This window comes from Achroia grisella, unplaced genomic scaffold, assembly GCF_030625045.1.
Source record: "Achroia grisella isolate CSIRO2021 unplaced genomic scaffold, CSIRO_AGI_Agris_v1 utg509, whole genome shotgun sequence".
In the NCBI taxonomy this organism is placed as follows: domain Eukaryota; kingdom Metazoa; phylum Arthropoda; class Insecta; order Lepidoptera; family Pyralidae; genus Achroia; species Achroia grisella.
In genome coordinates, this window is record NW_026712902.1 from 1,130,247 (window position 1) to 1,191,194 (window position 60,948).

Consider the following 60,948-nt stretch of genomic DNA (forward strand, 5'->3'; position numbering starts at 1 on the left):
TTACACGAAACTACGTCCGCGTGGAAACAAAACTTTTTTTAATAAAATAAATTTTATAAAAAAAAAATTTGCTTTAGTTACTCCTTATAATATTAGCTATCTGAGAGTTAAAGTCCCACGACCGATTTTAATGTGACTTAAGTTTAAGTTAAATTTTATACAGAGATAGTCTAGAACCTGAGAAAGGACGTAGGCTACTTTTTAATCCGCAAAAATGGTTGTAAGGGGGTTGAATGGGGATGAAAGGTTATATGAAAGTATCGACAATTTACGCGGACGAAGTCGCAAGCTATTTTATTAGTTTATAACTAAATAAATATTAGAACAACCGTAACAGATATATAAACAAAAGGTTAATAACCACATTTATGTATATAATAGAGCTCGTCACAAACTATTACAATCTTGAACAATGGCCGTATTGTTCGTAGGTTCATCAATTTGCGCGATAAAATAAAATATATGCTCCTTTTTGGGTGTCTTATTACTTTATATTTTTAAGATTTAGTTAATTTGTACAATAGCTGAGCCTGAGTTCGAAGTGTTATTAGCACTGTTTAATAAAATAGGTATATACTTTTTTCTCACATATTGTTATATTTTTTAAATTGTAATTTTTCGACCCTGAGTTCATAGTTCGATAAAATAAAATATATGCTTTTTTTTGGTACATATTATTATATTTTTTAAATTGTAATTTGTGCGACCCTGAGTTCGCAATTCGATAAAATAGAATATATAACTTTTTTCTTACATATTGCTATATTTTTTAAATTGTAATTTGTGCGAGCCTGAGTTCGCAATTCGATAAAATAGAATATATACATACCTTTTTTCTTATATATTATTATACTTTTTAAATTGTAAATAAAACCCACAAGGGTGCATACTATAGGCCCAACTGTAAATCAGCGCTGGAAACCATGTTTCTAGCATTATGCTGAGTTGTTGTATGTTATTTCTGTTTTTTTATATCACTATTGTTGTGTATCAGTTTATAAATTCCATTCTATTCTAGTATGATTAAAATGCGAAATAGATATTTTTACGACAAAAAAATATTTTTAATGACAATGTTTATTTGAATAAACTTTATTTACCAATGTACCAAATTATGTACACGTCGTAAGCTATGTTTCAGTGCCAGGTCAAGTGCATGTCACACACATGACAGTGAAATTATAGGGTAGATAATCATGATTCCTTAATCTTCCGGGATGGTAGAGCATGAGTAACAAGTGCGTGACGTCGACAGTGCTGTTCCAGTCTGTAATCGACTTCCATCAACTCAACTTCCATTAAGTGAGCCGCATATAGTTTTCCTCTGGTAAAGACCCTCCGATCAATCACCCGTCCAATTCACGGGGATTATAGATACGACGGCATGAGCTGATGCTCTAACCCTTAGCGTGCGGACAGATTAAAGTCGTATCTGTCAGGCGGGCTGGTCTTTACCCGCTCCATAAGTCCTTCCTTTGGTTTGGAGTACCATCTGCACTCACCTCCTATCGTTCAGTGAAGCTGTAATAGCCAGCTGCGGCCAACAGCATTAGAATAGTTCGAAAAAATGTAACGATTTAATAACATGTACAACTATTCACTTATTTTCATGTTTATAACATGTATAACAATTCACTTTTCTTCATGTTAATAACATGTATAACAATTCACTTTTCTTCATGTTAATAACATGTATAACAATTCACTTTTCTTCAAGTTAATAACATGTATAACATTCCACTTTTCTTCATGTTAATAACATGTATATTTTTTCACAAAATTTTCATGGTAATAATCTGTATAACTTTTCACTAATTAAAAATTGTGGATTTGCGATTATCTAGAAACCATGACTGTTGAAATTATTTTAATCGGCTTCAAATGAGAGTAACATCGTTACATAAATAAAGTCTAGGTATAAAATAGTTCCACAAATATGCTATTATACCACTGTCTACGTCCAAAAGAGTTGAAATAAAACAAAAGTCAAAATCAAATTATTGTTTACTAGTTATATACTAAAAATTTCAGCACAATTATAATTACTTTTATACCCGTTTCGTACAATCACCAATACACGTCTAAACTCTCGCCATGCACCAAATACAATTAAAAACTAAATACTTACGAAAACAAAACTCAATTATATAATACATAGATCAAATTATGTTATATAGTTTTTAATAATATATGTTGTATGAAAAAAATACAAATAATTGATTAAAAGAAACTATTTATATCAAACACTTTCATTTTTACACCAATATTTTTATAACTCTATACAGGATCTTAAAGTTTTAGAACTTTATCAGAAAAATGTTACTTTCTTCAACAAATCTATAGACAGCTTGAAAGATGTTTCATTTTCATTTTGTTCAAAGAAAATGTATAATGTTATGAATATCATATTTATTTATAAACACTGGATTTTGGGCAAAGATCATACCAAGCCGAAATATATATATAAGTATTAGAGTAGTAGATAGTATTTATGAACTCAACATTTCCCAAATACAGTGACAAAACTGACAATAATTTTTGAACCTTTCATGTAAACCTGCGGTCGGTTTAGTATCAAAGAAGGCAAAAGTTATTAATGCAATTATACGGGCTTTAACACGAATAATTTTATGGTAAATACACGTACCATATTTACCTCTGGACGTTACGACTAGGTTGCAATAGCCGTGGTCACGAGCTGACTGGTGCAATCTAGTCAAAAGGTCGTAAGGCGCAAGTTAAAAAATAGGTAAAGCAAAATTTATTCCCACTTTTCACATTGCTTCTAGATAGATATAACTCCTATTTGCGGTAAAAAGCACACACACACAGAACACAGTAATATAAAGAAAAAAAGAGACACAAATACATTGTTCAGTTAACAAAATACAATATGGGTATAAACCACGTGTGAGTACCGTAGTGTGTGCATAGCCCATACGCGATAACTTCTTTGTGAAATATGGTCAAGTTACTGACTTTCAACTTGGTATGTCTTTTATTAAGAAACTTGTATAGACAATTGTTATATATGATATACATGTTTATCTATAAAACTATATTAATTGTATAGAAAATAACCTGAAACTTTTAATAAAATTACATTCAAATAAACAACTGATTGTACACAGTGAAATGTTAAAAAATTCTCATTGATAAAAATCCCGCCATTTATTTTATGCTTGCCATTACAAATTATATATATATGTATATATATACATATATTATTTATCAAATCATAATGTTTTAATATAACAAATCTGAGTACATAACTTTGAGATGCGAGGTTTAATGAAATAACTACGGTGCTTTATTCCAAAGCCATAACAATTCTCCAGATATTTTTAAACATGACTTGAAACGATTTAACGAAAAATGTCTGTATTTAATATCGAAGTGGGAACGAGAGTTATACCAGCGAAATCTCTCTACAATAATAATATCTAATTTTTATTTTGCATCTAATGTTTCCAATTTAAATTGTTCCCTGGTACCTAAACTAAGTAGAAACTTGTATTTTAGGTACCAGTCCCCTCCTCTTGCAATTCACATTGGTTGGAATTACAATTTATAAAAAGACAATCTTCTAAAAGATTTTGGCCTGTCCAGAACTCCAGTAAGTTCTATACTAGAACGTGTATCTCAAGATGTACTAGGAGGCTCCTACCAGATTTGGTTGGGCAGGGAGAGAAACATGGGCACGTACATCGTCAAGAGGCCCCCTAAATGCCCCCTCAGACGCCGTCAAGGCTCCTACCAGACTTGCCTGGGCAGAGAGGACCTGGGCTTTCAAGATGAGTATTATATACATCGACAAGGGTCCCCCTAAACGCCCCCTCAGACGCCGTTAGGGCTCCTACTAGACTTGCCTAGGCAGAGAGAAACGTCCCCTGAAATTCCGTCAAGTTTCCTACTACAATTGGTTGGGGAGAGAAACATGGACTTTGAAGATGAATATTACATACATCGACAAGGGTCCCCCTAAACGCCCCCTCAGACGCCGTTAGGGCTCCTACTAGACTTGCCTAGGCAGAGAGAAACGTCCCCTGAAATTCCGTCAAGTTTCCTACTACAATTGGTTGGGGAGAGAAACATGGACTTTGAAGATGAGTGTTGACGTACATCGTCAAGGGTCCCCCTAAACGCCCCCTCAGACGCCATCAAGGCTCCTACCAGATTTGGCTGGGCGGAGAGGACACGAGCTTTGAAGATGAATATTACATACATCGTCAAGGGTCCCCCTAAACGCCCCCTCAGATGCCATCAAGGCTCCTACCAGATTTGGCTGGGCGGAGAGGACACGAGTTTTGAAGATGAATATTACATACATCGTCAAGGGTCCCCCTAAACGCCCCCTCAGACGCCGTCAAGGCTCCTACCAGATTTAGCTGGGCAGAGCAAGACGAGCAGTGAAAGTGATTATGACGTACCCTCCTAATCGCCTCCCTAGACGCCGTCATGCTGTATCAATAACGTTTGTCAGTTACATTTCATATACTTAAAATAATATATAATAAAGAAAATATCTAGAAAATTCTTTTGGTATTGGACATTCCTACGTCATTAGGGACCCATTCAACTATCATTTGAGCCAACATATAGGCAAGACCACGGTTCGATACACTTATGCACTTACAACTAAACTCTAGGTATATCACAATAACAGTTTCTGCGCTCGCACAGGACGGTGTCCTGTTGATGTACAGTCGACTACAAAAATATACGACACATTGTATACATAATTATGTATTAAATTAATGAAATTGAATAACAAATAAATTTATGAAACAATATATGAATGACATAATATCTGTGTTGTAAACATGAATATTTATGAAACAATACACAAATGATAGACAACAATATTTCTAAATTAATATTTTCAGGTAATATACAGCCGAACAACCAAGCTTGTAAGGTTTAACGGCGTGAAGCTCGAGGTGACAAATAAATTTATGAATATAAAAATTATAATAAACAAATATGTTATCATTTATTATGATTTTTGTACATCATTCATCGCACATTTTAAAATGTTAGAACATAATTAGAAAATAATATCGTTTATTGAAACTACGTTACAAAAAGTGGTATAAATTTCCAAAAGTTAAATAAAAATTACAATATAGAGAACAATTATTCTTTGCACATTTTAAAATATTATTTCTATTAGATCATAATTATAAAAAAAAACTATAACTGAAACTAAGTAATAAAAAGTGTAAAAAAATCCTAAAGTAAATATAAAACGACAAAAGTTAAACAATATAATATACAATTGAAGTAACATATTTTTGGAGGTGACTGTACGTTATTTTCACATCGTGCTCTCCATTGAGGACATCTTTGCAGTATTTAATCGTATCATAATAATTGGTAGACTTAATATAATAAATTTGGTATATTTGTTACGTGCAAGTTAGTAGATTGCTCTCGAATTGCGTCAAAGGCTAGAAATTCTAAATATAACCTCTAAATCTAAGGAAAATTCAAACAAAGCTACATTTTTTTTTTGGTTCAATTAATTTCCATGATTTATATATCTTATATAATAATATTTACATATACATAATTCCATGCTATACTATAAATAGTTGCTCTACCGAAAAATCTTTAAAATACAAACTGAATGTGTCTTTTCCTTTGCCGTAATTTAACGGTACACTCTCGAAAAAAAAAAGCAAAGAAAAGACATAGTCAGTGCTTTCTTATAATTAAAAATATGGGAAGATCATCTTAGTACATTGATTTCACATGAGAGGCAGTCTTTGGCGGTTGGTTTTTAATATACCATATACACCATTACTTTAGGCAACTATAATAACCGTGTTTCGTTTCTTAATACCTTTTTTCCAGAGTCATTCCACAACCTTATAATTGGTACAACCTGCGGCAGAAGTATCTTCCCATTAAAATACTTTTAAACGTAGATATTCGTTAGTTAAAAATGTAACTTTCCCTTAATAATTTAACCATAAAGGCTGTATGGATTTTGTGCCTTTGCATCATCAATAAAAAAAAATATTTAATTTATATTTTAACCTTTAAGAAGCCAAACTTTTTTTTAATATTTATGGTTTATGTTTGAATTTAATTTTAATATCACTTTCCATTCTCTATTGCTCTTTATCAAATATTCTTTATTCTCTTATAATTATAACTTGACAATCATTTTCATTATCATAATTACAAAATGGTGTTTGTCGAAGTCTAGTCTACAATCACCCGAAGCCTCATTACCACTTCATAATGGGTATATTACATTATCAAATATTACAATCTAGGACATTTCTATATTATAAATCTTGAGTGATACTAAAATGTACAACATATAGAAATAGTAAAAAGGAAGCAAGTTGTATCTATTTTTTATACCCCTAAGACCCCTGAAGACCTTAACATTATAATTAAGTTTAAAAAAAAAAATGATGTGGCACTAAAAAATTTACTTCTAAATTCACACCATTTCATCATTAAACCCTATGTTGAATAGCGATATTAGTACTTTAATTTTAATGACAAACCAATGTTTGCCAGATCATCTAATATATACATATATAATCTATCTATACCTGCAATAACATACTTACAAGACGGTGCTAGTTTTTTAAAATACACACACACACACACAACTTTTGTGCACTCTACTTATAATATAGTAGAAGTGTGTTGGTACCATTAAATTTTCATAGAATATTTTGTTCTAGACATACTCCTATATTACATTTGATAGTGTAATATGACCATTATTAATATAAAATATTTAATCTACAACCAATCTAATTGCAATATCAATACGTTAGAATTCATCAATATATACAAAATCGTGAAATTTTTCAAAAATATTATAATTTCATTAAATTTACTCATAATTTTCTATCATAATTATACTTATTATTTCAATTTACTGTACTTTCAAATATAGCGAAGCAGTAGCTTTATAATTTTTGTCTGTCTGTCTGTCTGTGTGTCTGTTACGGCTAATCTCTGAAATGGCTGGACCGATTTTGACGGGACTTTTTTTGGCAGGTAGCTGATGTAATGAGTAACTTAGGCTACTTTCATTTTAGAAAAATAATGTAAAATTCCACGTGGACGAAGTCGCGTGTACAGCTAGTCTTAAATAAATATAATTATGATAGAAATATACTATTATTACTCGAAGAATGTTAGATTCAAATTGGTTTCGTTACTTAATATTATATACTATGATACAGTGCGCTGTAACATGGTGCGGGCGATTAACTTCACATTTAACAATTGCTACATCTTTTTTTTTTAATAATAATTAAATTTTCTTCATAAATGCACGGTACAATTAAATATAGTTAGCCCTGGCTTTCGATTTAGGTGAAACCTGTGTCACGAAAGCCAGTGCCCTCCAACATTCTGTAAACATTTTTTGGTACATCTGCAGTTGTGTACATAAAGGAATACAAAAAAAAAATTTTACTTAATACAGTTATTAATCATTTAATATATTACGGATGTGATACAGCTGAAATACTAATTCATAATTTGTAAATCACGGCAACTTTTAAGAGCGAAACGTTAATGAAACTGTCACCTGCCCCATGGTACAGCGCACATATAGTGTCATAGTTCCTGCCTACATATAACTGATTTATAGTAATACTTACAGAGACTATACTCTTTTGATTACTATTTTAAATCTTATATTACAATATTCTGTACATACTGTATTTGTTTCAAATACAGAATTAGCAGTAAAAGGTAATCTAAACTAAAAGTCAGTAATAGTACTAAAAAAAACTGACTACAATTTCCCAAAGCAAAATGCGAATTATCCACTTTAAAAACTGTGTTCAGAAAATTGAAAAATTCAAAACACTGCACGATCACGTGATTATTTTATTATGAAAAGTTCAGAGTTCAGTTTTTCACATATCCAGTTCAGTTCTTGGCGACAGTGGTTCAGTTACATGAACATCTGGATTTTGGTTTCCCGTTACCACTAATTCTGTACACACTAAACATATGAGACAAATTAAAAAAATACAGTAATATACCAGATGAGTTTCTTGTCAGTTCTGTTCAACTGAACAGAATTAAAAAATATATAAAAATTTGATGGAACTGTATGCGTGAATGAATAAATTATTTTAATTACATACTGGATTTATATTATTTTGTTTAATTCCTGTATTAGCATATATATGTGAGACCACAAACATTCAGTGAGGAAACCTGACCACTGCTACTGGAGGCGTTACGACCTTCTCTATTGGTGATCAAATTCTAACCGTTATTGAGTCTACATCCATATTGCGACATTGACGACCTCGGTGGTCTAGTGGTCTAGCACACCGCTTTACGACCGATGGTCGCGGGTTCGATTCCTCGCACGGCACAAACATTTGTATTCATGAGTATGATTGTTTGTATCGGTCTGGGTGTTTTCTATGTATAATATTTATGTTATTACAAAAAAAAATATATATGTATATGTATTAGTATCTAGTACCCATAACACAAGCTTTAGCTAGCTTAACTTGGGTCTAGATGGCGCTGTGTGAATTGTCCTGATATTATTATTATTGCGACACGTGATTCGCCTCTGAACTAGACATCATCAGGCATTGAATAGAGTTTGGATATAGTCTGGAAGCCTAGTGTTGACTGTTCGGTGAGTGGGACGAGAGATTATCCAGTACTGATCTCACACATACTAATGGTAGCGGAATGAAACAAAATAATACAAATCCATTAAGGGAGCGTTCAAGTATTACATAACGCAATTTTTTAAGATTTTTGACCCCCCCCCCCCCCTCCCCCTTCTCCCCTTGTAACGCACTGTAACGTTTTTCTGTACCCCCCTCCCCCCAAACGTTACGTAACACTCAAGTGACCATTTTGACCCTAAAGTCGCAAAAAGTTGTGTTATAGTTTTTATACTTGGTATAGTTTTAATCGTCTTTGCGGTAATAATACTAAATAAAATGAGCAATTTTTAATCCGGAACACATGCGTATTTTGTTTTTTATAAATTTTTGGCGTTTTGTTACGTAACGTGTTGTAAGAAATACGCTGTAACGCATCGTAACGTTTTACGAGGCAACCCCTCCCGCCCCCAAAATGCGTTACGTATTACTTGAACGCCCCCTAAGTAATAAAATGAACTTCCGCCTTACAACACCTAATTCGATAAAATAAATTCTTTAAATGTTCAAATTTGAATATCAAATGAAACTATAAATTAGTTTTGTTACGAGTTTATTTTTAAACTAATTTAATTGAAAAAATGAATCTGTAATTTTGCAATCACGTACAAGCTTCAAAATAATAAGGGCTGAGTTTCTTGTCAGTTCTTCTCATCTCGAAATCATTCCGAACTGACGGTAGATTTGACATCATAAGAGTCTGTAATAGACCTACATGAATAAAGATATTTTGAGTTTGATTTTAAGAGATTTAGATATATGCCGAAAACCTCAATTAAATTTATTTATTACAGGAATATACTTCAATAAATACTAAATTGCAACGTTTTGATGAGACACGAGATATGCTATCTCATTTCTTCACTTACACGAGGTCGTATATTTCGAAATTAAATAACTTTATCGTTTTCGATGTATATAATGTATGTATTTACAAAAAACATGTATATATGTTTTAATATCAGTTGTCTAGCACCCATATCACAAGCTCTGCTTAGCTTGGGACTAAATGGCGCTGTGTTAATTATCCTGAGATATTATAGTGATATAAAAATGTCATTCATTGACTCAATTATTACATCAAAAAGCATTAAGGTAGAATCTTATTTTTTTAAGGTAAAATTGAATCTTATTTTTTTTTAATACCACATCGCTGGCAAATGTACATAAGGCCCGTCTGATGGTAAATGGTGAGTAGCCTATACACGCCTAGATCACGTACGCATTGTCAACCAATGGCACAGTTCCCTTTCCTTAAAAGGCTAAACAGAATACAAAAAAGAAACATTTCAATTTACCGTTTCATAAAAAAATCGATTGCAACACCGTTAAATAATTACGCACCCGCTGTTCATTTCTGTTCATTACACAGTACAGTTGCTAACAATTATGATACATTGAAATACTTTGCAATTATATAATTATAAGACCATTTGACAGTTGCAATTGGGAACCATACAAGTTGGATCGTAACCACTCTTACATGATTCCATACAAAATTGTAAAACTAACATTTTCGTACTGATAAAAGCTTTACAAATTTGTATTAAAAAGAGTATTTTAATTTCAAATGAGAATTGTTAGCAACAGTATTACATAATTAAAGTATCATTCCTCGATAACTATACTAATTATACAATTACATTTCAAATGTATCCTCAAATTTCCTCACTCCATAGGAGTAAAAATTGATTAGTCGTTTTACTCACTATATTCATATACTGCAATTAGGAAAAAATTGTCTTTACTATTATCTTAATATTAAATTGTTTTAACATTTCCATAACACGAATTTTCGACAAAAAAAAATACTATATAACTCGTTCACATATGATGCAACATGTAGTCACTTATAGCTGTATGCCAAAAGGTCCACAGACTAAAAGAAAAAGAAATAAATTTTGGCGCCAAAACTTCCAAGTATGACATTCGAGATATAAATTAAAAAATACAAGAACTCGAAAATCAAAGTACAATTTATTCATTATTCGATTTTCAAAAATTTTCATTCCTCATAATGCAATAATCCGAAGAATATTATTCGAGAAACAAATTAAAAAGTACAAGATTTTAAAAATCGAACAACTGTTTAATTATTATTCGATTTTCAAATTTTTTCATTAGACATTATACAATAATTTAGCATTTAGCATTTCATCATTAATCAGTTAATAATTAAGGGCTTATTACACTATCATATGATAGAGCATCGTATAGTCATAACTAAGGAGCATTAACGAAAATGTTCACATCAATTCATTCTTATACAATACAAATTGTGTGAAACATTTACCGATATTAGAACATTAATACTTTTATTTACTGAGCTCGGTGGTATAGCGGTTTCATACTTTGCTTCAACTTTCAGTGGCTAATAATTACAGATTCAATCCTCACACTATATATATATGTATGTATACACATATAATTCTATCAACCTGTCTTAGTTCACATGTAGACACTGTATATTATATTCAGAGCCTTATATACTTAATACGTTCAAGAATCCTTTATTTTATCAATAAAAACATATGACAGCGTAATATGCCGTTAATAATATCAGTATGTTTTGTTTTCTTTCCAAGGCCGTAAAATTTCAAATTAAAAGGAAGTGGCTTCAACCGATATGACAGTGTAAGGTATCCTTAATAACAGCAGTGTGTTTTATAACATTCCAAGGCCGTAAAATTTCAAATTAAAAAATAATTGCTTACACCAAAAGCTTGCCATTCTGTTTCACATCACCATTCCCTATCCGCGGCTCGTCGGTCTGGTCTTGTTTCTGTTTCCTGGTACAGTTGTAGAGCGGCAGTATCACCAGTATGACGCCTGATAGGCCGATGAACACGCCGGCCATGTAGAACGAGAGGTCGTACGAACCAGTTATGTCGTAGATCCAGCCTGAAATGGATAGGGAAAGGCATTATGAGTAATGTGGACTGATGCTACCAATGTACCATGTCAGTTTGACCTCAATGTGGGTCCCCACCTATTCTTCTTAGCTCGAAAGCACTCTGAACTGGTAGATAAAATGTCTTATAGATTTTTATGATATGTCAAATCTGAATGAATAAAGATATTTTGAATTTTTTATTTTAATATTACTTTGTAAACTTGTATTGTGGATGTAACGAAGACAGATCGCGTTCTAAGACTTTTTTTATGATTTGATTTTACTTCCGATGGTCGCGGGTTCGATTCCTCGCACGGTGCAAATATTTGTATCCATGAGTATGATTGTGACGGTCTGGATGTTTTCTATGTATATTCCGTATGTATTTACAAAAAATAGTATCGAAGTATTTATATCAGTTGTCTAGTACCCATAACACAAGCTCTGCTTACCGTGGAACTAGATGGCGCTGTGTTAATTGACCTATAAAAAAATGTAATAGATTAGAGGCACCAACCTGCCAAAGGCGGTCCAATCAAGTTAGCCACACCCTGTATCAGCAGTAACAGTCCATACGCATTGGTGAACTTCTCCAACGTGATCTGCTCCACCAGTATGATGCTGGTGAGGGAGTAGTTCGCCGCTATGAACGCCCCGAAGGCCCCGGAGGCGGCTCCGAGGGTCGCGTACGTCTGCAGCAGCGGCATCAGCAGCGTCACCAGTCCGCACAGGACCATGCAAGCTGCGTACACCAGGCTTGCGTTCACACGCTCGAAGTCACCCACCCAGCCCAGCAATATCTGAAGAAATCAAAGTACCATATCAGCAGACATTTTTCATTTTACAATATAAATAATATAAGCATCATAATAATAGAAATAACTTAAACACAGCCACATTGTGGAATCACCTTCCAACAATGGTATTTCCGAAACGATACGATATTGAAACCTTCAAGAAAAGAGCTTATTCCTTTTTAAAAGGCCGACATTTAAAAGGCCGACAACGTACTTGCAATTCCCCTGGTGTTGCGGGTGCTCATGGGCGGCGGTAATCACATACCATCAGGTGAGCCGCATGTTCGTTTGTCCCATGTATTATAAAAAAAAAAAGCCCTCTAGGTATTGCCGTAAGAATAGCACCACCCCATCTCTCCCCGTAGGTGTCGTAAGAGGCAAAAACTAAGGAAGTCCTCGACCAGTGGACTGGCAGCAGCGTTCTACTGGAGTAACTACCATCATCGATCGCCAACCCGCATGGCAAGCGTGCGATTATAGCAATATCCCCCCAAATGGATTTACACCCAAGACCTAACATCTGGTCAAGGTTGGTTAATGGCGATAGACGAGGACAGAGCAGGATCGATCGTCATGGAGATCTTTGGGGGAGGCCTTTGTTCAGCAGTGGACGTCTTCCTTCAGATTATGATGATTATTATTCAAATAAACTTAATATAAGCACCTTTGATTAGTCCATTCTTTTATTAAATTAGCATTCGGACCGCAGACTCGGCTGACAGACAGACACACAACTCTCACATTTATATATTAGTACAGATATGTATCGTTACAATGTTATCTGAGTTGGTGCGTTATCTAAATCACCATAGTAATAGGTTTGACCTCAATACAACTGAATATTTCTGTTATGACACAAATATATAATATTCTTACTAATATTATAAGTATCTCTGTCTGTCTGTCTATATGTCTGTTACATATATAAGTAACTAACTACCCACCCCAGCTTCGCACGGGTATACATATATTATATATATAAACCGTCCTCTTGAATCACTCTATCTATTACAAACCGCTTCAAAATCCGTTGCGTAGTTTTAAAGATTTAAGCATATATAGGGACGGACAGACAGCGACAGCGACTTTGTTTAATACTGCATCAAATTTAAAACAGTATATTGCCCACTCACCTCACCAAACATGTTCAATATCCCAATAATCGAGATCAGCATCGACGACTGCGACTCGGTGTATCCTATCGACATTGCATTATGCGTCAGATACACGTACGGCACGTCGTACCACATGTACAGCAGGAAGTTAGACAGGGAGAACACCAGGAACGCTGGATTGAGGAAGTGGGAGAAATCCAGCACGTCCACGACTAGATCCCAAAAGTCCCAGAGACCTGCGTACCATTGAACCTGGAAAGGATAATGTCAATTTAGAACTACTGTCCTGGGGCACTCCATTGTAAGTGCTTTGCAATCATTTTCTTACCTACACTAAGTTCATATAGGTGAAAGGTATTGTTAGTAATGGACTGATGACCCCATTGCAATATACCATGTCAGGTTGACGCGGTTCCTTCTGGAAACCATCATCATGAATTCCTAGTGAATTCGTCATGATGAGCGACCATTCCATTAAAACTAAATATATATAGTATAACACACATATATATATCTTATATATAAAATTCTCGTGTCACAGTTTTTGTTCCCATACTCCTCCGAAACGGCTTGACTGATTCTCATGAAATTTTGTGAGCGTATTGAGTAGGTCTGAGAATAGGCCATCTATTTTTCATCCCCCTAAAGGTTAGGGGTAGTCCACCCCTAAATTTCTTTTTTTTATTTTTAGACAATATTTTTAGTTTCTATTTTTTTATGATACAACATACAAAAATACATACAATCCTAAATTTTCACCCTTCTATCATCAACCCCTATTTTTTTATAGCGTTATTAATTTATATGGCAAAACAAAGTTTGCCGGGACAGCTAGTATATATATATATCCTTACTAATATTATAAATGCGAAAGTAACTCTGTCTGTCTGTCTGTCTGTCTGTCTGTCTGTCTCGCTTTCACGCCAAAACTACTGAACTGATTTAAATGAAATTTGGTACCCATATAGTCTAGACGCCGAGGAAGGACATAGGCTACTTTTTAATGCGAAAAAAGGGTTGTAAGGGGTTGAAAATGGTAATGCAAGGTTATCTTTATGCGGTTGAATACACACTTATTATAATAAGCTTAACTAAAAAATTATATGGAAAGTCTACTTTATAATTGTGTTATTAAGTCTATTTTCAAAAATTTTTTTGAATTACACCAGTATTGTACTAGATATGCGACTTATTAACGCTCATATGTCATAAATATATGTATTTGTATAAAGCGCGCACATTATTGTCAATCCGTTGTCTCCTTATGAATTTAAATGAATAAACGTTTGCTCTGCAATTTTATTTTATAAATACATAAATATAATCCTGGTATAGCCTATAACTGATGACCCTGCTCTTGGACAAGAGCGTAAGAATATATTATTCATATTTTTGAAGAATAAAACAACATATAATATTAAAAATGTTGTCAATACATATGAACAACATTTCCTTGGAAGAAACAACATCTACCGTTCCATCCGAGCTATTCAGGTTCGGAATACGCGTTTCTCCATTCTGGCCAGTAGAGTCAGAGATATGGTTCGCGCAATAGAGGGATATAAATTTAGAATATCACATCTATTATTTTGATTTAACAAAATTTTATTATGTTATTGGCCAACTGGACCACCAATTTTCAAAAGAATTTAAAGAAATGTTTAAACTGTTTATTAAATATAAATAAATATGACATTTAAATTTGTAAATATCACATTGTCACCATTCAAGGGGTAAAATAAAATAGCAGATAAAAGTTTTTATGGAAATTCGTCATATTTGAAGCTAGAACGATGAAGCTTTTTTCTTACGCTTTTTTGGGTCAGTTTATTTAATAAATACCTTACTAATATTATGAAAGTGAAAGTGACTCTGTCTGTCTGTCTTAAAAGCCAAAACTTCTGAACTGATTTAAATGAAATTTAAAGTCTAGATCTTGAGATAGGACATAGGTTACTTTTTAATGCTAAAAAGGGTTATAAGAGACTGAAAGAGGAATTTTTTAAAAGTTTAAGCTTCAATCTTATTTTTTTGCGTATTGATTAAATATAAATTAACGAAAATGGGTTGTAAGGGTCAAAAGGGGAGTTAAAATGTTGTATGCACGTATTGTCATTTTTTAAAGCTAGAAACTTGAAACCCATTTTTTAGGCTGTTGAGAAAATATCAGTTCCTACCGCCACAGGACTCAGCCATAAATGGTTACAGTATAGCGACATCTTATCATTGGTACATGATGACACTAATATAAGTAGCATTAAAAAAAACAAGAAAAAGGGTTATAAGGGGTTGAAAGGGGAGATGTAATGTATGTATGGTATGTATGGAAGTACATTTTAAAGATAGTAGTTTGAAACTTAGTTTTTGGCTGTTGATTGAATTGTATGGAATTATGTATGGAAATTTCATTTTTGAAGCTAGAACCATGAAACTTTTTATTGGGTTAGATTATTAATATATATTTTTTATTATTTGCTCAAGGTCACTATATTACGCGGACGAAGTCGCGGGTACAGCTAGTATATATATATATATATATAATATACAAATAGTTTTAAGAACTATTGTTATATATGAATTAATATAGATATATAACCTTTTGTATTTGTTTTTTTGCACAATAAAGTTATTATTATTATTATTATAACACGTATGTAATGTGTTCCGGATTCAGAACCTCCTTAGTCTAAGCAGGTTGTATCACCGGGTTGCTCACTGGAGCAAAGGGCGCTCGGTGATACTGGCCACATATAAAAACATGTGGCCACTTAAATTTCAAAAAAAGAATAATAAAACAATTGATAAATAAGAACTGGAACTAAAAGGACGCTCCGTATTTTTATCTATATAAAACAAGATAATTAATGATTTATTTAACACAATATATATGTTTTTGATGAAAATATACACTCTAGAGTGCGTGGCCACTAAACAGTACGTGTAGTACTGTTTAGTGGCCACGCACATCGGGACGTTCCTGAGCAAAGGTAAGTTTGGTGTTACATTGCTTACTTTGGGGTGTTCGGAGTGTGGAAGACGTTCTTCCAGGTCGAAATCGTATTTTTACTTCCTTTTCCATTAATTATTTTCTTTTTAATAAATACAGTCCACTCTCTCTTTTATATATTAATTCATAAGGATTCGTAATCCAACATAATGTATGACGCCATATACAATATACTGCATCAATTGTATATAAATAAAAGCAACCACAAAATATTAGTTCTTTCTTAGCCCTTTTTAATCATGAGAATGGCGTATAAGGTATCGTAATATGGAAGTACAAGGAAGATTTAAAACTGATAGATTTGTAGTTTTTTTTTCGGGAATATATATCTGAGTCCTGCCAGTTAATCTATCCACAAATTCTTTACGGTATAGGTAGAAATAATAAAGTATCTATAGCTAATATATTTACATATGTCTATCTCTTGAATTGTCTACTTTCATAATACTCATAATTCATACATGTTGTTAAAAAATTGTGACAATTTACGAACTTGGCTGAAACTTGGGCAGAAAACTTATATCTACCATTATAATAACAAAATTATGAAAATAAAAAATAAGAAACTTTAAGATATTGTACCTACCTTTTCTTTAGCAATGGTGGTCATTGAGTTCCTGAAGATGTTGGGACAAGAAGAAGCTCGAAGCCTGTATCTGTTGATATTCAACATAGCACCTCTGTAGGTAAGGGAATGTCTATGTACCCTTAGATCTTTAAGAAATGCCGGAGGTTTCTTGGAAACAGAAGCACCCGTCGCTCCTTGTCGTCTCAACCAGAGCGATATAGCCGCTTTATCGTTCAGAGGGGCTGATGTGTTATTGCTTTCTGGAGCTCGTGTAGCTGTGGGTGACATAGCCCCAGGTGTGGTAGGAGACATTAAAGCTCTAGGTGGGGACTGCTCATGAAGTCTTCCACTGTCGCTGAAGCTTCTAGATGGCAACATTACACCAGGATAATTCTGAGCCAGTATCGCATATGCTCGACCTTTATTTGACATCAACTCGAACACCTCAAGCGAAATGCCTTCACCACCAGTCATGAAAGTTGGTAAGTCTACTAAAGAGCTAAATTGAGGAACAATTGGTGACACTACGGCTTCAACATCCACTTTATCAACTTTAGTCGAACCAGCTGCACTGCTCTTACTATCTGAGAAGCTATCAACAGAAGAGCCGTATCGCTTATGTCGTTTTCTTTCTCGTCTACGTTTCCTTTCTTTAGCTTTCTCCTCGTTCATCGTAGTTGTCCATGGTAAATCTCTAAAGAGCATTCCACAAACAGCAATATTTAGGAATAGTCCCGCTAATATTAGTGTGGTTCCACGCCAACCGTACTCGTCCAGTAAGAGATTTGTCAGTGGAGCAAATATGAAAGTTCCAATACCACTCCCACAGACAGAAATTCCAGTAGCAAGGGAACGTTTCTTTTCAAAATAATAAGCAACTATGACTACTGCCGCTACATAACACAAGCTCAAACCAAAGCCGGCCATAATGCCGAATGTCAAAAATAGAGTCTCCATATTGTCTACAAATGCGGAAATAACAAATCCGATGGTCGCCAGAATAGAGCCAAATATGGTCATGCGTCGACATCCATACCTATCCGTTAAAAAACTGGCAATTGGGCCAGAGAGAAGGGGCATTGCCATGAATATCCCCGCGATCCATGCCGTCTTTCCTTTTCCCTCGCCGAAATACTCGAGGAAATGAGGGAAGAAGACGCCGAAACTAAAGGTAATTCCGTCGGCGATGAGGTTCACCATGAAGGAAGCGAATACAACTACCCAACCCCATCCACCGTCCGGGGGCCGAGCTTCCGCAATCGACACATCCTCGTCGTCGGAAGAACTCGAACTAGAGCTGGAGACGGATACGGGCGCCGGAGGCGACTGCGCATCAAACTGCACATGAAGGGCACGACCGTTCGTTTTCCGCGAAACATTATCACTGATAGCACTGACACTGAGCGGGTCGCGGAGGAGAGGTTCGCTCTCGGGAATAGAGGGAAGCGCGCGCGGCGCGGGCCGCGGAGTCTCTGGGTCGTTTAAGGCCTCCGCGGACGGGGCTGGGGTATCAGGGGTTTCGCGGGGTCCTCCTTGGATCGGCCGATAGTTCGCGCAGTCCGGCGGTGGCGGGAGGCACGCGCGGTCCATTCCGGCAGGGCGCGGCGGAACTGCGCTCGCAGCGTGTGCAGCGCGTGATCACCAGTCCGCCGGGCTTCCATGCGGACACCACCCCACTGCCGTGACCTCATGCTGGAATATGAGAAACGAACATGTCACTTTAGAAAATGTACATTATAATTCCTACGAGCCGGGGTTATTGAATTATAAGAGCAAAGGTTAACTGATAAAATTAAACTGTATAATTTGAGTTCACACTTTGTAATTCTTTACTATAAAAATACATGGGCCACTAGTTTCTAATTTGAATGTGCTGGTAATTAAAAAATATTATTATCATAGTCGTAGTATTAAATTGAATTGAAATAGAATTAAAATGAATTGGTAGTTTGTATTCACACACTTCAACTTAAAATGTAAAGTAACAATAAAATTATTTAAAAGAGCAACACGCAAGTGTCTTGCTCGTTCTTCTTGTGATGAGCGGTAAATTAAAAAAAAATGTGATTACTATTCAAAAGTGCTTCAATGTAACTTACATTTGAATAAATGATTTTCTATACCATTCTATGAAATTAGTTGCCTATAAGAATGCCCATAAAGTCTGAAAGTAAAATTGTATGAACTAAAGAGTCCAAGATTCGGAGGCTAATGCGACATCGTTAAAACAAAGTCGAAGGCCTTATCAAACATAACTTGATTAACGAAAATTAAGTACGCAATTTATCACGAGACTAAAGCATCATTAATTTAATTCAACCTTCAGGTACCAAATTGTTAAAATTATTATTCTTTATCAATTTATATAAATTCAAAACAACATTGACAACAACATAGGTAGGACCTCCTCGGGCTAGGAAGCCAAGAGTCTCATCAATCACGTTCAATGTACGTATGTCTATTCAATGCAGATAATAGTTCATTGCTTGCGACGGATGTTCAAAGTGCTAAATCGTCTCCAGTTACTTCGATGATTGCTGGACAATGAGACGCTGGTTGATGTTGAAGAACGCATCGTGGCGGACTATTAATATGTACGACAAAATCATTGTTGAGTCCAAAGATCCCTAGACTGTTATTTGAATCATATTGATTTAATTAGAAATCATTAAGAATTAGTGTGGTGGTATATGGTGCACCACATCGACTCATAATTATGGATTGGTTAGGAGTTGCAATCTGGCCGTAACCAAAAATTGTGTCTGTGTCTGGGAAAGATCTTCCGTGACAGTAAAATCCATAGTTACGTTACATTCAAGTTTGTTATCTCTAAATACCCCATTTAAAGTTTCTAACGTGATAGAAAAATATCTTATATTCCAATAGTATAATTTGCGAATAACACATAACAAAAGCCTGTCTGACCTATTAGAAGAAAGTGTAGCCTCTTCAATAAGGCCGACCTTTTGTAAGCCCAGATATCTGTGAACGGAATTTGCTGCGCGACGCTCGGATGAGAAACTTATTTAGTCTCTATAGATAATAAAAACCAATAAGGTCACATATATATTCTATATACATACGAGTATCTGCAATGTTTTTTGAGTTTACGTTTTTGGGAGTGAAAAAGAGAGAGATATTCAAAATCAAATAAATATACAATATGTGAAAATATCCTAAAAAAAAGAACATTAAATTTCTAACGTTAACTCCGAAGCATTAGGGGTGCGCATAAGTGGTACAAGCCGTAAGAAACATTGCTTTTTTATTACGCTAACATTAGAACCACGTTGGTAGATCCTAAGATTTACTAGTACAACCTAAGTTATAGCAATATACGGGCTTTTACAACAACATATTATTATCGTCTTGTTATTTCTTGGCAAGAAAAACAAACGACAGGTACACAACATTCTGAGCACGCCACCTACCTTCGTAAGTGATAAACGTCACCTATCAACATAAATATGACACAATAATTTACTTTATTTCTTTAACTTTAATGGACACAATACAATAGTACATTTGGCTGACCTTAAACTCTCGACTACGTTTTACCATGCAGCATTTTCTACAAGTACACTATTGATAGTGCAGAGAATAATTGTTATGACACGACGCCCGTGGCACATACGCGTTGCCATACCAGAAGATATAAATGTCAGGCATCATCCTATCCTATCCTTTAAATAACTGCCTTAAGATTGCCTTAACCGAAGATCTTACAATACAAGCTGCTTAGCGGCTGACGACGACGTCATCATATAGTCTACCTTGGTTAAAAATAATAAGGTGATTGACATATTTTGACATGACATATTTTCCTTTAGTATCTAATAGAGTTTTGAGTGGATTATATTTAGTATTATTAGGACCTATCAGCCTTTTATCTGCGTCACATTTTTTTTACTATTCTATTGCAAAAAAGTGTGAAAATAAATAAAAAAATAAAAACAAATTCAGTAATTTTTTAAATTCCGTCTGGCATATTCTAGCTGATATTGTTCAGGTAGATAGATAGATAGATAGAAATTTTTATTTCTATTTTAGTACACACATAAAAGTTCAATTACAAGCAGTAGACATATTACTAATTTTAAAAACGCGAAAGTTTGTGAGTACATATGGATAGACGGATGGATCAATATTTGTTACTTTTTTACGCAAAAACTGCACAACGGATTTTGATGAAACTTTACAGTAATATAGCTATACATCAGAATAACACATAGGCTTCATGGAGGTAAAACCACAGGCCAGCAAGTAACTAGTAAAGCACGTCTCTGACCTCATTACGGTATCCTTTATAAAAAATGCACGTCGATGAAAGTTGAAAGCATGCTTTTATCTCGGCGGTTTTATGTTAAAACCCCCTGTTATCCTGCATCAAACGCAGGCACTGCAACGTGTGACCTGTTTCCTATGAAACCAGGTCAACGGCGGAACATAAATCAACGTCTCATGGGTCTAGCTCTATAATAAAAGATATAAGAGAAAACTATATACATTTGTAATAAAAAAAACTATCTGATATATATATTGACGACCTCGGTGGTCTAGCGGTCTAGCATACCGCTTTACGACCGATGGTCGCGGGTTCGATTCCTCGCACGGCACAAACATTTGTATTTATGAGTATGATTGTTTGTATCGGTCTGGGTATTTTCTATGTATAATATGTATGTATTTAGGAAAAAAAAAAATATCTATGTATTTGTATCAGTTGTCTAGGACCCATAACACAAGCTTTAGCTAGCTTAACTTGGGTCTAGATGGCGCTGTGTTAATTGTCCTGAGATTACTATTACTATTATTACTATTATATAGCACCGCCGGGACTTCAATGATTTATTATTGTAAACCTACTTACGTTTATAATAAACTAGCTACTCGCCATTTAATTCACTATTGTTACCTTTGTTATCTTGAATCGGTCTATCTATAAAAAAATTGCTTCAAAATCCGTTGCGTAGTTTTAAAGACTTAACCATACATAGGGACCCCGCCCGGCCTCACACGGATACATTACAATTTTTTTAATTTCTAGACTTATTCTATACCATAACACCCATGTATTATACATATAAACCTTCCTCTTGAATCACTCTATCGATTGTTCAAAATTTGCATTAATATCCGTTGCGTAATTAAATAGATAAACGTGCGACTTTGTTTTATACTATACTAGCTACCCAACCCGGCTTTGCCTGGGTGGACATGTATTATACATATAAACCTTCCTATTTAATCACTCTATCTATTAAAAAAAACCCGTTGCGTAGTTTTAAAGACTTAACCATACATAGGGACGGACAAACAGCGACAACGACTTTGTTTTATACTATTTAATGATAATGATAAAGATATTGAGTCTCGTATTGCGTTGTACACTGTATATCCTTGCAAATATTTTAAAAATAGTTGATTATATTCTAGATCCAAGATTATTATAAAAGCCAGCCAAGCTCCTGCTAGAAATGCAGAAGGTTCCTAGTACCTACAAACTCAGGTCGACCTCGCTGCTCAGAAGATTAGTGTACATTGGGAAAAGACGCTGGAGTTCCAGACGTCTTAAATGCCGATAGTCGTGAGTCCAGTTCTCGCATAATACAATACAATTCAATTCAGAATTATTCATGTAGGTCTATTACAGACTCTTATGATATATCAAATCTACCGTCAGTCCGTAATGATTTCGAGATGAAAAGAACTGACAAGAAACTCAGCTCATATTCTTTTCAAATAAACGTTGTACACGTATACAATAATACAGATTCATTTTTAAATTTAAATTTGGGAAAATAGAGGGACCATCGTATGCTATTGTTAAAGCTAATCACTAATCAGTGTTCGTAACTCGAACAGACCAGTCGGGTCCGCAGCACCTGTTCACGAGTATGACGGATGAGAAAAAACACTTGTATTTATCAGTATGACTGTATGTTATTTGTATTAATGATACATACCTGGTCTTTTATATTTACACTATTCATGTATTTACATAAACGAATATATATTTCTATCAGTTATTTTGTGCCCATACTACAATTTCTACTTAGTTTAAAACAAGATGGCGCTGTGGGAATTGTCCTAATTAGTATCAAACTAGCTTTTACTAATCCAGGACTTACTCCTGATTTAAAAAGTTATTGCCTTGTAGAGTTTTAATAATAGCGTTTGCATGTATAGAGTCTGGCCTATTTTCCTTTCTTTTTCCTTTAAAATTCAAAAATTCAAATATCATTTATTCATCTACGACATTTTAGCCGCTTATGACCGTAATTTTTTTTATATTATAATTGTTTTCCCTACCGTCCAGTTCAGTATATAGATCCAATTGAGAATAACTGGCAAGAAACTCAATTGAATATTTTATTTATTTATAGATATGATCTAGCATACCTTGAAGTATAATATAAAACATATTTATTCTGCCATATCTGGAAGGCTTTTATAGGATATAAAGATATCGTCAATTCAGATAGTTATAATTCAATTCGAAACTAGACTGCGAGCGAACGAACTAGACTTGGCGGCAGAAGCACTACATTTTTACTATTTCTTTTTTCAACATAATAACATTATAACTTGCTAGCTTTTATTTCATTTTATAACTTAACACATGGGTAAGTATTAACTTACAATTTTTAGAACAACTTTACAATGTACTGTTTTAAAATTGACGCGGTTTTTAATTAGGAAAAATCACGGGATCTTACCACGATATATTTATTTTTAGTAATATTGAATATCGTGAACTGAATAAAAATAAATATAACGTGGTAACACCGCGTGATTTTTCCTAATCTATACATATAAATAAAATTGGAGTGTCTGTTTGTAATATTGAAATAACAGTTTTTTACTACGTGCATATGAGTATAAATACGGTACATACACCAAAATAACATTTTCGACAATTTTTGCCTGTCTGTCTGTCTGTTTGTTACGGTTAATCTCTGAAACGGATAGACCGATTTTGACGGGAGTTTTATTGGCAGGTAGCTGATGTAATAAGGAGTAACTTAGGCTACTTTTATTTTAGAAAAATAAAGTCAATTTTCACGCGGGCGAAGTCGCAGAAATCGCTAGTAAATAAATAAAATACAAAGCTAGTTGTACATATAACTTTACAATTTTTATATCGTTAAACTGTAGGTAGATATATATAGTATATATATATCTACCTACACTCTAGGTAGATATATATATACTATATATATCTACCTAGAGTGTAGGTAGGACTATATAATATACAAATGAAATAAATAACAACGAAAAGGACAAAGTATTGTCCCCCGCAGTTGCGTCACATCAAACCGGCCCGGCCATATGCGTAAAAATAATTATATCTCGGGTACCCCTAGGTGACTAAAGCAACATGAGATCGTCACATACAAAGGGTTTCTATACCTTTTAAAAATTTACCCCATAGTGACAGACATTCGGAATTAATGTTAATTTTTTTTTTATTTGCTTCTAATTTGAGTCTGAGATCCATACTAACATTATAAACTGTACCCGCGACTTCGCCCGCGTAGAATTTAACTACTTTTATTTTTCTAAAATAAAAGTAGCCTAAGTTACTCTTTATTACATCTGCTACCTGCCAATACTTTTATTGGACTTTTCCCGTCAAAATCGATCCAGCCATTTCAGAGATTAGCCGGAATAAACAGACAGGCAGACAGACAAAAATTGTAAAAAATGTTATATAGGTGTATATACCGTATTTATATTCATATGCATGTAGTAAAAACGGTTATTTCAATGTTACAAACAGACACTGCAATTTTATTTACATGTATAGATGTATAGATAATCTTAGGACTGTTGACATAGCGCTATCTAGACCCAAGTTAAGCTAGCTAAAGGTTGTACTTCGCCTCTGAACGAGGTATTGGAGGAACAGAGTCCGGATATAGCTCAAAAGCCTATATACGCTGTGAAAGTTATGAAGATATTAATATTCGTATTGTTCACAGTCCATAGTGAGTTTTAACATAAAAACATGTGTTAGAGTTCATATCAATATTGTGTAAAAATCCGATATTTTAAAAATATATTAAAAGAAGGTAGTTTGTGTTTAGTACTAATGAAGTACCCAATGTAAAGATTATTACAAATATTGTAAATAGCGCCATCTAGTATTTATAGACCGAACTAAGTTGTTTGTTATAAGATAACTATTACCCCGCCTCTCTCCCTACTACACTGACTTCGGTCTATAAATACGAAGGTCGGTAGTTGAATAATCCTATCCCCTCCGATCGATCCCCCGTCCAATTCAAACGGGGATCGATATTACGACGGCCTGAGCCGAGGTTCGAACCCCTAGTGGTGCCCTCAGACTAAGGTCGCATCCGTCAGGTAGGAGTTGGCCTTCAGCCGCTCCATAAGTCCTTCCGCGGGTTTGGAGTGCCATCTGCACTCGGCCCCTAACGTCCGGTGAAGCTGTAAAGGCCAGCTGCGGCCAACAGCATTAGAGTAGTCCGAAAAAAAAAATCGAATAATCCTCTTTCGTTGGGTGAGCCAGTAAAATGAATTGTATTAGAAATGGGTTTAACTCGGTCTTAGTTGGGCCTGGGGGGAAGCTGCAAGCAGTGAAGGTGAGTGTTAATGCATTCTAAAAGGCCCTTTTAACCCTTGCGGTAGCCGGCTTCAAAGCCTAAGTCGTCATCATAATTAGTGCTTCTTACACATGTAAATCATATGTACATAACGAATATGCTGCGCTATAAATAACCAAATACAGTGTAAAATATCAGCCAAACAGAAAACTTGGCATGCTGTATAAAACTACTCGGATTGCAGTTGAAAAACATTATTTGATGTCATACAAAATATGAATACATTGAATTTCTATGTACATATCAAACTTCATATACAGATATATAAAATTGAAATGTCCTTCTGTAATTTCAAATTAACAACTTTTCACTAAGCATACGATACATAAAAAAAAATGTCTGTCTGTTTTTTCTTTCTAATCTTTGAAACGGCTGTTTTGATTTTGATGGGGCCAAAAATGGTAGGGAGTAAGTCTACCATCTCTGGTATCAATTTTTAATTTGTTATCAGTAAGTCTAAATATAGATATAGCCAGATTTGAAATATTGATTTGATACGATTAAAAGCGAAAGATACATAGACTCTATGTCTGTGGAGATAAGAGAAAAAATCGTCTGCCTGTGTGATAGAAAATTACTTATTCAACTCAAAAGTCTATTATTTATTTATTTAACTGTCACACACAAAATTAAAGTGGAATACATCTGTCTGTCAATCTCCGTGTGTCTTAACAAATAAAGAAATCAATTCTATCCTCTATATACTTTTATAGATAGAATCTTATGTAAATGAGACAGGTAGCCATGCAGACGAGTTTATACCGTGTACCTCTACTTTTTAGGTAGAAATTTAATTAAATTCATCTAATTTAATAACAACAAATTATGAATATTCTAAGACCGCATCGAGCTACTGCGGACACAGCTGGCGTTGGACAGAAATAGGTAAAGTGTTTACAAATATTGCAAATTGTGGGTCGGACCTTGACTGGTCGGCGGAAGGCCGCGGCGGATGGTCGGCGTTCGGACACACTTCCCACTTCCTTAGTAACAAGTTCACGAATGAACTTTAGATATTAATTAAATTCGAGCAATAAACGGCCAAAGAAATATAATTTTGGTGGTGTAACGATGTTTGTATTGAAAATTGAAAACTGGGAGCTAAAACTTGCAACTTACACTGTCGCTCGGTAACTGTTTACCATCACAACCTGAACTGTGGCTTAGGCATGTACGATAACTGTTTACCATCAGATAGGCCGTAAACAAAAGATTTTAAAATCAACAAGTTTTTTTTTTAGTTTATGCATAAATAAATAAATTAAAAAAGTAACTTTAACATTTATAAATTATAAAGATCAATATTTACTTTAAAACGTCTATAGAACATATCAACATAGTAGGGAAACGACTATATACACATCCTGCCGTAAACAAAAGATTTTAAAATCAACAATTTTTTTTTTGTTTATACATAAATAAATAAATTTAAAAAATAACTTTAACATTTATAAATTATAAAGATCAATATTTACTTTAAAACGTCTATAGAACATATCAACATAGTAGAGAAACGACTATATACACATCCTATGGGGTGTAAAGAATTGTAATAAATCTGCTTACAAATACTTGAATGGCCCCATATCAAATCGACTATGAAGGTAATAGACATACTTCCGAATTTATATTAGTATGGATAAATATACAGATAGTACAGATACCTAAAATGCGGAGGCGGTGGGTTCAATGCACTCTCAGTCGTACGCAGTTTTCTCAGATTTATATAACGCCATTTACAATCTTCATCGAGTACATTTTCCAATAAAATAAAAATGAATTACTGTTCGTTAGTCTCGCTAAAACTCGGAAACGGCTGAGCCGATTTGATTAATTTTAGTCTAGAAATATTCGTCCAGGAAGTATATAAACGTCATATTTTTTATATTATAATTTTTTTCCAACCGTTCAGTTCAGTATATAGATCCAACTGAGAAGAACTGGCAAGAAACTCGATTGAATAACTTTTTTTTAAAGCCAGTTTACATACTATTTATATAGGTGTCTATGTTTAACATTAAATGAAAATCCAGTGCATAAACAACTATTGCCATGCACGCTCTTCATTCAGTAATCGATTTATGAGTAATAGACTTTGCTTGCTATCTTAATAATAATAATACCGCGAAAGTATGTGAGTATGGCTGTTTGTTACTGTTTCACGCAAAAACTACTTAACGGATTTTGATGAAACTTTACAGTAAAATAACACAGGCTATATTTTTATTGAAATTTTTAAATTTAAAGCAGATGAACCCGCAGGCACAGTTAGTAATAAATAAATAGAAATAAATTTATAAAAATAAAACACGCCTACCCACATTCCGCAATGTTTACATTGTGCTATTGGACAATTCGTGTACAAATATGTCATAGAGACATTTCGGGCTGACGCTTGGCGACTGGCCGTCTTCCAGCCATCCATTTACGTCAACCATTATAAATAATGCCAATATTTGGCAACACGAGAGATACGCAATCTTACAGCGCCGGCAGACCTTCAAATATCAGTCGGCCAATTAAATCGATAATGTACTGCTGCATTATGTATGAAATACATAAGGATTCGATGGTCTAGAGATTTAATACACCGCCTTCGATTCCGATGGTCGCGGGTTCGATTCCTCACACGGCACAAACATTTATATTCACCAGTATGTTTGTATCGGTCTGGATGTTTTCTTTGTATAATATGTATGTATGTATTTAGGAAAAAGAATTATATTAGTTATCTAGTAGCCATAACACAAGCTTTAGCTAGCTTAACTTGGATCTAGATGGCGCTGTGTGTATTATCCTGAGATTATAGATTATGTATTTCTTAAAAAAATGTATCTATTTATTCATATGAGCTAGTCTATATAACACAAGATCTACTTAGCTTGTATCTAGAAGGCACTGTGTAAATTGTTCTGAGATATTAATATTATATTGAAAATCTTTTAGAAGATTGACACCAACTAACTACAGATGATATGTTTACAACATAATAAATGAACAGTATGGTTTGTGACAATTCTTTTGAACTGAAGCAACTAGCCGAACTGGATGGTAAGGCCATATATCAACATAACAACATAACTGAGGGCCAATTAGATTTTGATTTTTACGTCCCGCTTGCAATTATTTTCAAAAGATGGTTAAAAAGAACAGGCAATAAACTCATCTAGAGAAATGTTGTTGAGAAAGTTTATCTCTAAAACTTGTAAGAGAAACATTTCGGTGCAAAAGTTTAAATGAAAGAAGAGTTAAGTGTAACGTCGTTGAATAACTTCATCAAAACTTAAGTCGAGTCGTTGTCGTGGCTACGGACTTATTACGCATATTAATGGGATTGATTAGTGTCATGAAATATTTATGTTATAGGGGTACTATATAGGGCAAACGAGCTTGCGGCTCACCTGGTGGTAAATGACTACCTTCGCCCATGAGCACCCACACCCGTAACACCAGATGAATTGCAAGTGCGTTCCCTTTTAAGAAGGAATAAGCTTTTTCTTAAAAGTTTATATGTCGTTTCGGTTCGGAAATACCATTGCTGGAAGGTGGTCTATTTGAATAAAGATTATTTCTATTTCTATACATCGTCTACTAGTATTGGCCATTGTTACAAGCACCTAGAGATATAGTTCGTTATCTAACACATACTCTCAGCCTTTTTTATTGTCTATGGTGTTGCTCATTTTTTCTATCAATAATTCCATCGGGGTATTCAACTTGATTCAAAATGCAATTACTGTTGTGGACAACTAAACTGGTACCCAAACTCAAGCAATAAAACTCAGGACGCCGGCGCTTGCCACGCGTCGTCTATTGTTTTATCGCTCATTACCCACTTTAGAGACTTCAACAGGACGTCGCTAGTCACTCAATTGAGTACTGTCTTTACCACTACGATTTATGCTTTCGACACCGCTAAATTTATATTCAAACACACTTCACGGAAAATCAATACGTGTTATTACGATTTACCCAAACTCATGCCTTTTCCAAACTTTCACGGCATTACAATTGCCTTGCCTTTTCCATTATCCCATTATTTCCGGTCGTAAGAATTATTTTAGGCCAGACCATATATTTCAAGTCTAGACTTTAAGAACATTCTCAATAAATAGAGAGCGAAGTAAATGGCGAAATGGTTTCATATAACCTGTAAAGAGGGTTCGCTCTCGTGAATTCTAAAGTGTTTTACTATTTGCCTTGCGTCACGCTCAAGTAACGTAAGTGAGAGACCTACTTGTGCTATTATGGCACCAACTACATTAAGTGGTCCCAGGTGTGCTAAGCACTAAAAGGAATTAATCTGCTTAAGATTCTATGTTATATTTGACGACCTCAGTGCTTTACTTTCAGCGGTCGGTTGGCGTCAGCAGTTTGTTCTACTACTCTCACTAGATTATCCAATAAAAGGTAGAGCAAATCAGAAAACCTTGAAAATCACTGAATTCAATAGTATGGCAGAATTTCAGAAAATAAGCACGTTTCCCCAACTACTGATTTACGACTATCATTCCACTGCCTCTCAATAAAACTACACACAAATTGAATCTTATCTCCAATAGCGTAAATGTCAAATTCGGGTGAATTTATCGGCTATTTGGCAGAGAGCCAGTTCCGAATGTTGCGCAACCAAGTAACAAGGGGATGAAGGGTTTTCGTTAATAACAAACCCTTGATGACGTAACCTTTAATCTTCGCGAATTTGTCATTTAGTACATTACATTGTTCGTTTCATTTACTGCTGTACTTACAATTATTTTCTTAAGGATCTCCAAAGATACCTACGAGGTCCTAAGAGGTCCTTATATAATAATCTTTATTTACTACTCACAAAGATCCAATTTATATTTGCACTTACAAGTAAAACAATAGTTGCTTCTTGTAAAATTCTGGAGTCTGAACTAGGATCTGCACTGTAGGACTGCCTGTAATCTACAATATATATTTCTTTTGTGGGTTAGTTCCACAATGTTTTTTTAGTTTGAAGTATGGAGTTTATTATAATTCGTGTATTACAAACTCCTCTGTAATTCCTCACACCATGCCATTCAAGAGTACTAAGGTAACATATATCCGTTTTTTTTTTTTCAAACTATTGTAATGCTACCAAACTCGCAGAAGAACTTATGGAGCGGCTGAAGGCCAACTCCTGCATGATAGATACGACTTTAGTCTGAGAGCTCCAACCTCGGCTCAAGTCGTCGTAATTTAGATCCCCGTTTGAATCGGATGGGGGATCGGTCGAAAGCTTCTAAAACCTATCTTACTTAGCAAGCTATTTAGTGGCTGAAATATGTGAGATGGAAGTGGCCACAAAGACGACATTGTACAAAGTCTACCACGCTAAAATATCGATAAGTATAGTTACGAAGCACTTTTATTATTATAGATATTTATAAAAAAAGTTATAAAACTTTTATAGTTGGGTCGTATAAATTAGTCCTTCGAGCCGGATAAACTGAGATCAATACTGATCGAAACGTACATGACAAAACGAATCTCTCGGTTATCATTGTTGCAAAAACTGTTAAATTTGTGATAATGGTTATTAATAAAATAGTAATAACGAATTGTAATCAGGTGACCCGGGGTCGTAGACCGATAATGATTAGTATGACGTCACCACCCCGCCCGCCGATAAGTTTGATGTCTATGCTGAGCTCTTTAATGTTCTAGACTTGATTATTGGAGAATGAGCAGACTACTGAGTACAAATGATGCTACATATAATAATTGCTTGATTTGGCATTTTGGACATGCTTAGCGAAAAGACAAAAGCAAAGATTGTTTTTTTTTAAGGATGATAATGTAATAGTACAAGCATCTGCTCAAACAGTTTACACTGAAGGGACAACATTTGTACTAGCAGAGGATGATAAAATGAGAATGAAGGCAGATCAGTATTGTACGAATTAGCTAAAATAAAAATAACCTTTACGATTTACCCACTACCATAACCCTATATAAAGTAATTGTGATTACGTATGGGATCAATTAATAAGATTACAATTAAGAATTATTTTATTACATTATATTCAGAAATTAATTTAAAGTAAGGATATTATAATCAATCTACATAAACACAATTTAAAATAATACTTAATAATATACTATAGGAAAATATGCAAATATGATATAAATAGGCATAAATTAAATGACAGACCGTTATCGCAACCATGTTAAATAAAGAGTCAACATTCTACTTTAAAATATCCGCGAAATGATAGCAACGAAATTAATACGGCTGGCATCGATAATAATACTTAATCATTAATAAAAATAATTAAAGTAGATAGTTTAGTAACGATAGTAGGTAAAGGTCATTAGTGCTAGTTTTCTTAGATTTATCATACCAAGACGTTTGGTGGAGGAAAATTGCGATGTTGTAATCATAATAAAATAAAAAATATATAAATTTTCTTGCACACTTGATGTCTTTATTGGTGTTGACATGGAATCTACGATTTTTGGAATCTTTGATTTTTTAAAAATATGTAAAGACTATTTACGAATGCAAAGTACACATACATGTTAAAACTGACATATTAAACTTAACAAAAAAAAAGACACTAAATTCTTGTTATCAAAATATCTGCATCCCTCGGCGATGTCCGTGGGTAATATAGCTCTATTACTCGCTGATAATGTGCGTATCTATACGTAAGAGAATTTTTAAAACAGGTCAAGAACTTTTTGTTTTTATTCAATCCAAACAGTGTTTGCTTGTTTGAATTGGATAAAAACAAGAAATATTTCGGCGTACTGTAATATTTTCTCTTTGTCATATGTAGACTACCCACAGCATAGATAATCATGAATGACCCCACAAAACAAATCTCGGAATTTGCTCCTCTAAATATCGAAATCAATTGATCTCACTATTTAGAACGTATCAAAGGCAAACGTAGGACAAAAGTCAATAACTCATTATCAGATAAGGTAAAGACCACTACAATCTATAACTTTCCTTAATGAGTGAATTATTAAATACAGTTCCAAGAAAACAACGTGACATAAACACGCGAAATTATCACAAGTTCATAACTAATAATAATAAACAGTACATTTTTGATCTTAACTGTAAAGCTTAAAGACCAAATGTTTTCAGGATAAATTCTCGGTAAAAACATCAGAATAATAGTCACTATTTTATTTAGACCACTGTGTTTGTAATGTTAAAAAATATTATAGGTTAAAAAACAATATGAAGTAGCTAAACAAAGTAATATTATCCTTATATTAATTTCAATTCAAATTTACATGAAAAAAGTAATAGTCTCAGTAAAAATATTAGAACTACAGACTAGCAGAAAGAATCAATACAAAGAAAGTGTAAAAACGATGAAAACATTAAACACCCTTTCATGGAACCAAGCAATGTAAGTACAATGTTTCGTTGAACACAATCGTTAATGCTAACGCTTCGATATCGAAGCAACAATACATTTTAAGGTCCATGTCAAACACCAGGCAGTAATAAAATACTATGTATTTGTGATTTTATATCCACTCATTTTAGCTTTGTTTATAAATTGTCTATAGTCTATACCATTATCTTTATGGCACCTTTAAATGAGGACGTTGGCTTCGATATAGATTATTAGATAGATGTTACAACAACATCAAGTAACGGACTTAAAACATTTAATAATATATATGTTAACGTCATAACAGCTCAATATAGAACGACCGAAAATAACGATCTAAATTCCTAAGTCCATACGGACACAAATGCAAAACATACTTATATAAGAAAGAGACATAAACACCGGCCGGCGTAAATAAAAACAGACGCACCTTAGATGAGAACGTCATCTTGGCAAAATCCAAACTAGCGTGCGCCAAAACCGAAGCACGAGAAAGAGCACATTTTCACAGAGACACCACTTATAGCAAATACTGTGGACGTAACACGACCTAATTGGAATTAAAGAACTTGCAGATACTTAGCACAATGGTAAATATATTTGGACACTAGAAGGCAATTTGTATAATACTTGAAAACTCGTAAAATTCAGAGATATACCCCTGATGGCGGTTGTCACTAAACTAGCGCGGACGCACTCGCGAAGTGTCCGGTCCGGCGTCCGCGCGCCATTCGTCTCATTATTTAATAACCAGATAAAAGATTATCTATTGAGGCGTCCTCGGTCAATATGACATGAAATTACGTATTTATCGTTGAATGGTGAGAATGGCAAGAGGTTGAATCGTTTAAGGGTCAGTCGGCGGCCGATTCAACAGTCCTAGTACATATTGAGTAATGAATTTTATCGGAGTAACAAAAGCAAACGTGTTGGATAAGGTGATTTCATCTCAAGTACAAGAAACACATTTAATACAATTTAGTAAGTCTTTGATAATAAATTATAAAAATTTTGATATTAGTCTAGATTTCATATTAGGATTAACCGGAACAGAAGTTACAACTCTGGAAATTATTGATATAAATTCCTTTAGGCTTCCAATAATAATTCCAATAGGCTTATGAGGATCATTTCTGAAAAATTCCAACAGCCACAAAACACACGCTATAAGCGTTTTGAAATTTCTTAAACAGTACTTCGTATTACGAGTCTACGTAATTGTATACTACGTCCGATAATTGCACCGCCCAAGGATAAACTAAACTATAAAGACAGATTTACATCAGATTAGCCACTGACTTAAAATTCTAGACAGTACAGTATAATATTTCAGTACAATCATTGTAAATTTTGAAGTTCATCTACTCCAGGTACACTAAGTTTGTCTGCACACAAAAATAAATATAAGATCAAATTTCAACAACGTGAACGCAGAACTTTAAGGTATTATTGTATAAAAAAATGGCAAATAAAAATAAATATTTTTAAACGAATATAAAAAACAATAGTTAAAGTGTAACAAACCTACGTTATAGAATATCTTAGCTAATTCTAAAAGTACTTTTTTGCTTTTGATATGTTTGGATTATGAATCATCATAATCCAAACATATCGAAGCTACACAGGGATCACCCTGTGTAGCTTCGAAAAATTTTAAACGTTTTTTGGTAATACAGATACAACTGTTAACTATCTAGGTAACAATGAAATAGAATATTTGTTGTTTCTGAATAGAATACAATAGAAAATCATTTATTCAAATAAACTTACATTGAAGCACTTTTGAATAATCATCACATCTCTAGTCATCTATTCTATTCTGAGATTCTACTTTGTCCTTTTTTCCTACTGACTGTAGAACTGTCTGCCGTGAATAAAAAAATACTTCAAATGTATACTAGTTATGGCTCCTACAGAGCAACTAAGCCAATGTAAATCTACCTTTTCTGACTTGAGGTCCGTAACCGGCACACATATTACAGATAAATGTCGTCAACCGAGATAATATTATCGAACACAAGGAAGAATCATGTACCACTATCTAGGTATAGATATTTAAATTAAATAAATTTAAAACTACGGCACGATTTCGTAAAGTACAAATTCGTTTGATACAACAAAAACAAACGGGTATACCTTAATTTCAGTGATGGCAAAATTTGTAGATCATTTAACCTTCCGCGCAAAAAAAGGACGTTATACGTTTAAGAGACGATATCTCTACCTAATATAATGATGATAAATCTTTATCATTATTACTAGGGGTGAGAGGATTTTTTTAAATGGATGATAATAGAATGGTGCCCCCGCCTGCAGGCTTACGGTTTACGCTGGCGGGGCACCGGTGGAGGATGAGGTCAGGTCAGTTAGCCCAAAGCGACAAATTCACGATTGTTTGTATCGGTCTGGGTGTTTTCTACGTATAATTTGTAGGTATGTATTTAAAAATAACGTATTATCCCAGGCCCAATATGTTTTTCTCTTTCAGTCATTCGTATTTAGACATCTTGGAAAAAATGTATATATATTTATATCATTTGTCTAGTACCCACAACACAAGCTTTGGTTAGCTTGGGACTAGATGGTGCTGTGTGAATTGTTCTGATATATTATATTATATTAAATTGAACAATCAAAACAAGACGAGATTTTATCATACTTTTTTATTTCTCCGTACGAAGTTAAATATTTTAAGGCTAGCAACCTCAAACCTAAGAGAAAAGGTAACAATTTCCAACGTAGAATTATATTCAGTGTACCAGCTAAACAAACATAGCCGCTTAGAAGCTATAAACTATTGTTTCTAAAAGTTATTCAAACAACTAACAAAGGAAAACAAAAACATAAATGAATCTACAGGAAAATTTACACGAACCTTTAAACCTATAAATAGTAACATAAATCCAAAATTGTACTGATTTCAATAATATACTGATAAAATAGTTTGTTACTCTTGTCGCAGTAGTAATTTAATTAATAATTAGTACTAAATCTAAATATATATAACTCAAAGGTGATGCATTTAGTAATCTATCAACGCACAGCCCAAACCACTGGACGGATCGGGCTGAAATTTAGCAAGAAGGTAGATATTATGACGTAGGCTAAGTCCTCTAAGGAAGGATTTTGATAAATTCCGCCCCTAAGGGAATAAATTAATGCGAGCGAAGCCACGGATTAAAGCTAGTCTAATATAAAAGCGTGGTCGACCAAGAAAAACTTCTTCAAAATCACTATTAAAGATAACTCAAAACTTAACGCCCAAATCTTGATTAAATGTATACGGAATCACAGACTAAATCCTGACTTTGGAATAAAAAAGAATTATCAAAATTGGGACACGTAGAAAAATATTAAGAGGCAACAATCACTCCACTTCCTTTTATTCAACATCATTTCCTGTCCAGACTGTTAGGTTGTGGAACTCGCTTCGCGCTCCGATTCGGTGCGCTCAATCTCTTACTAACTTTAAAGCATCAGGTAAAACTCATTTCCTTTCCCTTTAGTTCTACTTTTCCTTTTCTTATAGTCCCTTTCTTTCCTTCGAACTTTCCATGGATATGTGTATTATTAAGATTATGTATGTTTACGTAGGTATGTACGTATGTATATATATTTGTATATTTGCATGTATTATTTATAATATTTATACCTATCTTAGTTGTGTTGTCATTTGTACCACCTACTCTTTTTCTCATATCTTCACCGATCTTCATTCTTACATCTTCTACCTAAAGGTTGCCTGTAAGAGATTGCTTAGCGATAAGACCGCCTTTTGTACTCGTCATTGTTAAACATATTTTTATATTAATTAATATTTTCTGTGACTGGTGCAAAAAAGTGTAAAAATAAATAAAAAAATAAATACAGTAATTTTTTAAATTCAATCTGGCATTTTCTAGCTGATATTGTTCAAGTAGATAGATAGATAGATAATTTTTTTTATTTCTATCTTAATACACACATATAGATTCAATTACAAGCAGTACACATATTACTAATATTATAAACGCGAAAGTTTGCGAGTATGGATGTTTGTTACTCTTCCACGCAAAAAGTACTAAACGGATTTTGTTGAAACTTTACAGAAATATAGCTTACACATCAGAATAACATATAGGCGGTAATTTAAAAAGATATTATGTAAATTTGGCGAAATATAATACTAAATGTCAAGTAAGTGTGATGCAGACGAAGCTGCGTGGGTCAGCTAGTTAGAGAACATTTTTTTTTGATGAATAATGATAGAATGGTGCACCCGCCTGCGCTAACGGTTTACGCTGGCGGGGCACTAGTGGGGGATGATGAGATGACCATGAGGTCAAGTCTGTTAGCACATCATGACAAATTGCCCAAGAATTTATCACGATGGTTTCCAGGAGGAACCGCGTAGTGGTCAACCTGACATGGTACATGGCTAGCAATAAGATCATCAATCCACATTACCCCTCCGTTACAGAACATTTAGGCCAGGTATAAAGAATTCGTTGTACGGCAGCAACAAATATATTCACTTATATTATCGACTAGCTGCACCTGCGACTTCATCTGCATGGAATTTAACTTTATTTTCTAAAATAAAAGTAATAAGTTACTCCTTATTACATCAGCTACCTGCCAAAAAAAAGTCCCGTCAATATTGGTCCAGCCATTTCAGAGATTAGCCAGAACAAACCGACAGACAAACAAAAATTGTAAAAAATGTTATTTTGGTGTATGTACCGTATTTATATTCATATACATGTAGTAAAAAACGGTTATTTCAACATTACAAACAGACACTCCAATTTTATTTATATGTATAAATTTGATGTAGAAACAAGTAGATGTATCATTGCTAACATTATTATTTAAACAAAACAAAGAAACTATACTAAAACACAATACGGCACTCTATGACATAATGTACACAAATATATATGTCGCGTACAAAGTAAACAACTTACTATTGTCATAACATACGCGTCCAGATAAATTTTATTTACTTATATCCCTACATGTCATCTATATACCTATCACCATTGATGAGTGCACCATTCTATTCATCCATAAAAAAAACCGCTACACCACCGAGATCGATATCATCATTGCCTTGCCTTTATCCCATTATTTGGGGTCGGCGCAGTATGTCATTCCCTTCCACTGCTCTCTATCGGTCGTCATATCTAAACATACTCTTCTTTTATTAATATCATCTTTCACACAATCCATCCATCTTTTCTTAGGGCGTCCCCTCCCTTTACATCTATCCACATTCATATTACACACTTTCCATAAGACGATCGATAAATTATTATTATTGACGACCTCGGTGGTCTAGCGGTCAAGCACACCGCTTTACGACCGATGGTCGCGGGTTCGATTCCTCGCACGGCACAAACATTTGTATCCATGAGTATGATTGTTTGTATCGGTCTGGGTGTTTTCTATGTATAATATGTATGTATTTACAAAAACAATATCTATGTATATGTATGAATTATTTAGTACCCATAACACAAGCTCTAGCTAGCTTAACTTGGGTCTAGATGGTGAATGTGAATTGTCCTGAGATTATTATTATTATTATTATTATTGTTTGGGTCGCTAAAACACTAAAAGATGTTCACAATGTTTCGATATACACCACTTAGGAGTGACCCAGCTTCATTACTAAGTAAACGCTATTAAATTCTGATAACGGCACCCAAATCATCCTGTCCCAAATAATCCTTTTAACCCTCCCGTCAGTCCGTCATGCCGCATGTAGATCTTATCCTATTACTAGCTGACCCGGCAAACGTTGTTTTGCCATATAAATTAAAATCCCTTTATAAAAAATAGGGCTTGGTGATAGAAGAATGAAAATTTAAGGTTTGTCTAAATGCCACTTTATAAAAAAAAAATATTTTTTATTCTCTATTGTACAAAAACACGTGTACAAAAGGTGAGCTTAATGCCATATGGCATTCTCTACCAACTAACCTTTAGGTACAAATAGAAAGCGTTGTAGGGCAGTAGTGGCGAAAAACTGTGACAATAAAAATTATAACAGATATATAAATATAATATACAATATATATAAGACTTTTCAAAGAAATAACGAAAAGGTTAGTCGACATCACAGAAGACCGAAGAGCTGGCAGCTACCTCGGACAAAGAATTAGTCTAGCTATTCAAAGATGGAACGCTGCCAGTATCTTCAGTACGTTGCCTAAAGGGACCCCTTTTAATAATATATTTTAGTCATCATATTATATATTTTTTTATATACAACTAAAATATACATAAATTTTGACGAGAAAAAGAAGAAATTTTTTTGGGGTGAGCCACCCTATCTGTTATAGGGGTATAAAAATTAGTTATAAACAGATTAGATAAGATTATAGATTTATATTGTCCCTATAATTTAATTACTAATTACTTTAAAAATATTTCAAGTAAAGTAATAAAGTAAGTTTATTTGAATAAATGATTTTCTATTCTATTCTAATATTATAAATAAGTAGTTTAAGTTTGAATGTTTGGGGTAATCTTCGTAGTATCGAAAATTGATTCGATTTTGAAGACAATCTTAATATTGTATATGCCATTTACTGAGGTATATATCTAAATATATGTATATAACTCAAAGGTGACTGACGTAGTGATCTATCAACGCACAGCCCAAACCACTGGACGGATCGGGCTGAAATTTGGCATGCAGGTAGATGTTATGACAGAGGCATCCGCTAAGGATTTTTATTAATTCTATCCCCAAGTGTATAAAATAGGAGATGAAAGTTTGTATGAAACTTTGTCAATTTTAAACCGATCGGGCTGAGACTTTGCATGCATAAAGCTACTATGACGTAGGCATCTCGTAGACCTAAGATTTTGATAAATTTCACTCCTAATGGGATAAAATAACTTTTGGAAGTAATAGCATATTACTATAACCGCTAGACAACCGAGGCCGTCGAAGTATACAATTATAACACAATTCAATCATATCAATTTAAAAATGCATATCAGTCAAATAAAAAAAAACAGTAGAAAACATTCGAACTTTCAGCTGAAATTTCAGTTTCTACATTAACTAGCAGACCCCTGGACAATCCTCGCGAGTCGCAGTGCCCTGAGCTCACGCACGAAGGTCAAGGCCAAACTAAGGGCCCCGGCGCCAGCAATCTCGGGCTCCGAGCCCGAACCAATGGCGTAAAAACGAATTACTTCCTCCCATTTAACTAAATAACGATTAACCGTTTGTAATGAATAGAATTAACTCTATATTTTTTGTGAAAGTAAATGTAAAAACCGACGTCATGTAGGTAGACTTGGGATTTTTTATGGATGATAATAGAAATAGAAATAATCTTTATTCAAATAAACTTAGTACAAGCACTTTTGAATAGTCATATTTTTGATTCTACCACTTTCGCTATCACTTTATTGATCACAAGAAGAATGAGCAAGAAACTTGTGTGTTACTTTTTCAATAGATGTTTTTTATATGAATAATTATACTATAACAAATAAGAGGCATGCGATGAACATGAGCTCAGGTCAGTTGGCCCATTGTAGCTAATAGCAATTTACCACGATGGTTTCCAGGAAGAACCGGTTTGTGGTGGTGGTGTCTACTATTAAACACGTTCCAATTAGAGACCTTACAACCGCACTACTTGCTATCCAACAGTCAGTTTTATAATCCTAATTGTATCCTCTGTTCTGTCCAGGAACTGTCACTCTGTATTGTCCAGGGATATACTTGAACAGACATTATCAACATTAAAATACACATAAACTGAAAGTGTTAAGCAAAAATTTGTCTGTTAATTTTCCACTTCTAAACGGATATGATTGTGCTACTGCATTTAGGATTACCAGAAGGATACAGTGTACTTTTTATACTGTACAATCACGGTTACACAAGGTCTCGGGCAAAAGCTAGGAAATATGTACTAGTGATACGAACGAAGGCACGATCTCAACTAATATCTATAAATCATAACAATGTCGCTGCACGTGTAGTTATCTGGTTACATTATGCAACAGTTTACGACGCAGTAAACAAGGCTACTTGTATACTCAGATACACTATGAAGAATATAGCTATAGTAATGTACAAAACAAGATATTGCTTGAACGAGCTATTCTCTGGAACTACTGATTCGTTTCAAAACCTTTTTGATTGTGACAGCCTAATTCTTGAGGAAAGTTATTGACAATTAAACATCACAAGCAAAAATAAAAGTTATGACAAATAGCCTTTACACGACTGGTTTTTTCACGAGCGATCAGGACTATTTTGACGCGGGAACACCAGCGCGCGGGAATCGTGAATTTAACTATTTTTTTGTGTTCACTCTTTTGTTGCCCACAGATACACAGGAAACTGGAATGTGTCTCCAGAATTATAACTTATTAATAACTCTAGAATTCTTTGCTCTATAGTCAGATGTACTCCATACTGCAATGAAAATTAATTATTACAAAAAGACGCTAAAGCACACACGATTGAAGAACGCGGGAATACGCGAGAAGACTATGCTCAGTCTTTCTCGTTCACTGTCTACATTTACATGCACTATCTTTCCTGCATGAAAGCTGGTTACCGCATGAAATAGCGTAGGAGTAAACGCAGCAAACGAATCAGGACACATAGTCGTGTCTGGCCTCACTAAATATAGAACCAAACCTTGTAATATAGCTAAGCTTCTAAGTTCATAATTACAATAATATACGTAACAATTTCGTGGACTAATGATTTACTACGTCGCGCTATAAACGCTTAGATCATATATTCAAATCTAGTCGACGTCCAAAACTTTTTACGTAACACTAAATATTTCTAATTCCCAATAAAACATATCCACATATTAAGATTCGGATTAATAAAATAATGGATATTCTATGTGGCCGTATAGTTTTATATATTGTCGTCGTTTGATTTATCATTAATAGATAGTATGATATCAGTTGTCTACTACCCATAACACAAGCTTTGCTTAGCTTGAGACTAGGTACAGCTATGAGAATAGTCCAGTCATTATTATTAATCATCAATATCAATATTATCCCGAGACAACGCTACGGTCTCACCCCCTGCCGCGTTAGAAATATTCCAAGCAAAAGTAACTTCTCTCGGACACTATAGCCCCATCTGTAAGAAGTCCTGTAATTGATCTCACAGATGGGGCGTTAATGTCCTTTTGACAGCTAACAGTTGAAAGGTTAAAAGGATTCCCTAATATTATAAAAAAGTATACACTCAGTACAAGTTTATTGGTTGTTACACTCTCACGCTTAAAAATAAACAAAGAGATGAAATAAATAATGAGATACGACTGTGAACATGGATGAATGGAAGAGAAAAACATATTACGCTGACCCCAAAATAAATGGAATAAGGAAGAAGCAGAGGACATTTTCAAACTTGATCGGCATTATCAATCATATCATCATTGCAATGAAGAACATGAGCGTCTTTTAATTCCGGTCGAAGATGGTGACGCAAACGAAATCGCATGTACAAGCTAGTAGTCTGTACATAATTATTATCAATTACTAAGAGTAAACAGAGCGCAGTCTAATTAATGTTTCATTATAATCGTAATGGATACTTCAATGGGATCTCAAACTTAATTATTAGAGCTTCCAAAGCTTCCAAAGTAGAGATTACGTGTCCCTGTATGTCGCTTGCTTTATAGTTTACTCGATCGCTTATGGTTACCGGTAACAACGGTTAAAGCAGCGTGCTTTTCCATAGGTTGAGGTTCAATACCCACACAAAGACATGTATATTCATTAGCATACCGATATGTTTGTATTGGTTCCATATTTTTAACCATGAGCCACATACCTTAAAACACCTTATTTGTTTTTCCAAATGAAGACATAAATTCGTAATACAATGAAAGATAATATGGAAAATTTTCACAAAAAAATACAGACTTTCTAAAGAAATCCACTCGCCGCAAACACTGCGAGACGAATCCTTATTTTATACAGCATCATTAAAGGAAAATGCATAATACATTTCGTTAGGAGACATATTCTCTGTCTACATCCTGTCTGCAAATATTTCGGTCCCAGCTGCTGCAATATTGCCAAAAGAAGTTTTTAAAGCGCTTGAGGCGTTGGAGAATTTACCAAAATTTTATCGTCCCTTTGGAGTTAATATTTTTCTTTAAGATAAAAAAGTCCAACAGGAACAAAGTGCTATGCTACAATATTGTACAGAAATATATTGAGACAATTGTGGATTAGAGGTTTCCTACTCCGTTTTATAGTCTAAGATCATGAGATCGAATCTGGCCAAAACAAAACATGCGTCAAGTCAACTTTTAATTTCTGACTTATTTTTATTTTCAAACTTTTCGTTTAATTTATTCAATTAAAAAACAATATAAATTGTATGTGAAATTATAAAACCAAAAACAACAATAATGTTGTCGACCCTTCGATAGAAGTGAAACTTAAATAAGAAGAAATGAACATCAGGCTATAACTTTTAAATGTTAAGCAAACAGAGGAAAAACTAAGCGAAAATTGAGTCCGGCTCAACTAAAAGTGGGAGATGTGGTGCTATGCGGTTTTGAACCGAGGACTAACATTTGGACTACAAAGGGTACATCTAGTATCTTATATCAGAAGTACATATTTCCTTATCAATCTCGTGGAATGTTCTCGAACTTGTAACAATGAAGCTACCTCAGCTCAATACAATTGTTTACAAGGAGATGTCCTCAGCATCAATCAATTGATCATAATAGTTGGCAATTGGCCCTAACGACCTACAGTGCTACAGGAAATATCCAGAACATGCTTTATTAGACATTTTCCTTTTAATATTTTTCTATATACATATACAAACGATGATGAGTGGCAATCATCGAATAGAAATAATTTTTATAATATAGTAAAATTCTGGTAAACAAGCACGATCATCGGTCGCGTAGACCCATGATTGTAAATGATGTTACCATTGACGGCCTCAAATCCAGGGGCGCCACGTTTGCGTTACCGGCTTAAGAAATCTTTAATCTATCTTTTTTTAAATTCCCATGCTGCAGTCTTTAGAGTAATCGTCGTGACGTAATTCTATTCCACAGTGAATCTATGCAGGAAGAATTTCCTTTAAAAACCATACTGTACGTGACTATTTAGGTTTTAGGGTGTGGCAATGAATTTTCTGCCAATGGGAAAAGAAACGAAATACTATAGACGTCACAAAATGAAGTAAAGACGCGTGTGGCATTGCTCTTTACTCCTGCGTTGCTAGGCTTGAGAACTAATTTGTTTGAGACCACATCGTTAAGGTGGAAAATTGTCACAAACACTTGTTCGTATTTTCATTAACGATTTCCACTGGCCATAATAGTTACAATTCTATTTTAGACGATGGCAATAATGACCATATCTCTAGAGTTCATCTGGTGTGTGCTCTGTACTTTCAATTATTAATTTTGTAATCAATAAAGCGTTCAGTGCTATAACAGTGTTTATTATTCATTCCTGACTAGATTATTCAAAATATAATAATTTATAATATCAGTTAGGATTATCAGAATCATTAGAAACCAACGTGATACATAAAATACAAATTTGCAGGACTCATCTCAATAATAAAGGAATTCGATGCGTGCCCTGAATTCTAATTGAACATTTGTTCCGAATAATTCAAATTATAGCTTCGATTCGACAAAAGGACGGCAACAAGAGACTTTATAAGTGGATGAGATGTCAGCATTGTGGAAGAAATTATTTAAGATCGCTGACTGTGGCTTCTTTAATAATTCTAATTGCTTTTCTTTAAGATCGTGATTTCATCAGTTTGATTTCACGTGTCCATGAACCGTTAAACCTTGGAGATTAACAATATACAATATGATATTCTTTTATATTACCCTCATACGCTGAAATTCCTATATGATGATGCCCGTGTACCTTGTAAGTTCACTAGTAATTTGTAAGACTTGAAAATCTCACCTCTTACTCACTGTTTTTAAATTTTAGCCTATGTCCTTTCTCAGGCTCTAGCTCTCCATTACATACCCTAAGATCTGCCTGGGAAACATCTCAGGGTCTAGACTAACTGTGTACTATATTTCATTTAAATCGGTTCAGTAGTTTACGCGTGAAAGCGTAACAGGTAGAGTTACTTTCGCATTTATAACATTTATAGCAGGAATTATAATGACATAATTGAATTTGAAAAGAGTAAGGGCAGAGTTTCATGTCAGTACTTCTTGGCTCGCACTACTTTCAGAACAAACGGTAGATTAAGTTAATCTTATTGTAAGTATTTAAGTTATTAAAAATATATATTTAAGTATTTCTATCAATAGTCGAATACTTATAAAACAACCTGTACTTAATTTAAGATTAGATGGCATAGTATTAATTGTTAAAATGGTTTATTATATTATTAATTAGACCTACATAAGTAAATATATCTACATTTTATTTGATTGATTGATTCGATTAACAGTAATGCATTTTCAACTTATTCTAAACATGCATCTATTATTATATGCCCTACAGGTAAGTTCATTTATAGCTTGTTCAGGGCAAAATGTAGGTCAAGTAAGCTATTCTATGATCGGACAGATAAAGCAGCTGGGGTGAACTAGTTACTATTGTGTATTTTCATTATTATAGAAGGCAAGCTGTTAGATGCTGTTAATATTTATCTCCGTCTTTGTGATACAGTCTATCGTTACTTTCATTATTTACTGACGTCAACTTTGCTATTAGGCATTGTGTATTCAGGCAAATTTGTTAAAATTGTTATTTTGAACAACAATTATTTAAAAGAGCAACACGCAAGTTTATGCCTCATTCTTTTTGAGATGAGTCTGCGTTCCGAATGAGTGGTAGAATAAAAAATATAACTATTTTTTAACTTATTAATACAGTTTATTTTATTTAGATCCCTACAGCCGTTCAGGCAAATGTAACAAAAATAAACATAGATCTTTATAATATTAGATTTTTTATTATAATACGAATATAACTTTGCATTTATTCAACCATACTGTTTTTAGTTTCTCTAGTATAAACAGCTCACGTGTTGATTGTAGATTTATTATTATTGCCCATTCGTATTTTTTTTATTATACCGTAAAATGATTCATTGAGCACTAAAATATAATTGAAAACGGATTTGGCGAATGGTTGATAATCGGGTATTGGATTTTTAATTTATTATGTTCCTAGCAACCTGCCCCGGCTTCGCCCGTCTTCCCAATATTTGTTTAACTTTTAAACTGTTCGACAATATTGTCGCGGACTTATTTTACATTTTTTAAAAGAGAATATTTCTGTTTATTTATTGTTTGCATAACTTTAAGCTAAAGTCGTATCCGTAAGACGGGAGTTGGCCTTCAGCCGCTCCATAAGTCCTTCCACGAGTTTGAAGTGCCTATCTCGCCCCCTATCGTTCGGTGTGGCTGTAAAGGCCAGTTGCGGCCAACAGCATTAGTAACTTACTTGATGCTATTCATGGTATCATGTTACCACTTTCATTCAGGTTATTTTCCATCCGATAATACAATCGGCCTATCTATAGACGGCGTCGATGATCTAGTGACATCGCTTCCAATTATTGGGGTTCGATTTCTCGCAAGCATCGATCGGTCTGGGTGTTTTCTATGTACATATATTATGTATGTATTTATAAAAAATCTGTTGTCTAGTACCCATAAAAAGTAACGAAAGTAACTCTGTCTGTCTGTCTGTCTCGCTTTCACGCCTAAACCATTGAACCGATTTAAATGAAATTTGTACACAGATAGTCTAGACCCTGACAAAGGACATAGGCTACTTTTTAATGTGAAAAAAGGGTTGCAAGGGGTTGAAAGGGAATATGAAAGATTCTATGAAAGTATTGTCATTTTACGCGAACGAAGTCGCGGGTGCAATAGTATATTATATTATCTTAGCAATATTAACATAGTCTTTCTTCTTGTCCTTCTTGTCCTTATATATCCCGCCATTTCAACCTATTATCTACATAATATATGTAGATAATTGAATTAATCCAGAGAGCTTTTAGCGTAAAAGGATTTTAATTTGTAATATGTAGGTCTTCTGTTATCTCCTCGTGTTTTGACGCGATGTAAATTATGTGTGTTTATCTTATCGTCATCATCCAGACTGAAAACGTTTAAGTGCACAGTAAAATGATAACGGTTCTTGTTAAAATTTACTTAGCAACTAATTGTTACACGGATGATATGTAGTTGTTAACCGTACAGTTTTTTCTGAACATTCTTAACTACTGTCTCGCCCAGATTTGACTTGTCTTCGCATAATTTTGAGTTTTGAAGAAGAAGTAGAATTAAACCTTCTTTAAATAAACCTAATATTGGAATTTTTTAATAGTATTCGGAATGTTAAAAATAACCTACAAGAAATGTTGCTGTATCTAATACAGCATCATTCCTTGTAGGTTTTTTTTACTGGGAGCACGGATACCAAAGCATTTTATTATCTTAATACTCAAGAGACGAACTTCTTATGATTCTTCTCTTAATAAAAGGTGAACTTCTATGGTTTCATGGTGCGGGTGCCGGGTCCATCGTGTGGCAAAGTGGGAAGCTCCGAGAAGTTCCCGGGAATTGTGACCCGGGGTAGATCTAAGGGTCACCTTCGCCGACGTACGTCCACTTTCACCTTCACAGCTCGCGTTTCTCTCCCCGCCCAGCCAAATAGGAGCCTATCAGTGCTACTTTAGATACATGTTCAAGTGTAGAACTTACGGTAGTTCTAGACAGGCCAAGATCTTTCAGAAGATTGTATAGATTTCGTTGGTATACCTATAGCTCCCACTTCGAAACAAATACCAATTCAAGTCATATCACAAAGCGTCATCTAGCTTTAATTTTGAGCTTGTGTTTTACAACTGATAGAATTTTTTCTTACGTACATAATACACATAAAAAACTTTCAGACTAATACAACCAATCATAGTCTGGAATAGAAATGTTTCTGTCGTGCCATGAATCGTACTCGCGACCATCGAAGTAAATCAGTGTGCTAAACCACCAGACTATGACGCCGTCAAATATAGATTCACACTAACAACTATAATAGATTTCTTTTTGAATCTTCTAATTTCTTCGACCAATCAACGCGTCTTGATTTCATTAATTTACTCTTAGGCACTTGTAACGTTATAGTCCGTAAGCATTTTTTTATAATTATCTTTACAAAGACCTTTGTGAGATTACAGGCTCGTGAGTTGTTCTTAAATTGTTTTCTAAGGCTTCGTCTGTTTATGAGATTGCCTGTAGATATATACGCGCCTGTTACTGACGTATTACATTGATAACTGACAGAATTATCTCTGCGAGGGAATTAAACGAAAGATTTATTTTATTTTGATAGTATTAAAACAGTTACTTATATTTAAGCCTTTTTATTGAGACCGCGTGCTGAGTGAACTCTATTTGCATTAAGTTTACTAATTACTAGCGATCCGTCCTGTCTTCTCTTGTTATAAGATTTATCTAAATTTGAAGAATCCATGTTCGCTAATCGCTAATATTGTAGCTTTTTATAGGTTAATATATAAAATCGGTTGTATTTGTGTAAAACGTATTTGTAAAATGTTTTTTGAGTTTTCCATTACAAAACAAACAAAATAAATCTTTCGTTTTACATTTTACCGAATTAGATTTTATTTTGCGGAAGTCAATTTAATTACTTAATATATTTATATTATTTTATTTATTTCCGCTACCATTAGCATATTGGAGATACTGTTCGCGAAGTTTGGTTGCCGAACAGACATTAGGCTTCCAAGTCATATCATTGCCTGATGGTGCCTCATTCAGAGGCAGACCATTTATAAGCAGACAAACGACCAAATACTACTAAGAAGTTCACTACTAAGAAGGTACCTACCTACTAACGAAATAAATAAGTCATAATTATCAGAGCAGACCAGTTCGATTATCCGCTTATGAACGTAAAGTTTTTTATCAAATTCTTCAACTGTAATAAAGATGATTGATGGAAAATTGCTAAAAATGGTAAGAGTACCACTGACAAGATACCGCAGCTGTTAAATTATGAATAAATGAATATAAAGAAATACAGCGTCGACTTCCTATTAATTGAAAAAACTATTATATTTTATTTTGTGGACGTCATGAGACGTTGTTTATTAAAATGTGTGATTAAAATGTCCATGATGTTACAAATCGACACCAGCTATTTATACTAAGCTAACTCGAATTTTCAGTAAATTCGTTTTTTTATGCTAATCTGCTTAAAATGGTGTTTTTTATATATAACAAAAAAAAATAAGAGATACATAAAAATTCGAGTTAGCTTAGTATAAATTGGTGGTGACGAAATGTTGTAGCAGGTTTCTTAATATAATTATTTTGACGTCGATCGTCACTCAACTTCTTGTATTACAATTTTATTAATGTCTGCCAATACGTGTTGTTATCTTTAATAATTTTTTCTCCAATAACAATAGTATATATACACGCCACGATTAGATCTTTCCATCTGGTGGTCCGTCACCTTATTTGTCATTCTAGTTAAATACAAAAACAACTGTTGACGAATCATTACGGCTAGGAGTAGCCAATCAAACTTTTTCGAACCCTGCAGAAGTTCGGGTTCCTCTTGGAAGTTCACTTGATTAAACAATCTACTAAATCAGCTCACAACTTCTGAGAATCCGTAAGCACTTTGTGAGTCACGAGAGGATACGTAAGTTAGTCTTAATTTTCGGCAATAGATTCTAACTTTTTGCACGTTGAAAGTGAGGTAAGTTAACTTGGTTACTAAGTTTATACTAACAAAGATATTAATAACTGACCGATATGTAGACTGATAGATATATATTGTAAATAAACTGGCTTTAAAAAAAAGTAATTCAATTGCCAGTTCTTCTCAATTGAATCTATATACTGAACTGGAAGGTAGGGAAAAAATTAAAATTATAATGTATAAAATTTAACATTCTTAAACGGCTAAAATATCCTACATGAACAAATGATTTTTGAATTTGAATTTCATGCTAGTAGATACCTAACGTGAAGGGTTGTTTGAATCACAATTCTCTGAATCATCATCATCATCATCATCATCATTGTCTTTATTTATTTATCATTCCATTATTTGTGGTTGGCGCAGTATGATATCTTCTACTGTTTACTATCAGCCTGCTTGCTCTCCTCTTATACATATCATCTTTCACACAACAATCTTTTTTTGGTAGTCCAAATACCTGAGTATCGAATTAAAAAAAACAATTTTCATTACATTTGCATTAAGTACGTTTTGTTTAATACCTACATAATAAAAACTACCCAAACCCATACAAACAATTATTCTCTTAAATACATGTCGGTAATGTGCGAGAGTCGAACACGCGACCTGCGGAAGTAAATCAATGTGCTAAACACGCTAGACCACCTAGGCTGTGATATCAGTCTTTCCGTTCGTTTGAATGATTATTCTTTATTGCCGCTAAAACCATTAAACCACTGTGATCCTGGGAGTCTGTGCTTAAAAGCAGATGAACCGCAGTGCGACACGCGGATCGTTCGCGGCTATCCCATATCCCGGAAGCTAAAAAGAGACACAAGATCTAGCATAAACGCCAATAAATCACCAACTTCTACAAGGAAAACCAACCGGAGAATTGAAGTGAAAACGCCGTGAGTTGGCATCTTAAATTCAATCGAGTTGATTACCTAGATGATGGATGTTTGTGGTTAAATTTCTCGATTGTTTAAAAGAGCAACACGCAAGTTTCTTGCTCATTCTTCTTGTGATGAGTCTGCGTACCGAATAAGAGGGTAAATAAAATATGGCTATTGAAAAGTGCTTATATTAAGTTTATTTGCTTGAAGATTATTTTCTACTCTCCCTGATTACTTGTATGAAAAATTGTTAAAATTTCTAGCAACAACTCATCTTATCTACATATATAAGTTTCTTGCTCATTCTTCTTGGCTAAGTCGGCATTAGGAATAAACGGCAGTTAAAAAAAAACTAACTGAAGTGTTTATATTTGGTGGAATATATAAATAAATAAATATCTGATTCAAGAATTATGAAAAAAAGAAAGATGATATGTATAAAAGGAGAGTATGCTCAAACATAACGGCTGATAGGGATCAGTGGAATAAGATGACATACTGCGCCTACCACAAATAATGGGACGACAAAATAATGAGAATATATCTGAGTAAAGATAATTTCTAGTTCTACAGTTCTGTCCATATAATTAAACAACTTAGTCATTCTCAGTTAAATTTATCAGACAGATTGCCTACATTCTCAGAAAAGATATCAAAGCTAATATGCTATGACATTCATAAAAAATATTTATATACATAGATGTATTAGACACTATATTGTTACTTGTAAATTAGAATCAATATTAAAATCTGTATTGTTCTGTAACAATACTGATTGTTGTAAAATTAACAAAAGAATTAAACAATACAATACACAACGCAACAACCGTTGTTGTAATTTACAAAATCACAAAAGACTCGCGAAGCTCTCCGTCTAGGTAAAAGAAAAATTGTAAGATATATATCTATACTAATATTAAAAAAACTGAAGCATTTGTTTATTTATTCATCGGTGGAACGTGCTAATATAAGGAACAGTAAGTCCACTGGGATTAAATTAAAAAAATATTTTAGTAAATGGATAGTACATTTATTGAGAAATATTGTAGGCTATAAAACATAATGCTGTGAGCAATAGCAGAGTAGCAATTAAAAATATTGCAAAAACGGGAGAAATATTAAAATCTAATATATATTAATCGAAGCAGATGAAATTATGCGGGTAAAAAATCAACGAGTTCATTTTACGCACTAACCTCTCAAACTACCAGTCGGATTTAAAACAACTCTTTTGCATTTAATACTTCAGTACTTGTAGAAGGTTATGGGTACTTAAACACAGCGCTACGACCCTTAAAACCAAACAAAAAGAAAAATAGCCAAAATGAACGCTAAGCGAAAAAAGTTATAGCCCTGACAAAACGGGATGCGATGTCGTGGCTTGAAGTACGAGAGTGGCCATTTCTCTACTACGGCTACCGTAGCCTATGGACTTATGAAACACCAGGGAGGTAACGTACGCAATGCCGACCCTCAAAAAAACTTCAGTGCCCTTTTTGAGAATATAAAACAATTTCACTTAATGCTATTTCACATACCCGTTTTTGCACAGTAAAGGGTCTAAAATCCAGTGATAAAAATCCACCACCTAAAGGACGATAGTATTTTATTTAATTTTCAATTCCAAAAAAGAAACTAGACCTAATCTCATATCCACCAATTGAATTCTAAATCGCTTTCGTTGCTTAAACCCGAAACTGTATTAGTGGGACCCTCTACTGTAATAAGAGTAACCTTTTCTAGGAGTGCTGACCCTTAAATATGTAAAGGCAATTTAGACGGGTCTCTATTTCGATAAGTTTCCAAGAAATAGGGTTGCTTCTGAGATCTAGATTGTTTAGCGAATTAAGTTAGTGGAGTGGAATACTATATATATTTTACTCGATGTGACAAAAGATATTTGGTCATACAGACAGTTGGAGTGGCGAAGCTTTGCTACATCGCATACTGCCACACAATGTATGAAACATTAAGACGATTTTTTTTAATCATTCTAATGCTATTGTCTGTAATTAGCCTTTACCGCTTCACCGAACGATAGGGGCAAGTGCAGAAGGCACTCTCAACTCGTGGATGGACTTATGAGGTGAAAGCTAACTTCTGTTTGACGGATACCTATGTAACCGGAGGGCACCACCAGGGGTTTGAACATCGCTCAGGGCGTCGTAATTACGATACCCGTTTAAATTTGACGAGGGTAATATATTGTTGAAGACTGATCGATCGGAAGCTTAATATGATATGGTATATTGTCGCAATACGCATGTTACTGTACAACTCCGTTCCCTACTTTATGCATATCTTCAGGCCACGAAACTACCGATTTGAAATGATTAAAATGTAATATTTACTTAACTAGTGAGTACAAATAATACCTGTCTATAATACTTGAGGATTTCCATTAATTTTCCTGAAAGCACATAATCAGATCCTGATATAAAGATAATGGCCATCTTGTGAGTATACCCTTCCAAACAATATAAGAACTTTGAAAAAAGGTTCACAATTGAATGATATAAAAAAGCATACACAGCGATCCAACACAGAAACTGCACCTAACGACTTACAGTTTTTTATATGATACTGAAAAAGCAAGCTGAGGGCGCACCGACAAAGGTTGACATTTTTTATTAGTTTATAAAACGTATGCCCACGGCATGTACATTCAACTACTGATAACTGCAGTTTAATGATATAGTATAGTATAAAAATCTGCCGTCAGAAAACAAGTAAAATTAGCAGCATTTTCACGTATACCTTCACTATCTGATACCTGAAATAGTATCGGTAGGTAGGTTTTTTTTTTACTGTGTTGTTTGGGCTTCAAGTGACTGTAGCACCTGTAGCACTGCTACATAGATCTATTGTGCTCGCCCTTTTTCAGAGCTCGCTACCTAGACCCGTCAGGGACAAGAATTGAAGGATATTCTTAGGAGCGATGGTTTTTATCTCCTCGGGAAAGAGTGTAAACTTTCCAAAGGAGATATTTCGTTTATGCATGATTAGATTTTTGTTGTGCATAGGCCTAGTTTTGCTAGCAGGTAGGTTACTATTATAGTATGTACTAACACTACACAAGTCTGAAAATAATTACTGTCTAATTTGTCTTCATTTTACTTGTAAGTAATGACCGCGTCATATATAGAAGAGTAGATATTATCAGAATTATATCTCCTACGGCAGAACGGGTGCCAACTAATCTTGTATAAAAATTTGGTTCGACATTTAAGATATTTTTGTGTGTGCATTTATCTGCCATCTATTGCCGACGATGAATATACCGCCTATTTTTTTTTTTTTAATTACTAATTTAGCCTACTGGAATGTATTTTTCTAAGATTTATTTAGCCTATATATTGGCCTACATTTCATAACGTATTCTGTGAAATTTTATCCTAACGCCTACGGCAGTTTCTGCGTGAACCGACAGTTTTCGACTCGTTACGATTTTATTATACGTAAAGAAAATACAGATAAAGGAGTGAAAGACAATGTTCTGAATCTATTACGTCCTGTCCATTACATTCTCTCCACGACTTTGTATGAACTTATTTGCCGCTTTATTGGTAGACCACGACAGTAAGCTCGGATACGGCTCATCTTATGTCACGATAGATTTGGCAGTTCACCGTATATGCACACTAATATTTTTTTAGTGGATGAGAACAGTAGCTTTCACCCGCCTGCGCCAACGGTTTACGCTGGCGGGGCACCAGTGTAGGATTTATAATCCTACACTGGTGCCTCGCCAGCATGATGCCGCCAGATGAACAAGGTTGAACAAGGTCAGGGTCAAGTTAATTAGCCCATCGTGGTTAATTAACCGGGGATTTATCACGACGATTCCAGGGGGAACCGCGTGGTCAAGATGACACGGTACACTGCTAGCTTTGGGATCATCAGTCCACATTTCAAACAATTCGCTTCCCCCTGAAGTGAATCTGTCTATTCGTCCTTATCTTGACTAAACGACTAATCGGATCTTAATGATATTTAATGTGAAGATAAATTGTGTCCTAACGATGGACATATGCTGATTTTTATATAAAAAAGTATAGACAAATCACGCGGGTTAAACTAACCAAAATTTAAAAAAAATCGTAAAATAACAAATAGATTCGTAAGGAAATTTCCAAGACACGAAGTTAGTATAATAAACAGCTGATACATAAAAACTGCACGACCACTGTTGTCTGGGAGCGGTCTGTATCAAAAATAGAACATTATAATATAACGCCAACTGCGCAGTAAGTACGTAGGAACGATCGCCATAAAAACGATACCGTGAAATTATATTGGAAAATGTCTTTACATAACACAATGTATATGTTACCTACATACAACAAATAGAACTGCATTGGTCGGTTAACAATACATATAAATAAAATTGGAGTGTCTGTTCGTAATATTGAAATAATCGTTTTTTACTACAGGCATATTTATTTATTTATTTATTCATTTATTTCAGGCAACTAGGCCCATATTATAAATACCTTATAGACTAACATACATATAATATAATATTTAAAAACTAATACAATAATATTGTCTGTGTGATCACGGCACTAAAGACGGCAATCTGCCACGGTAGCGCCGATACACCACACCTTTCGGCCAGTAGTCCTCTTTCATGAAGGTGGGCATATGAATATAAATACGGTACATACACCAAAATAACATTTTTTACAATTTTTGTCTGTCTATCTGTTTGTTACGGCTAATCTCTGAAATGGCTGGACCGATTTCGACGGGACTTTTTTTGGCAGGTAGCTGATGTAATAAGGAGTAACTTAGGCAACTTTTATTTTAGAAAAATAAAGGTAAATTCCACGCGGACGAAGTCGCGAGAACAGCTAGTATATAATATAGATAAACAGCTACCTTTTACCATCGCACCGCTCGCCATCGAAATGAATTCATCCCCACACGTTAGAACCTAAGTCTCGGACTGTGTGGTTTCAGAGGAGCTTCCTCCCGCGTACACTTAGATTGTGGAATGAACTGCCTGTTGAGGTTTTAATGCGAGAGTACAGCATGGATTTTTTCAAGGATATATTATGGTTTCATAAGGGTCGGAGACGCGCACGTGACTCCCCTGATGTTTTAAGTGTACATAGGTTACGATAACCATTTACCATCTGGGCAGTATGCTAGTTTGCCACCACCGTATTATAAAAAAAAAATATAATGTAGAAAATAATAATAGTTGCCTATATATATGAATATATGTATAGTTTGCCTGGAGATCTGTAGTACAGGTTTCGACTTAGTTCAGACTCCTGACTCTCACAAGGAATTGCTTGTAAGATTAAATACATACTTTTGATACTTTGTTCAATATTGTAAGTTTCTTTGGGAGCAGTAAATAAAGATTATTATTATTATTATTATAGTTATAGTATAGTTATCACTTGTCCTTCCGACCAATTCAAACGGTGAACGAAACTACAACGGTCTGAGTCAATGTACGAAGCCCTAGCGGTCCCTTCAACATGAAGTCGTATTCGTCAGCCCAGCCGCTCCATAAGTCCTTGCGCGAGTTTTTTAATGCCATCTGCACTAGCTTGGTGAAGCTGTGAAGGCTCGCTGCGGCTACTAGGATCAGATCAGTTTAAAAAAGTTACCACATCATCAACCTATGTGATCGACACAGTATGTGACTGTACAGTACTCATGGATAATAATTTCTGAGTAATATGTCATGGCTCTGTACCATGCAATATTTCTGTCAACCCTTTAAACTAACTGGATATCACATTGTCAGATGGAGTGTACATTGTATTTTGCTGCTCTCTCGCACTTAAAACTAGTATGCAACTCGCTTGGTGGCTGATATAATATGGACGAAACAAAGATATGTATCGAAACATCTTTGTACAGTCTATCCTGGTATATACATAGCTATTTTACTATTTCTTTGCCATAAAACATAAGTATATCTACAAGTATTAACCGACCATTGTCTGTCAGATTTATTTAGTTTTTTTATATTTTTTTAATTCATGATAATGTAATGGTTGCCTATGTTAATAGTAACAGGTTACCTCAGGTTAGTTATGGTGGCAAATTCACCAGGATTTTTTGTTCTTTTCTTAATATTATATATAATTATTAACAATTTTCCCCTTCCCTCTTATTATTGGTCTTTTCATCACTGAATAATCAGTTTAAATTTCCACAGAATTTTTTTTTTGGTGGCCTAACTTGAACTTGTATTCTATTGGTCTGAGTTTTGGTAGCCAAGAAGTAGACTAGAACACTCTCCTAAATAAATAAAATGTATCTACCAAATTTATTGATATCAATTATAAAAATTAAAATGTTTTTGTGCTACACATTTAAATTTATTAGCTGTTTATCTCATTTACTCTCAAAATCAGTTTTCAATTTTCTACTGAACTATTTAGTTCTCTTAGTTTTCCATGCTATATGATCACAACAGATTACCTTTGGATCATGGTGATCTTAACTTTAAGAAAATAGAAATAGAGTTTATCAGTTTTAAGTACATTTTCAATTTCTCTAGATTATTCATGTATCAATAGGAATATGAAGTACTTGTGTGGTATAGTTTTGTATACTCTGTTTCCTTTGCCTTAATATGCATCCCTAATGAGAATTTTTGTTTTTTCTGAATCAATTGATCATTTCAAAGTAATTTTCAATATCTAAAGTGAGTTCTTCTTCAAGGTTATTTTTTAATTGTTTAAGATATTTAATTTAATATAATAAATATAGCTCACTTAATTCGCATTAACAGTTTACTAGCGATATATTTATTATTTAATACAATAGGTGATAGAATAAATAAATAAAATTTAATGTCATCGTTAGTAACTTAGTGTGTAATAATAAATAATAACAAAAGGAACGGACAATGCTATTGAACGGAACGGAACAGGTGTGAATTATTCATAAAAATTTATTCATATACTCGTCACATTCATTTCACTTTCCTAAACCCATACGACATAGAATAAAGTGAAAATACTCACCAAATTACTGTGATGTACTGGACAATGCTAGAAAACGGCTCGGACCATTGCAATAACCGCGTAAACACTGTGCACTAGACCAAAATATTGAATTGCAATACTGCTAAAAAACTACAAACGACTTTAATGTTAGGCACTTTATTTCGTTTTTATTCTTTAAATATGATTATCTCAATTATCTAATATTTTATTTAGAATATAGGTTTTCGGCAACGTATTGTTTGATTGCAAATTAATCTTATTTATCATATATTGTACACAAACAAAACTTAAATCAACAGCGCGAATGAAAATCAAGACGAGAAGGAGGACATTGATAAAAATAAAATCGTTGTTTGACTGACGTACGGCAAAAGATTCAATTGGAAATATTGAATGAAGTGAATGGCTGAATTTTTGTTGTAGGTTGAGTGAATGACTGTTTGACAATATTTCTTAGTATTGCCATAACAAATTTCTATTTACCAAATATACCTGTCTAAGCTGGTAGTTTTAATTTTATTGCCTAATAAAAACGTTGTTATTAACTAATATAAAGCTTGTACATGTTGTGAAAAATAATACCGAAGGGAAAGAGATTGTTTCGCTGAAGTATTAGAAAATTTGGATATAATAAATATCATGGATTTTAAAAGTATGCTAACAGGTGTAACTCTGCAGTTATATTTGTGTTGAAAAATCATTCAATTAATTTATGGGCACGAATAAGTAAAATTAATATTTGTCCCAGTTATATTAAATTTTTTACAATGGTACGGTTACTTTTTTTTTTTTACATAAATAATTAGTCCTTCATTCTAACACGTTTTGTTTCAACACATGACTATTCAGATTACAGATATTGTCATTTATTATTTCGCAGTTACTTATAAATTTACTTTCATACCAAAATTCTCTAATAAAAATAAAATCGTCATATGATTCTAATAGAATTTAGTCTCTATCTACTATTGAAAATATAAAACGAACGAATGGAAACATAAGCAGTAACATAACACAAATAAAAAAAGTCAAACTGTCAAACCAAAAATTCAAAATAACATCCAGATCAACAGTTAAAATTATATTTTGTTTGTACTATTTGTGAATAAAACATGTACGAAATTAAGGACCGTCAATTATTTTTAGTACAGGAAAGACTGAAGACTTTCAAGAATTGGCCGTTCAATAACAATAACAAATGCAACGCGAGGAACATGGCCGAAGCGGGATTTTACTCAGTGGCTACGGGGGATGAGGATGCCGATGCCGCTAAATGTTTTCTGTGCGGCAAGGAATTGGATGGCTGGGAAGCCAGTGACGACCCATGGGAGGAACATAAAAGCCATGCCGCTAAATGTGCTTTCGTGCAACTGGGACGAAAAGAGGATGACTTATTGGTTAGTATTCTTTTAAGTAAATTATTATGGAACGGTGCAGCTTCACGCTATATCGGACGCCTATATGAGGCCATACAGGAGTACTAAGATGTCATTTCTCCGTACCCGTAATTTCACTACCATAACTCCTCTTCTAGTTACAGCTGAAATATTATAAAAGACCATTATTTTTTTCTTTAATCAAAGTATTGACACTATTAATAATAAATAAATAGTAATATTATAAAAAAACCCTGTCTGTATATGAAAGATATATGTATGAGAAAAACTTAATGGGGAAAAGAAACACTTGTTTAACTCAATACAAACAAAAATAAAATTAAAAAAATAATTATCTCTTTGTGCACACTAATAATAAAGACAGCTACACCAATTTGATTGTTGTTCTCACTAATGTATTGTGATAATCCCCAATTTATCTGGGATCGGCTCTCCCTGTATATGTGCACCAGAGAACTCTGTTCTGGGTTGTCTGAGTAGTATGGTTGTCCTGGTACCATCTGCTTCTTAATGTTGTTATAAGCTATATTACTGTACAGTTTCATCAAAGTTTTTGAGTGAAAGAGTAACAAACATCCATCCATACATACAAACTTTTTCATTTATAATATTAATATAATAAAATGCATTTTTTTCAGTTTTCAGAATACCTGTCAGTAGTGAAACAGTACATGATAAACAATTTGAAACAAGATGGTGAATTGTGCAAGGAAATTATTGATGAGAAAGCCAAGAGTGTGAGAAGAAAATGTTTGAGTAAGAAATAATTGTAAACATCCACTTGATGTTTACAGTAAGTCATTGAAGTATCATCACCATCACTTCAGCCTATGCTTATTTACTGTTGGATATAAGTCTTTCCCAATACCTTTCACCATGTATGATATTCCATGTTCCACATCAATCCTCTCCCATTGACCTTGTTCGGCGATCTTACTCACTAGGATTCCAAGCTAAATCTGAACTCTATTCAATGCCTCACGTCAGGGGCGGATTGTGAATTTGTGGGGCCCTGGACTAAATCTACTTAGGGGTCTATGTAATATTACTCAACTAAAAAGATACACCGACCAAAAACAAGCAACCAGATATTCCCCGTTCTTTTCAATAGACTCTCACTTGTATGGGTTGATTTATCTCAGGGTTATGGTGGGTTTTCAAGATTCTAGATTTTTTTTATGATCTAAATATCGTTTCAGTGAGGACTGCGGCCCTTTGTATACTCGGGGCCCTGGGCTGCAGCCCAAAAAGCCCTTAGGTAGATCCGCCCCTGCCTCATGCCGCCTCATACAGAGGTGAAATACATGTTACAATATGAGTGTAGACACAATAAAGGTCAGAATTTGATCACCATTAGAGAAGGTTGTAATGGTAGTTAAGTGTCCATACTGAATATTTGTGGTCTCACACATGCTAATGGTAGGACTTCCATAAAACAACACTTGATGTGATAAAATATGCAGGATTTATTTAATATTGTAAGCTTATTTGTAATGATTTAACTCACAAAGTACTTGACAATAAAATGTGCCTAAATGATTTATGATTCTCAATTTGTATTGACATAATGTAATAAATTTGTTATAAAGTGATTTAATAAATATATTTTAAATAAATTTTCATTGTTTCATTTATACAACAATAATAACGTTTTATTGCAGTTTTTTTACTTATACAGTTATTCATTTTTATAAACTTAAAGTGTATAAATTTAAATTATTTGACAGTTGTCGCCATATCTTTGGCAGACTGTTAACGCTGGCGGGAAAGTACCGAAATATGATAAAATGAGCATAAAGTCAGGTCAGTTAGCCCATCTTGGATGCAATTTACCATAATTTTTCCAGAGGGAACCGCATTAAAGTCAACCTGACTATCAATGT

The 60,948-nt window shown here is 34.1% G+C and overlaps 2 protein-coding genes across 3 annotated transcripts; one reads left to right on the plus strand and one right to left on the minus strand.

Annotated features, from left to right (window-relative positions):
* Nucleotides 1-11,355: 11,355 nt before the first annotated feature.
* LOC131846302 (monocarboxylate transporter 4-like) lies at nt 11,356-58,020 on the minus strand. 2 transcript variants are annotated; one of them, XM_059195569.1, is made up of 5 exons: nt 57,687-58,020; nt 17,080-18,753; nt 13,505-13,738; nt 12,092-12,374; nt 11,356-11,582 (listed from the first exon to the last, which is right to left on the minus strand). In XM_059195569.1, exons 2-5 carry the CDS (start codon nt 18,649-18,651, stop codon nt 11,392-11,394), a joined length of 2,280 nt encoding a protein of 759 aa, XP_059051552.1. In that variant the 5' UTR covers nt 18,652-18,753; nt 57,687-58,020; the 3' UTR covers nt 11,356-11,391. The 2 variants fall into 2 exon arrangements, with proteins under 2 accessions (XP_059051552.1, XP_059051553.1); XM_059195570.1 differs by lacking the exon at nt 57,687-58,020 and adding an exon at nt 33,489-33,716.
* Nucleotides 58,021-58,515: 495 nt separating this feature from the next.
* Nucleotides 58,516-60,314, plus strand: LOC131846317 (baculoviral IAP repeat-containing protein 5). Its single transcript, XM_059195590.1, has 2 exons — nt 58,516-59,065; nt 59,704-60,314. The coding sequence occupies exons 1-2, from the start codon at nt 58,781-58,783 to the stop codon at nt 59,830-59,832; spliced, it is 414 nt and encodes a 137-aa protein (XP_059051573.1). The 5' UTR covers nt 58,516-58,780; the 3' UTR covers nt 59,833-60,314.
* Nucleotides 60,315-60,948: the final 634 nt, after the last annotated feature.

Excerpts from the sequence above, each read along its gene's own strand:
- LOC131846302 (XM_059195569.1), bottom strand. The coding sequence starts at position 18,651 with ATGGACCGCGCGTGCCTCCCGCCACCGCCGGACTGCGCGAACTATCGG. Across the intron at positions 13,739-17,079 it reads CCACCATTGCTAAAGAAAAG|GTTCAATGGTACGCAGGTCT; the intron begins GTAGGTACAATA and ends TATCCTTTCCAG. Across the intron at positions 11,583-12,091 it reads GATTGGACCGCCTTTGGCAG|GCTGGATCTACGACATAACT; the intron begins GTTGGTGCCTCT and ends TATCCATTTCAG.
- LOC131846317 (XM_059195590.1), top strand. The coding sequence starts at position 58,781 with ATGTACGAAATTAAGGACCGTCAATTATTTTTAGTACAGGAAAGACTG. Across the intron at positions 59,066-59,703 it reads GAAAAGAGGATGACTTATTG|TTTTCAGAATACCTGTCAGT; the intron begins GTTAGTATTCTT and ends CATTTTTTTCAG.